Consider the following 72,089-nt stretch of genomic DNA (forward strand, 5'->3'; position numbering starts at 1 on the left):
TTGTACACAAGTTTCTAATGAAATGAAAAGCTGCAATTATTGAAATAAGGAAATGCCCCACCACTGCTCAAGTTGGTAATATCACTCCAAGCGCTCTGCATGATTTTCAGGGCCACATTCACGCTCGATAGAAATACTCGTTTCTTCTTCACCGCTAAGCGTTGTCCCCCGGGGGGGGTGTCCAAACACAAAAAGATAAAAAAAACTACGAACTCTACAAGCGATATCTGCATTTGACCTTTTGAATGCCCGGGCCCCATCTCCAATCTGTGCCCTGTCCAGTCCATAATGTTTTGCTTATCAATTCCACTCTGGTATAATGAAATTCCCCTTAAGTCCCGCACGATCACATATTATGTTCATCAGAGATTTCAGTTTGTTTACGCCGACAGTCTGAATGCCGTACCGTGGTGGTGACCCAGCTAGCGACCGACTGTAGAACAGACCTTAATTTCCAAGGGCCACAACGTAAAGTTTGAAGAAAATCCGCCATTTAAAGCTACCCTACAATATTAAAATTCCAAATAAAATATCTAATATAAATTATGAAATGCAACAGGCATATTTTTCATGTGATCTCTGTTCAATATTTATATCAGGGAGTCATCAAATCTAAGTATACATTTAAGTAAATAACGAGATGAAAAGGGGACATTACACAAACAGGGGGGGGGGGGGGGCATAACGAGATGAAGGGGGCGGATCGAATGATCTCTATACAGTAATAAAAGACAATATACTTGTAAGCAATAATTTTATAATCAGAATTTAACTTACCAGGCTGGCAGTAATGCCTTATTAGTTTGTTGTAAAGCTCCTTATGCGTTTTGGTAGATCTTCCAGTGAACTCGATGTATTTTAATTCCTGCTTCACCATCATTACAAGCGTCCATATCTTGTGACTGTCAGTCGCGCTATGCACAATTTGCGCGGGGCAACGGGAAAGATTTTTCACGTGATTGGAAAATTGAATTTCATTGGAGTTTGGATGTTTAATAATGAATAATCATTTTAGAAAATCACGTGTTCAAATGTAAACTTTTTAATTGGACCATGATACAAGACAGTTATTGAATATTTATTTTGGTGTATCCTGAGTTATTTGGGCGATGGGCGGAGACTCGTGCTTCGCACTCGTCACCGCCCTTCGCCCAAATAACTCAGGATACACCAAAATAAATATACAATAACTATTACATCACCACCTTGGTGGGGGGGGGGGATATTATTTGATCAAAGTTGACCCAGCTCTGTTTGAGATGCTTACATATGAAACTCGTTTGTTGTAGACCCCCTCTAAACAAGATTATTAAAAAAACACTGATTGTAAATCCGGTTTCATCCAGTGCATCAACATCACATTCATATTGTGATAAACAAACTTGCCGACAGGACATACCATACAGTATGACCTATCATAAGACAGGCTTAAATAGTAATAGTAGGAAGGATAAATGGTGCATATCAAAGTTCTCTTTGAAGGAAGTACAAATGGCTATAGATTGGAAATTTTTTTTAGCTTACATTTAAAAATCTCAATCAAGGCTGCTGGGACAATCTATACTGGCAAACCTACAGTCACGCATCAAGAAAGCTAACTTGTGCAAAAGACAAGCATACAAAATTTTGGTTGTAAATGATCTGCACTTCCTCCAAAGCAAGATAGGACAATTCCCAGTTCATCTTGGACTTTTAGTAAGGCGTGGCATTCTCGACATTGCATAATTAGCTTTCCTTCACCGTTGAAATATACATGGGATAGAAATTCTATCAAATCCCAATAAGTGTATTGAATAATCAATAAAATTGTCTCATCTGGCAAACAGTGGAGCTTAAGTCGTCTTATCATTGTTCACAACAATTTAAAAATCCTGATGTTATCAATTTCCCTCATCTCTACGCAATCTATTCGCCATTTGACAGATGCTAATTACATAGCACCGAGAATGCCCAGCCTTACTGAAAGTCCAAGCTTTCCTGGGAATGGTTCTACTTAATTCTACAGTACACATGTGCATGTACATGTATTTGTTTCAAATTGCTATTGAGAAAGGAAAAAAAAATCAATTTTAACACTTTATTAAGATATTTCACAATACACAGTTAAACTGGTCTACAAATCTGTGATATTTGGCACACATTTTGATGTGACACCTTGCAAGCAAAACAGGAATTCTGAATTCTGCAAAGATTATAACAGTTCTACATTTTAAGAAAATACAACTAATTAAAGAAGTTAATTTTTATTGGACTGGCACTTTTTGAACACTAGTGGATGTCCTGAACATGTATTTTCTCAAAACCCTTGACTTGTTTTACCCAATTTTTGTAAATTCATTCATTTTCAGCCAGCTGAATGCATCAATAAACAGTCACCATATTACACTGCTTTACATCTCATTTACACTAAATTTACTCTAGTTCCTTGGCAAAAAAAAATCATACTCAAAAAAAAAAGATTTGCATGAACAGTCTTAATACTGATTTGCCTACATCAAAATTTATAAACAAGACCTCTTTTCCAATTCAGTTTCTGCTCCAAAAGTATTGAATGCTAATTAACATGTATTACAGTAAAACAAATCCTGCATAAAATTCAAATGATCTAAACCATAATAAATTTAATCCATTCCATGAATTAATATTTCAAAAGAATTTTTTTCTAGGTTATGAGCATTTCTCTTGTTTAAGCAAGAGATAATCAAAAACATGTTCATTGAAAATGAATTTTAAGATACATGTATAAATGGACACTGAAATATGTAATCAATACGACATCTTGATTAGAGTGTTTTCTTAGCCATTAATTAACTACATTTAAGTACCTCATCTTTAACATCATAAAAGTAAGTCATGGATCTACCACAGTTCAAATTTAAATACACCTGTATAAACTTTGAATAGGGAGAAAAGACCCCTCCCCCCCTTCCCAAAAAGATTGGTAATGTAAACATAGTATTATAGGGAGGAAAAAACCCTCTCCCCTCCAAATCCCCAAAAGTGATTGGCAATGTTAACCTTGTATGGGGAGAAAAGACCCCCTCCCCTCCCCCTTTCAATTACCTGCCCCCACCCCTTAAACTGGTAATACTATATCTGAATATGAAAAAAAATCAGGTGATATGTATATGCAACACTTTTAAAACCTTGGGTCTTGTGGCCAAGCTGAATTTAAAGGTAGATTTCTTTATATTAACAACTAAACTTATTTTTCAATGTTAATTTTTCCCCTAGAAAAGGACATAGCTGACACTTGGTTCTAAAACAAAAATGTCTAAAGAATGGTGAAAAAAATTCTGATTACAAGAGTTTACATGAGCTGTTGATTCCTCTGGCATTATTAGAACTCTGAAAAGTAATACTGAGATTTCATAATTCTATACTTTACTATATTAAATCCCCCTTAGGAAATTCCATACAAAATTTGAATAGGGGAGAGGGGGAGGAGTTGGTCTGAGGAGTTGAGGAGACAAATTTGATCATATAAAGTTAGGAATTACATGTTCGTTGTTCACATCACATACATGTACTAAATGAACATTATATCACAGCAAAGATAGGATCAAAAAACATCACCTGAAAAAAAAGGTCCCTGCTTTAAACACACACAAAATTCAAACGTTCAGTCTTACAAATAAATCAAAGAATACAAAATACACACTCTTCCGCCTATATTAAACAAAGAAAATCAGCTTGAAACTTAACTAAGGCATCTATGTGAAAAAAAAGGTGATATGACTGAATAAACCATGTAATGCTCCCCTTTTTTGCACAAACAACTGAGGTAGCGCAGGTTTTTATCCCTCTAAAAAGCAGTGTGCGTTCTTTAATCATTATCACAGAAAAGTTCCAATATCATAAAATTCCACAATTTCTAACTAGGCATTCACCAATAATAATTCATTCACTTTTGGGTCTCAAAAGTAAGTTTCAAAACAACAGAACAATTACGGAAATTTCTTAGTGGAATTTCTGTCAATACATTAAAAACACTTGTTAATTTTTCTTTCTATCCACCAATGATTTTTAAATAGATTTCCCAGCTAATTATGAGACAAAAATGATTTACACAGGAATCAATATCTATTTGTAAGATATAATGTATGTGATAAGCATAGGAACAGATCTGAGATTTTTTAAGGGGTAAAGAGGATCAATTAATGTTAGAAATGAGCCATCTTAATTGTATTTTTTTTTTCTCAAAATACCGAACAGTAGTAAAAATCAAGAGTTGTTAACCAGTCCCCCAAACTAAATTCACAAATGAGACAATCAGAAACATGTCTATGATAAAAATTTCCCAAATATAACAGAAAGATGGATTCCTCTACGAATCGCAACTTCCAATCTGGTAACTATATTACATCTGTGATAGACTCCAGAATTGGTAGTTATTTCTTCTTAAGAAAAGAGAAACTCAAGACTATAAGTATAAACTCCCAAAAACAAAAAATATACCAATAACAAACTAACCTGTAAAAACTTTCTGGAGTCATATTTTCTATGTAAGACAATCTCTTCAATAAATAAATACAATAGCAATATATTACAGTCACTCTATGCACAAATTCCTATTCACATTAATGTATTTAAGGGATTCCATTTTATATCACAAAACACTCATACTTTAATATACATCTACAGCACTCAATGCTTTTTTGCAGCACTTTCAAAATAGAGAGAAAAAAAGTTCTTAAAAATCATTTACAACAAAGATTAGAAAGGCTCAAGATTTGGAATAGAGTTTTGGCAAGAAAAAAAAAAGCAAAACACTTATCTATACACACATATTTAACAGGGAATTCTTCCACTGATTCTTGCATTCCCATTCATTCAACATTTCATTAATAATTCTTTAGCCTTTGTTAAATCAGTTCACATAACACTGGGAAAACATTATAAAGACATGCAATGAATATACAAGAACATCATTTTATACACAACATTTAAGAACCAACTTGATTTTTTATTTCCTATAGAACACTTTTATCTGCACCATATTTTTTCTCTCTTAAATTGTGCCACAAATGGACAACAATAATCTGATCAAGGAAATCAGTAAAAAAAAAAACACATCTATCAAAATATATGTCCACAACTGAGGATTTAGTCAAATGCTGAATCCAAAAAGAGACAAAAAAGTTCTTTTTTCTGTGCTTACATGCTTGCTTGATAGTTTAAGAAAATGTTCTGTACAAATGTCCGATGTTGTTCAGATTTTCAAACACAGAAGTTGTTTCAGGACACTTTTTTTTATCCAATGGCAAATAAAATTCAAAAACAATTTCAGAAATCATGCTTGTGTTGATAAATACTGTAAGATGCTTTTTTCATGCAAATATGTTCATGTATCTGTGAACGGGGGAAGATGTATGAATGTTTAACATAACAACTAAACAAGCACAGTGAAAAAAAACGTCAGTGAAATATTGTCCCGTCTCTATCAGTGAGATCATAAATAAACTGAGCAAAAACTGATTGAGGCATAACAATTAATTTACCTACATAAATCCAAAATATCACCCAAAAAGTCATGCCTAGCACAACCTTAAAATCATTCCAGATCTGTTGTCAAATTATTATGTCTACTTCAATAATCAGCTGTTCACGTCTATTTCATTGAACTATATGACTAGCAACTGAACTGCTACAGAACATTAGTAAGATACATGTATAAATGTACTAAAATATAAAGACTAAATCTATTAATACTTTAAATCCTACAAGAAAGACAAGTTGTGGAAACCTTCAGACAAAAATAGCTTCCCATGATTCTCTTCTGTCACTGGTATTCCAAAATCTGCTTGTGGTAAAACAGTAGGTACCTGCAAAACACAGTATTGAATAAATGCAAATTTTTCACTTTACAATGAAGCTCTTTCAGAAAATTATATATCAAGTTTTCAACACAGTTGTAATGGTCTATCTATGCACTTCTATTCAAATGTATTGATATTAGTAACCATGATGTCTGTATGAGATGGTGTGACATATATATTAATCAGACACTAAATTACATGTACGTCTTTAAAAGCTTTCTTCATCAAACTTATACACTTCATTTTACATGTAAGTATCCCACACTATGCTGTATAAGAAACAATTCAACTGTTTTCATCCTTATGTTGACCCCCCCCCTTCTGCCTCCAAAAAAAGTCAATAAAATTGATAAATTAGTCAAATTTATCACTTTATGATTTGATGTTTCCTACAAATAATCCAGCTCACCCTTCACTTTTCAGCACGTCATTAAGTGTTGCCTTCGTGATGAGGTGGTCATCACATTTGAACCACTGGTCCTTGTGTTGTCGTATAAAACAGGTGTAGTGGCCACATTCTATTGTACCCATATGGTTCACAACAGCAAACAATGAATATCTACACAAAATAAAACATATCCTTGTGCACATTATACAGTAAAGCTGTGTATATTTTATCTGGAAGGTATTATGATTTTTAAACAGATTTTAATAGATTATCAAATTTTCGTGACATCTTCTTTTATCTTACTGTTACGTATTTGGTATCTAAAAGAGAAACAAGAGGCCCATGGGCCTTATAGGTCACCTGAGCATTATGCAACAACTTTCCAGTGATTGAATTTGATTCATGTTTTAATCCAGATGCTATGGAATTCACAATTTTGAAATAGGCACCATTGATCATCATAACAATACACTTAGCAGTTGCTTAGTTTGTTTACTTAATACCCAAAGGCAGGGTAGGGGAACAAAAAATGCATTTCAAGTAATCAGTAATATTCAGCATGATCAGTAATGCCCCTATTCACACATGAACCCCTGACCCTTAGGCCTAGATCCACACATTGCACAATTTTTGAAAAGGCACCCTTGCTTTTCAAAAATATTTGATAAATACTGACAAGGAGCAGATTTCAAACAATTCATCCAGTTTCAGTATATAAGTACAGCCCCCCTCCTTTATGGTACCCCTGACCTGGGCCTTGAAATTCACAATTCTGGAAGATTAGGACCCTTACTCATCATAACTACATAGGTAGTTCATCTGCTTAATACCAAGGAGCAGAGAAGAAAACTTTCAAAGATTTAGTGTATTTTCATTGTATAATCAATAAAGCCCCACCCTATCACTAGAATCCCTGACCCTTGGGCCATAAAATTCACAATTTTGGAAGAGGCACTCTTGCTCATCATAACTATGCACTTATTTTGTTTATTTAATACCATATACAGAAGCAGAGAAGAAGATTTTCAAAGAATTCATGTATTTTCACTATATAATCTAAAGAGCCCCGCCCTAACACCAGAACCCCTGACCCTGGGCCATAAAATTCACAATTTTGGTAGAGGCACTCTTGTTCATCATAACAAAGCACTTAGTTAGTTAATTCAATACCCAGGAGCAGAGAAGAAGATTTTCAAAGAATTCAAGTATTTTCACTATATAATCTATAGAGCCCCCCCCCCTTACACCAGAACCCCTGATCCTGGGGCCATAAAATTAACAATTTTGGTAGAGGCACTCTTGCTCATCATAACTATGCACTTATTTAGTTTATTTAAAAATTTACCCAGGAGCAGAGAAGAAGATTTTCAAAGAATTCATGTATTTTCACTATATAATCTATAGAGCCCCCCCCCCTTACACCAGAACCCCTAACCCTGGAGCCATAGAATTCACAACTTTGGTAGAGACACTCTTGCTCATCATAACTATGCACTTATTTAGTTTATTTATTACCCAGAAGCAGAGAAGAAGATTTTCAAAGAATTCAAGTATTTTCACTATGTAATCTATAGAGCTCCCCCCACCTTAAATTACACCAGCACCCCTGACCCTGGGGCCATAAAATTCACAATTTTGGTAGAGGCACTCTTGCTCATCATAACTATGCACTTAGTTAGTTTATTTAATACCCAGGAGCAGAGAAGAAGATTTTCAAAGAATTCATGAAATGTCACTATATAATCTATAGAGCCCCACCCTAACACCAGAACCCCTGACCCTGGGGCCATAAAATTCACAACTTTGGTAGAGGCACTCTTGCTCATCATAATTATGCACTTAGTTAGTTTATTTAATACCCAGGAGCAGAGAAGAAGATTTTCAAAGAATTTATGTATTTTCACTATATAATCTATAGAGCCCCACCCTAACACCAGAACCCCTGACCCTGGGGCCATAAAATTCACAATTTTGGTAGAGGCACTCTTGCTCATCATAACTATGCACTTAGTTAGTTTATTTAATACATCGCCCAGGGGCAGAGAAGAAGATTTCAAAGAATTCATGAAATTTCACTATATACTTATTTAGCCCCACCCTAACACCAGAACCCCTGACCCCGGGGCCATGAATTTCACAATTTTGGTACAGGACTCAATGCTGATTACAATCATGCAAACAGTTTGACTGCTTGATGTCCAGGAGTAAAGAAGAAGATTTTTAAAGATTGCACTAATTTTAGTGGTTTTTGCCCCACCCCCCAGGCCCCAGGGGGGCAGGGCCCATGAAATTCACAATTTTTGTTCCCCTTCACCCATAGATGCTATATGCCAAATTTTGGTTGAAATTGGTTCAGTGGTTTCAGAGAAGAAGCTGAAAATGTTCAAATGTTAACGCACGACGCACGACGCACGACGAACGACGACAGACGAAAAGTGATAGCAATAGGTCACCTGAGTTTACTCAGGTGACCTAATAAAATTTACAACAAATGTTGGGTTTTGTTGTACATGTCCTCAGCTAATAAAAGTATACTTAAAAATATTTTTAGGTCACCTGAGTAAACTCAGGTGACCTATTGCTATCTGTTTTCGTCCGTCGTCGTGCGTCGTCCGTTAACATTTGAACATTTTCAGCTTCTTCTTCTCTGCATTTACCACTGAACCAATTTCAACCAAATTTGGCACAAAGCATCTATGGGTGAAGGGGAACAAAAATTGTGAATTTCATGATCCCTGCCCCCCTGGGGCCTGAGGGGTGGGGCCAAAACCACTAAAATTAATGCAATCTTTAAAAATCTTCTTCATTGCTGGACATCACGCAGTCAAACTGTTTGCATGATTGTAATCAGCAATGAGTCCTCTACCAAATTTGTGAAATTCATGGCCCCTGGGGTCAGGGGTTCTAGTGCTAGGGCGGGGCTAAATAAGTATATAGTGAAAATGCATTATTTCTTTGAAAATCTTCTTCTCTGCTCCTGAATTAAATAAACCAACTAAGTACATAGTTATGATGGGCAAGAGTGCCTCTACCAAAATTGTGAATTTTAAATCTTCTGGTGTTAGAGGTGGGGCTCTATGCTGATTATATAGTGAAAATACATGAATTCTTTGAAAATCTTCTTCTCTGCTCCTGGGTATTAAATAAACTAACTAAGTACAAAGTTATGATGAGCAAGAGTGCCTCTACCAAAATTGTGAATTTTATGGCCCCAGGGTCAGGGGTTCTTGTTTTAGGGTGGGGCTCTAATGATTATATTGCATGAATTCTTTGAACATCTTATCCTTTGCTCCTGGTTAATATACTAATGATCTAATGAACATAGAATGGCTCTAGGATTTATTTTATTTTCAGTTTAGGGTGGGGCTACAAACCCTCCGCTCAATATTGAAATGCATGAATTCTTTGAACATTTTATCCGATGTCAAAATATAGTCGGGATCTAATTTCAATTTAAGGCTAGGATTTATTTTATTTTCGGTTTTAAGGTAAGTCACTCCTCAAGGTTTTGAATTTTCAGAAAAAAATCAAACGATTTTTTGAGAAGTATATTTTGAGTAAGGGATCATAAATTTCAAATTTACTCAAAATCGCAGAGAAAATAAGGTAAGTCACTCCTCAAATTTCTTGAAAATATCATAATGATTTTTTAAGTATTTTATCCTATTTGCACTTTTTCATAAAGTTTCAATTTCAAAATATTAGTTTGTATAAATTTTTTATTTGCACTTAAAACCCTTTAGTTTGTTACTTTTATACAATTATCTCTCTCTCTCTCTCTCTTTTCTCTCTCTCTCTCTCATGGCAACAAATTTATTCTTACTTTATGTAAAATAGTTTGAATAATATTTATTGAAGTGTCTGATCAAATCTTGACAAAACAAATTAATGCGCGTAAATAATTATTTGACCTTTTTGCACTAAAATATAACATATTTTGGGGTATTAGAAAAATAAATAGGCAATATAATATTTTCTTATATCAAGCTTTCCTTTTCTACTTAAGTGCTGATCAGTCATAAGTATCAAGAAGTTTAAATTGATAATGGAAGAAAAAGTTGGGGTCAGTGATGTTAATTTTGAAATATTGTTGACATCAAATCTCTGATATTTCAGGCAAAAAATGGTGTAAAATTTATCTTGACTTCTTTGATTTCTCCAGTTTAAAATTGGCAAAGTTTGTTGAAGGAAGATATAAAACTTATTCTAACAAAATTTAAATTAAGACCTATATCAAATATTCCTATCAATATCATAACCGAAAATATTCTCCGAGTAAACAGTATTTGAGGCTAACATGTTTCAAGACGTTAAATTTAAAAAATGTGCAGATTTGCAGAAATTTCTGCTAAATATCCTTCCACCACGAAAAATAGTCCCTATCTATAAATCTTGCTTCTTTGAAGATTTTTGAGCAGTTTCATATATAATAGATTGTTAAAAAATATACATTGTTGAATATAATTATTTTATAAAAATTGAATTTTAATAAATATTTTTGAAGTTAGAGGTCCTGCGTGAACTTTTCTAAAAAGCTGATGAGTCAAACGTACCTTAAGATGAAGAGGCGGGTAAATAAAGCTAGATCTGAGAAGATAACTTGATTTAGTGTAAAATTCATAAGACACGAGTGCCATTCAAAACGTTTCACCCGTTCAAAGGACATGTAAATAAAATGCTGACGACTTTGTTGCACAATGACATGCTGGTGAGATAATTATGTATTCGTTTCAAAAGTATCTGTCTGTAAATTATTTTCCTCCCCTTCAGGTTTTAAACATTAAGTGTTGCCCGTGATGAGGTGGTCGCACATTGCCAGCGACATTGTTTAAGTCTCTGTTATAGCTTACAGTCTAAGCATTATTCTTCAGAAAAGGGTTGCTTATGCATCAGATGTAATGAATAAAACTATGGGAGAAGTTAATCCATTTGAGGAAGAAATAAACAATAATCTGAAGAAATTATGAAAAAAAATCAAATATTAAAAGGCAAGAATATACAAATCACATATGCAGGCATGTAGTATCATTTGTATCAGCCAGAAAAATTATTTTACACTTGATTGAAAAAATGTTCACCCTACTACCCCAATACTCCCTCTCTGTTTTATGATAGGAATTAAAATTTTAGGCATCAAGTAAATTTTAGAACAATGTACTACACATTAACTCCTAACACATGTTTAAAAAAGTATTCAGAAGATATATGTGAAAGACTTTTAAAGAATTGATTTTTTAAAATATATTTTGACCATTATCACACAATTTATATGACTGGCCCAAACTGGCAGATGATGAAATAAGCAATTAAATGTTCTACTTTCCTATTTTTTAGCATTATGTGTCCAGTAAGGAGCCTATTAATTGAAATAGCATTAAAAAAAGAATGTACAAATGTTAATAATCGATTTATCAAAAATTTTTTTTATTTCCTTCTCCTTCTGGACTTTTTTGTTCTCATGTTCATAACTAAAACTAAACATAAAAAAAAAATGCTGGCCCAGGGCTCTCGATTCTCTAAATCTGGGGCCGATATTCAGCCCCATTCCCAATGCAAAAAAGTACCTTTTTTTCCAAAAGAAAGGTGTAAATTTCCCAATTTCCAAAGAAAATATTAATTAAAAAATAAAAGTCCATGAAACTTAATCGCAGAAAAAACAAAACACACTTGCAAATGAAAGTTAAACTGTATGACTGTTTTATTAGTTCGCGCCAAATGCATTCGTAAATTGGTTCGGGGAACCAGGTTATTTTTTACAAAAATGTGTACTAACTATGAATGCAGAGGATTTTGTCATTTAGTTTCGACAAAAAAACATCATTTTGGTTTAAAAAATAGACATTTCATTTCAAAATTAGTAAGCTGCACCTAGAAACATACCCACGCTTCGGCATGTTCAGTCTAGCGCTGTATTGGGAAGCAATGTTTTCCATGTGATCGAGGAAATCGGGACATGTAAACGGACCGCCTTGCTTGTGACCACAATGTCTTGCGTAATGACCCAAAAATATAGTTCTCACAAATAAACAGTAGTTTACAGTAGGTCATAGGACTTACTTGTTATCACATGAAAGCCCTTTGGCAGATTCCTGTACGATTTGGTTCCTGTAATTGTTATTATTCGGGAGACATGAAGGGGGTCATGTCCAGCTGACAAAATGATACAAAAGCAATCTTCTTGTGGAGGCCTGTTTTCAAATCTCTGTAACAAATTAATATTATGTATTCAACTTTTCCTGTAAATAACTGTAATTAATTATAACAGAAAATTAATTCAATCTCTTTTTAATTTTTTTTCTGTATCCTTTTACAATATAATGCATATTTTCCTTTTAAAAATCAGTTACCTGTGTAGAGCCCAGTACATATGATGTACAAATATTTTCATAACTTTGCAGCATAAAAATTTCATATTCATGAAAAGATGAACAAAAAGAATCATAACTGTTAAACTATATAATACTGAACTTCTGATCTCAAAACCCAAAATAATTAGAATTTGTGGCCCCCCGCTTTGAAAAATAGCAAAAAAAAATTGTGAATTTTGTAGCTTTTGATGTATACATGTATACAAAGCAAATACAAATACATGTATGTCAATATATCAGATTTGACTTATTATTACGTGTATAGGCCTCTTTTTATATGGAATATTTACATGATTTTGCACTGTAATAATGATTTATAAAACCACAATGCTTAGTATCATGTAAAAAAAAAAGTATTTAAAAAAAAATAGCATCGACAGTAGGTCAGCTTCTTCAGACAGTGGACCAGCTGTATCCGATGTGAAGTATATGCAGAACTGAAGTCACATATATGTATTATTCATGTTTTCATGTTCGATATTCTACAAAATTTTACACAATCCATGGTGGATTTATTTAACCTGTATTAAACAGCTCCTAGATGTAATAAGAACATAAAGTTGAGATCTGTTTGTATAGGCTGAACTCTCCTCAAGTGCTAAAAATAGCTCTGTAAACAAATTAATATACAGAGAGACGTCCTAGGGAGGTATAAAATTACATTGCATAACTCAAAATTAATTATCGCCCGGAAATTAATTACACACTTTAATTTTTGAACTTTAACCTTTTGACCTCAAAATCAATAGGGGTCTTCCTTAGGCCACAGGGAGTTGTTATATAAAATCATTGCAATATGTTATGAGATATCGTGTACATATGTTTTAACATACATAATATTTTTTACCTTTGACCTTTTGACCTCAAAAAATAAGGTCTTCTTTTCCATAGGGAGTTGCTATGCTAAATTTCATTGCAAAAGCTCAAAGGGTTCTCGAGATATCGTGTGGAAACTGTTACAGACAGACAGAAAGACGGAACTATACGGACGGACGGACGGACAAACTTAATATCCCCCACTTTCTCAAAACCCAAAATAATTGAACTACAAAAAAAAAATTATGATATCATAAGAGCACTACATATTAATATATCACCCTTTCTCAGAGGAGTAAACAAACCTTGAGATGAAAACAGGCCACTATTGGCAGCTTCTTCATAGTCAGCTGTTTAGTGGACTCCTGGTAACTATGACACGTACTACACTTGATCTTAGCTGAACTGCCTAAGTGCTCAGGCTTTGTAAATCTACAGAGATTGAGAAATTTAATACTTTATCTATGCATCATCTTGTGTACTATGTTATGATCAACATATATTTTTTCTAAATCAGAATCATCCCCTCCTGTAACATACCTTTTTAAGCAGTCTAATAATGAGGTAGGTTCATAAGTTCCTGGACTATTTGTAAAACCTGTCAACATAAAATTAACTATCTTAAATACTGATTTCATATCTAACTTCATGAATTATCATTTAAAATTTGTTAAGGAAAATATTTTAATGGTACTGGTTGAAACTATTAAATGTTCATATATGGTTAAATTTCTAAAGAGTTGTTGTTTTTTTTTTAATGGTTTTGTTTTACATTGATTTTTTTTTTTGGTACAATGTTGTGCATGTCAGGTCTATATCTATGATGGTATCATTTGACGAAAATAAATCATTAAAATCACTTCTGACAAAAGAATAAATTAATCCAAAAGAATAAAACAGCCCTCTAATGTCTGCAGAGCTCACCTGAACTTGGGGATGAGCTGGAGTTATTAACATTAAGGAGAGCATTTGGTATGGCACCTGGTCCCAGGTCAAGAGAAATGTCCCATATTGGGTCTATTGTGGTTGACACATTACTACAAAAGAATAGACATGTTCAGATATATGATAATTTTCAGAGTTATAGTTCCTGACTCGGGGACTGACATCTTTAACTTTGTTGAACAACTCTAAAAAGTCTTGATTGATGTTTTTAAAGATTTTTTCAGGCAATGAAAAAAATTGCAAAACAATGTTTCAACTCTAGTTTCTTTCAAGACAATGACTGAATGAGGAAATTAAAATAACCTTGACAGATGACATATTTCAGACATAAATAGGTCTAATATCTGACAAGTGTGAACACAGCTATTGAGCAATATTTCCTTAAAGGACTACATGTTTATGAGACTAATTTTGATGTATTTTCTGCACAGACAGACAAATAAATGTGGATAGACACTTTAAAAAAATTGATCCCATTGTGATCAGTTTTGTGGTGACACAATCTGACATTCTGACAAATTACGTACTTGCACTGCTGACATGTGACATCTGACTGTAAACCACCAGTAAAGATTTGGTCGATGATGCAGTTACAGTGATGTGGATTCCCTGAAGCCATTCCATTTCTCCCTGAAGAAGTATATATAAAAAAGTTTATAAAATTAAATTTATCATAACATAATATACATGTACATGAAGTATTATGCTTGTAAATGTATTCGTTTTTTTTTTCAAAAAGAAAATTTAATATTCTGTACTTTAGTTTGTGAACAAAAATTGCATCATTTCAACAAGTTTAATTGAAGTGATTTGTAAGAAGAAAAATTTGTAATCAAAATGGTTGGCAATTTGATAATCGGGGACAAAAAGCACTTTTACTTGAGAAAACACCAAAACAGCTATCATGCATCACAAAGTTTTGTCTTACATACACATATCATGTTATGTCACAAATTGGTTAAAGAAAACACAGAATTCAGCAATTGCCAGAAAGAAAGAATCTGATGTACACATAAAAGGTACATTAATGAACATAAAGTGAATACCACCTCATGCAAACAAATAACATCTGTCTATATGCAGGGATCACTGATTACTAAATATAAAGGCATAGTGACTAAACATATACATACAGTGCACATTGGGATTAATACATTATCAAATGTAGAAAGTTACAAGTACATGTACAACACATCAAGTCAAAAAACCAACTGCAAATATTTTGTATACCTAGACACAGAATAACAGTCATAACCTTTTATTCATGCAATTACAACCCACCATTGACCAAAAAGTATTCACATACAAGTTCTATGCTATGTTGATGATACATACAAGATATAAAGGTATGCGTATGAATGTTCATACAATCTTGTATTCCCCCTTTGATTTTTCTGCAGATCATCAAACAATGTTCTGAAATTCTTTCCAGAATTAAAAAGAAGAGGTCTATTTGAAAGACAGAAATAAGAAATGGTCTCCATTGCAAGAAGCTGAAAAGGCTTTAGATATGCAATTGAGATTTATAGAACCCAGAGAGAAAAGTTTGAACGAACTGGGAATATACAAGCCTGTACAAACCTGTGAAGAACTTGTTGATGGATAAACACTTATTATCTGAGTAACCTTTACAGTGCCGATGCAGCACATCAAGTGCTGCGATCAGAAACTCATGAGCGTCCTGTTGTTCATAGCCAGCCAGGTGTCGAGCATTGGTCCAGACCAAATGTAATAGACGATACGGAATATGGGGAGTTCTATTGCCAGAATAAAACTGAAAGAATAAACATAAAAAACTTTGTAACCTTCAATGTCTTCATTCAAATACTAAATGTACATCAACCAAATGTAATAGACGATACAAAATTCTATTGCCAGAATAAAACTGTAAAAATAAAAATACACTACAGTGTAACCCTCTATGTCTTTGTTCAAATTGCAATTGTACTTATACATTTTCTCTGTTTTTTACTGCAAGGCATGTAAAAAAAAATTATCTAATTCTATTCATCATTTAATGAAAAGTCGTGACAAAATACCTCTTGGAAAAGCCTTGCCATCTCACAAACAAGGCACTGTTGAGCTTCTACTGAGGTCATTTGACAATTGTGCTTATCAGCAAGGAAAAAGTCACGTAGCACCGGGGTGTGAATCAATGATTGCACAATGCAGTTCATAAAACAGGTATTTCCTAAATTAATTAGCCCTCTCAATCCTGTAAAGGAAGCAAACTTATTTAAAATCTCATTAAATGTCAACATTTCAAGAATTCTATGGTCAATACAATGATTTATATCAAATTGTACAATCTATCATTAAGTGGAATGCTGACTGCTGTCTTTAACATAAACTGTAGATTATTATTTGCACACTGGGGGCTGTATTTCTGGATACAAAGATTTTTAAAAGATATCATTAAATTTTCCCTAATTTTAAATTATGACCCCTTGAAAGAGGGTGTGGCCCTTGTTTTGAACAAACTTGAATTCCCTTCACCTAGGGATACTTTGTAGCAAGTTTGGTTGAAATTGGCCCAGTGGTTCTTGAGAGTTAAAGTTGAAAGTTGAAATTGTAAAAAGATTACAGATGAACAGACAGATGGACTTCAGACAAAATGTGATCATAAAAGCTAGCTCACTTGAGCTTTCAGTTCAGGTGAGCTAATAAAAAGAGACAATGTTACATATAGCGTATGAATGTTTTACCTATAGTTGATTTATTTTCTACTTTTCTCCTCTTGGGATTCTGTCTAAGAATTTCAACCTCTACATCAGTTGGTTCCCATGCTATGAAATTGTATGTTTTCATCCCTGTTATGATACGAAATAGAATGTCAGAAAGAAAGATATACAGAAAATAGGTAATCAAATTATGAAACTCTACAAATTAGTTTTTCTTTAAGAAAGGCAAAGTCTCATACCAATTAAATGAATGATTAGAAAAATTCATATATTATTTAAATGTAAATTGATCATCTCAAACTCTTACATTATCAAATTAAATAACTCGCATCATTAGAAAAAAATAATTATGAAAATAAACCTAAAGACTTGGCAGCTTTCTCATTTTGGATATGAGCAATGCTTTCCAGTTCTTTGTCATAAACATAGTCTCCACATTCAAAGCAATAAATCGTCCCATATGTCATGTCAGCAGCTGTAAAGAACAAAATGGAAGAGATTTGATACATAAACATATTAAATGATGTATAGATCTTTAACTTTCATATAATTTATTACAGAATGTATATAAATTGCAGACTGATTACACAGTTAAAATATATATGATAAATTACCTAAATTGTGATTCTTGGAGAATGCATGCTCATGGATGTGCTTGGTCGTGTAACAGCCAAAAAATACACAATACAGACAGGCATGGAGTCTGAAGGATGGGAAGCGGCAGGTGTGACATACCCCAGACTTTCCCTAAATTAATGGAAAATAATTTAATCATGCTTATCCATCAATTATCATGATCATATGTTTCGATCAACATAATTTCCTTGTTCTATTTCTCAACATAAAACTTTACCAGACAATGAGGATAATATATCTTGTCTTAGATTATTTTTCTGTCTTATTTCCAACATAATTTCTTTTCTCGCTATTATATTAGTAATGGTTATAATGTAATTGGCATTGTCAAAACAAACAATACACCTTTCTTTGCCTTGCACTGTCCGATGAAGTAGCGATAAAATATGCATGAATTATTCGAAATTGGTTGGTTCCATATTTAGACTTGTACTCAGTTATGTGCTGACAACTTGTCATAGTCATAATAAAGTGCCCTTCTGGTTGCAAATCCTCTGTTTCATTTTTTTGAAATAACAGATTTCTTGCGACAAAAAACCTGACAAAGATTATGCGCAGTCGTGACTCATTTCGTGCTTCTTCACGCATTGTGCAAATTCCGGTTCCGCCAAATTTCTACCTGGCTACTCAGAAGTTTACTTCTGTTTCATGAGGTTTTATGTTGTTTTTGAGTTGGATTTAATCTTAAGGTACCTCAAAAAATGATAAGAAAGCTTCAAATTATCGAAGTGAGAAAGAAAAGACTACATCATTGCGGTTCTTTGACTATTGTCTGCACTTTCACTTTTGATGTCTGTTGTACTTTCTGTTTGACTCAAGGAGTACACATGGCGAGATTAAGTTGTAGCAGGGACCTATATACTAGTAGTATATAGGTCCCTGGTTATAGATCTGCAAGTTTCCTTAGAGACATGCTAATACTAGAATCCATTTTTTACGGTCAAGAAGAAAGAAAGATTTCATTTGTGGGCATCATTCTTAGCGTTTAAGAATTTGATAACAAACAAGGGATATTTCATATGCTGGAAAGTTTGAAATGTTTTTTTTTATTATTTATACAAAATTTTATTCACAAAGTGAATGTTTTGAAATTAGATCAAAGGATTTGTTTACATTTTTTAATGTATCATCGTTAAATTTATTCCAATCATTTGAAATATTTTAGTCAACACATCAGTAAATTTTTTGACATATACTGCATATTAAAATCTTGACAAGCAACTAAATATATGTGTATATATATATATATATATATATATATATATAATATATATATATATATATATGTCACTGGGTTCACATGTGCGTGAAAGTCAGTCAATATATTGGGTCTCAATAGCTCAGTTGGTTAGAGCACTGGCACAGTATGCTAGAGGCCCTGTGTTCGAGTCCAAGTTGAGACTTGACTTTTCACCACCTCACCTGTGACATATATATACTAAATCATACTGAGTAACTTTGGACAAAAGTATGTTAATAATATTGTGACCCCTTGGGGTAGGAAGGGGCATCTTCATGTATGCGGTGTTTAAATTTAATGGCCACAGAGCTTATACAAAGGATCAAAGTAAATTGATACAAAAAAATCTGTTTTAGGGTGTGTTCCCCGAATGGCTACTCGGAAAAAACAACAAGTAATTATATATCACACTTAATTGATACATAGTCATTAGCTACAAAAAACCTTACATTACCGCTACATAAAAAATATCATTACCGCTAATTGTGTACAGTACAAAAAATCTGTTTCTTCACGGGGAGGGTGTGTTCCTGTTCCAAATGTTTTTTTACACTATGCTAAAGCTACATTTGGAAAAAACAACAAGTGCAGAGTTATTTATATTATATATCACACTTATATTAAGGGGCCCTATAAGGAGTATTTAATGTGTAGCGGTAATGAGTTGTTTTTGGCCGGAAAAATGTACCTATATTAGCACTTATGATTGAAATTTTTGGCAATGTAGCGGTAAGTTGACCTCCCCAGGTAGACTTACCTGTGTTTACCTGGATAAGCAATATTTTATAAATCAGATATATTCATTCACTTTTATTTTAATAAGGAGTTTTTTTTTCTTTTTGGAAATATACTGAAACAAAAAATAGATAAATATAAATAGATAAAACTAAGATTTAAGAAAAGTAAATTTTATATTGTACCTTTAATTCATTTTTTCCCAAACTATTCAATAGTATTGATTGAGAATTTCAAAGTTATTATCCCCTTTTTGTGCTACATTTTCAAACTCTTATAAATAAATTGACACAAATGATTTTTTTTCTTAAAATAATATAGATATTTATATATGATAAATAAAGTGTTTCTATAAAGTTTTGTCTAATTTTTCATTTATTTATCATTTTTAATTATTAAAATATTCTTTTAAATCAGCATAAAATACAGAAGTTTGTTTCAATTTGTATAATAAATATAGACGATTCGAGATAAAAACAGAGCCCAAGAGAAAATGACAGGGCGGACCTTAAAACTGTAAGTCAGTATAATCTGTGTCCAATCCATTGAGCGTGCTCAATAAAATATGTTTAAATCAATTACATCAAACAAATTTACTGATGTCCCTAAATGACCCTTTTCAAAATCATCCGTCATTCTCCTTTGTAGACATGGGAAAATAAATACAATCTGGTCCATAAAAGAATTTGTTGGGTTCACTTTTCATAAATTGCGTTGTTTCAGGTATTTACCCAATATAACTTGGGATAGTAATATAAAGAATATTTTTAGTATCGATTGGAGAAACTTTCTTTCAACAAATGCATCTTAGTCAAAGAAGGGGGATAACCTCTTCTTTATCTTTCCATATGCTCCTTGTGTATCAAATGTATAGAAAATAAAGACCAACTTCAGTTACTCTATTTTATAATTATTAATACTACAGATTCCTTTTTTCACCCAACAGGCAAATAGTATCTGAGAGAGGGGGATTGTGGGGGGGGATGCCCCCGCTTTTTTCCAGAAACAATTTTACTATATATGAAATGTTCATTGAAAGTAAGCACTGAAATAGGATTTTAGAGCTGGGACAATTTACTTCTCGTAGCATAAAAAACTAGAAAAAGGGACAGGGTAGACCTTAAAACGCAGTATAATATAAGGTCCGCCTTCTGTATTTCAGATATTTTCATGTAAATATTGTAAATATGTGTGATATGAAAGTGAAACAATGCTGTTTAATATATAATGTGAAAATCAGTGCTGCTGAACAATAGAACTTCAAGATAATTTATATTTTTTTTAGTATGTTTTGTGCTTGTAAAATTATTTATTTAAAAAATATGTATACAAAATATTTATTCATACTAGTGCTCTTACAAAAACAATGATTTAAAAATCCATTTTATTTTATTTAAATTCTGGTAGATTATTTACACAGGTAAGTCTACCTGTACCCCTTAGAGGGCCCCTTAATTGAGTGTGATAATTACTTGTTGTTTTTTCCGAGTAGCCATTCGGGGAATAAACCATTCATCTTACATTATAATTCTTTATAATATTAATATGTATAGTTCTCAAGAATTCAGATTTGGTTAAAGAAATGCCCAACTGGGTGGGGTTGCAAAGTGTGTGTGTGTGGGGGGGGGGGGGCAAATAGGGTTGACATGACTATATCTCACTTTAGTCCATGGGCTTATGATTGGGTTAAGAGTCCAGTAGTCAGTATTTTGGGACAATTTTTTAAGGTTTTGATGAATCTTGTTAAATGTATTTGTGAGCAATGCAGATCGAAAGTCTACTTGAAGTGAAATTTATAAAAAGAAGTAAACATTTATCATTTCAAGTTTTTATTTCAGATCTAATTAAAGCAGCTTAAGTGATGACGTGGAGTCAGATATGTAGTTTTATCGGCTGTCCACTTGGATTACTTTATATTTTAAACATTTTCCTGTCTCACAAGAAAAGGAAAAACTTAAAGGGAAAAGTTGTTCTAATAACAGGAGCCAACTCAGGATTAGGAAAAGGTTTGTTTTTATAATCTTAACAAATTTAACATAGGTTAATTAATCTTATATCTAATACTGAGCATGTTGACTGCTGAGACAATACATAATATTGTAGTAATTAAATTGAAAAAAGGAATGTTACATGTATTTATTATTTAAAGAAAAATATTTCAAAGAAATATATTCTCTATTTTCAGCATGTGTTTCTGCATTTCATCAAGCTGGGTGTAAGGTTATCATGGCAGGGAGAAATCAGGAGCAGTTAAATCAAGTGAGAGAGGAAGTTATTCAGAAGCAGGTACATTCTCATTGTCCTCTTAACAAAGGTATAGAGAAAAATAATGGTTTTGCCAATCTGTGTTAGCCACAAAGCAAACTTTTGCAAAATATTTGTCTAATAAAAAAAATTATTATTACTTTATAATAATAATCAGTTATGACAATTTTGCTTACAGATGCCAGACACATTTTCACCAGAAATTCTCATCATGGATTTGATGGACTACAAAAATATGCAAGAACATATTTCTAAGGGATTGAAATTATTTGGACAGATAGATATTTTGATAAACAATGCAGGGATCAGCTACAGAGGGGAGATAACCAGTACTCAGATACAGGTGGATGAAAGAGTGATGGCTGTTAATTATTTTGGTCAAATTGCTTTAATTAAAGGTAACTAACTTACAAAAAAAAAGATCGTATTTATGAGGAATTCCTTTTATCTTTAATAATATGTTTAGAACTGCTGTAACCTTAGTAATTTGGAAAAGAACAGGGTCACCCAATATGAAGTCGATAAGACTTGTCTGTAATTATTGTGTCCCTCCAAAATTCATATTGCTCTAAGGGTTTACATGAATATAGGCTATGGCATAACCCTGATTAATTGTCATTAAGACACAATTCAAGGTCACAGAATTCAGAGAAGTACTTCAGAAATACATGCATAAATTTTTCCATACAAAACTTAACATTCTGAGACATTTTCAGGCAGCCTAGAAGTGAATAAATGTTCTTTGGCCAGTGACATTTTCATACAAATTTCATAGAAAAGATGTTAGAAATTCAAGTCCTATTCATTGGAAAGCTGTAGAATGTTGTGAAAAATAATAGGTGACCCTAAGTAATACATGTACCCTGGTATACTTTTCAGAGGTTTTACCTCATATGAAACAACAAGGAGGTGGATCTGTTGTTGGTGTGAGCAGTGTTCAAGGAAGGATTGCCATTCCATTCAGATCAGCATGTAAGTTGAAACTTTGATTAGAGTTATCATATACAGTACTAAAAATGTGAGTGAAAATCTTATTGTCAGCATGCTCTTGGACTGGTTTTAATAGAATGTGCGAAAGAAAAGCATCCTTACTTCATATACAGTAAAAACATATCTCAATTAGATGGGACCAAGAGAAAACTTTAAGGTACAGATTTAATTGGGGATTTGAGATATTGATGGTAAAATACTTATAGAATAATTGGGTTTTATCTTCTAAATCACTTCAACATATCTTTCAATGGTATTTGGAATAAAGGTACATTATTTCTGACAGATATTACTTTTCAATTGTTTTTCATCCATAAAATTAAATCCCCAAGGCCCATTAAACCCACATTTTTTTCACAAACCAAAAAAATTTGATTTTACTGTATAAAGAAAAAAATTAAGAACCACTGGGCCAGAAAAGCAAGACTTATATGGAAGAATCCTTGGGTAGTGCATTGTCGCAAACCACGGCCAAAATGTACACTCCTCTCCCATTCTGGCCGTGGTTGAACGAGGAGAGAATTCTTCGTAGGTCATTAGAATATTGACCAATGCCAGTAAAGCATAGTCGGATGATGAACTTTATCACGACCTTTCAATATCTAATCACAGTTTACGAAATATTCCTTGTATACTTTTGATGTCAATTTTTGCGATGGAAACAAAACTTCCCACTGACTGAATATGATGTCACAATAGAGAGGCGTAAATATTCAAGATTACGACACTTTTTATGATCAAGCAGCCACGTGTAAGAGAGAGCTTTATGCGGACTCCGGACCGTGGCTTGAGACAATGTGGGAAGTGTAGATTCTAAATTATTTGAATTTCAAATTGTACCCCTGGGGGTTAGGATAGGGTATTACATGTATAAGAGGATAAATCTGGGGAAGAACAGCAGGGCCAGTTACTCAGGTGAGCCTTGTGGTCCATGGGATTCTTATTTCTCTGTCCCATGTAGTTTGAGATAACCAGGTTTGCCTGTATGTTATTTTCAAGATTATCTCTGAATGCATGTCCTTTAATTACTGCATATTTGTGAATACTGTTTCAATGTTGTATGTTAGACATGTGTATACTTTCTAGTTGTTGTTTATAGATGCAGCCTCCAAGCATGCTTTCCAGGCTTTTTTAGACACACTAAGAGCTGAGGTGAGCAGTGACAATATCCAGGTGTGTGTTGTCAGTCCTGGGTACATTCAGACCAATCTATCCCAGAATGCAGTTTGCGGTGATGGATCATCATACAACAGTAAGATCTTAATAATTACATTTAAATAAATCTATCATGCTTTTATAGCTGACCTTTACAACAGATGAGGTGAGGTGCGGTCAAACTTTTTAAGTTATGTTTCTTTGTTGTCAATCTGTTCTACATTTTCAACTTATCTTTAGAACCAGTTCTGCTAATATAAACCAAACATGGCACAAAGCATCCTTAGATGAAGAGAAAATATTTTCATTAAAAAGCCAAGTCACCTTCCAAAACAAGATGATTAATATAATGAAAATATGGTGTTTTCATTACAGAGTCTGCTGGAAAAGATGAATCTTAAGATAAAACTTCTTTCCACAGAGTAATTTCAAGGTTGTTGAAATAATGATCCTTCAAATGGTGTCTTTGGGGGGAGGGGGTTGAGGGTGGAAACCATTAAGGAGGGAGGAATGTGGTGGACAGGGCAGGCATGTGTTTTAGAATATGAGTTCAGTTGAGATAGTGATAGAGGTGTCACAGATTCAAACCCTGGTCTAGTTCATTTCAATTTTCTCCTAATAAGTCACACAAGCAACAAATTGAATCACTTTAACAACAAGCCATGTTTCAAAATTGGCTGTAATTAACTTTTGACTTTGAATTCAATGACATGGACTAAAATAGCCTTAGATATACAGGGAATGTTTAGTCTACACATGTGAATAAGATTGATTGATTGTATGTTGTTTAACGTCCCTCTCGAGAATTTTTCACTCATATGAAGACGCCACCACTTGCCGGTGGAGAGCTACAAATTTTGTCTATACTCGGCACTCAGGGCCATTGAGAAGTGAGGGATCTTTTTTGTGCCAGCACCTACTGCGACACGGGACCTCGGTTTATACGGTCTCATCCGAAGGACCAGTCTCCACGTCCCACAGTGGGATTCGAACCCGTGACGTAAGGATAATTAACTCCTTACTTCGCGACTCTAGAGAAGATGCTCTAACGGGTGCGCCATGCGGGTGACTGAATGAGGATCCAAGCCACAGGCACTTTTTTCTGTAATAAATTTTTGACCCATAGTATAATAATATTATTATATTATGGGTCAAAAAATAAACAAGTGCCTGTGTACCAAGCATATGCCTTAACTTATTACTTTTTTTCAGAAATGGACAGTACTACAGCCAGTGGAATGGACCCAGAGAAAGTTGCTTATAGGATACGACAAGCAGTGGAATTTGGAGAAAATGACATTTTGTTAGCTCCTTTGCTTCATAAATTTGTGATAATTATAAGGACTTTATTTCCCTCTTTGTTTTTTCTGATAATGAGTCAAAGAACTAAGTCAGGTAGAAAAGAATATTCAAAGCTGAAAACATCTTGAATTTAGTCAATGGTAAATTGTATTTCTCATATGAAATTAAGAGTGAAAATTTGTCATACCATGTACATACTGTGTAATCAATGTTACTATACATTGCATAAATTTCACTGGGGAGAAGCATTACTTTGATATTGATACACATGTCTTCCTTTTTTTTATGGGGGGGGGGGAGGGAGTTGAAATGAATTATACTAAGTATGTTTGAAAAGGAAATTTTGCAAAATTAGAAGATACTTGCTTGAAAAGAAAGTGAAAATTATCATGGCATGTATGCAAATTATTGTGCATGGAAAATTTTAGAAACTCTTGTTAGAAATTGTATATTATTAAATCATGTTTATATGTCAGAATTGCTTTTTGTGATTTAATTGCAGTTTAAGGTCTACTTCCCATTTCATCTTTGCAAATTAAATTTTGATTTTGCCTTTAAATTAGTATTTTTTTTACAGCATTTGAAGCATGGTGATTATCTTAGAACAAATTATCATTGTGAAATTGATTACAGTTTAAAACTGGTTGACCATCAAGAAAATGCATGTATAAACACTGTTTGAAATGCTGCAACTATAATCACAAGGCTTTAGCCTACATCCTTAGTTAGAACCACAAAAAAAATCTTTTTGACTCATGATAAAATTGTGACAAACAGCATGTTTTATAAATAAAGAATTATTGCTTTTTTCTAAAATGCAACTGAATATCTCATCCTTTTTTGTACTCTAATAATTGAATCCACACTTTAAATTTTTTAAAAAGTTATGTCCCTTAGCCGCCATTTTGGGGCAAGACTCATAAATCCATTCTTCTTCCTATGAAGTGAAGGGCCGCTGCTGCGACATTTTCTCACTTTGATTAAAAACGTGTACGTGATGGGGACTCCACACACCTGTTTACAATTTAAAAAATTAATAAAAACATGTCCTGCTTCACTTATGGTGCCTTATATCCCTGAATCCTGGTCGTAAAGGACTTCAGGGACATGGCTGTGATGGTGTCTCAGTAGCCTTGATTGTTTTCTGGTTATACCCGCACTTTCTAAAGAAAGTTCGAGTATATTGTTGTTACTCATGTCCGTCTGTCACACTTTTCTTCCCTGAACTCCTTCTACATTCGGGGGGTCAAATGTGGGTCGGAAAATGACGTTTTTTGTGCAAAAAGCCCTGTCTTACTCTGAAGTCTTCCTTAATGTTACTCAGAAGCCTAATAATCTTTTAGGAGGGCTCAAAGATTCTAAAATTATTCTGTAAAAAATTAATGTCAAGGGGTAACAAGATGTGTTTGTGAAGTAACTACTGTGCCCCGGGGGTCAAATGGGGGTCGAAAAATGATGTTTTTTATGCAAAAAGTCCCGTCTTCCCTGAACTCCTTCTACATTTTACTCAGCAGCCTTATCATCTTTTGGGGGATGATTGGTGGTGTCATGTAGATGTGCAGTAAGGTTTCGGAATTTTGATTTTGCCCCGGGGGGTCAAAATGGGGTAAAATGACATTTTTTATGCAAAAAGCCCCGTCTTCCCTGAACTCCTCTTACATTTTATTCAGCAGCCTAATCACCTTTTGGGAGATGATTGGTGGGGTCATGTAGATGTGCAGTTAAGTTTTGGAATTCTGATTTTGCCCCGGGGGGTCAAATGGGGGTCGAAAAATGATGTTTTTTATGCAAAAAGCCCCGTCTTCCCTGAACTCCTTCTACATTTTACACAGTAGCCTAATCATCTTTTGGGAGATGGTTGGTAGTGTCAGGTAAATGTGCAGTAAAGTTTCAGAATTTAGATTTTGCCCTGGGGGGTCAAATGGGGGTCGAAAGATGACGTTTTTAATGTCTTCAAAAACTCCTCTTACATTTTACTCAGCAGCCTAATCATCTTTTGGGAGATGGTTGGTGGGGTCATGTAGATGTACAGTAAGGTTTCGGAATTTTGATTTTTCCCCGGGGGGTCAAATGGGGGTGGAAAAATGACGTTTTTTGTGCAAAAAGCCCTGTCTTCCCTGAAGTCCTCCTTAATGTTACTCAGAAGCCTAATCATCTTTTAGGAGAGTTAAATATTTTGAAAATTATGTAAAACATCAACGTCAAAGGGTAAAAAAGCATCGCATGCTGGGAAACACCTTGAATTCTTATGAGTATTTAATGTACATGTCAAATGTGAGAGTCATATCTCATCTCAATCAAAAGTTATAAGCAAATGCAACATTTTTGAAAAGTAGGTTAGGCTTGATTGCTTCAAGGTCAAGGTCACAGTGTAAAAGTATTTGGAAAGGTCTTATCACAGGTAATAATAAACATGCATTATGATATGAATGCCCTAACTTTTCTCTTTCAAAATGATGAATTTATAACAATTTAATTTTTTTGCAAGTAGGTCAAACTTCTAGGTCACATGTAAAAAAAAAAACCCATGCCATTCTCACAGGTAAATATACTATTAATAAGTTTAATATGAATGCCTTGTCTCTTCTCATTCAGTAGATATGACCGTGATGACCAAGATTAAATTTTTTGAGACAGATGGACAGTCTGACATACAAATGTACATATTTCTATATGAATTGGGTAAAATTGGCCCAGTGGTTCTAGAGAAGTTAAAAATGTAAAAAGTTTTCAGACAAACAGATGGACCACACGTCACGACAGACATTATATGATAAGGAAACCAGAAAAGCTCAAATGAGTGTTTTGAAAGGGTTACAATATGGTTGCAGTATTTGAAAAGCTGTTTTTTTCATGCAGAGATATGCATGACCAACATATTTATGTTTTATATTTTCTTTAGTAATTTGTTTGTTTGTTGAATACATCTCTCTCTCGGGAATTTTTCCCTCATATGGAGACACCACCAAATAATAATGAAGACAAGATGTGTTTGTGAAACACTGATGTCCCTGTATGGAACTATGGCGAAGGTTGAAGTTTCTCAAATATATGTCAAACTCAAAGGTCAAGGTCAAAGGGTTCAAATTGTTGGTATCAGAAGAAAGTCTTGTCACAAGGAATGCACATGTGAAATAAGTAATTTTTCCTGTTCAAAAGTTAATTGCCAAGGTTAATTTTTTTTAAGTGGTTCAAACTCTAGGGTCAAGGTCAAACATATTTATACCTGTTGACAGTTCAAAATGAATACAATATGTCATGATAAGTATGAAAGCCCTAGCACCTACTGATCAAAAATTAGGCAGAGTTTAAAGTTTGGTATTTTTCTTGTAAAAATGTGTATCACATGTCAAGCGATCAGAGGTAAAAATTAATGGTACCCAAATAAAAGGTCTTATTAAATTGTCACAAGAAATAAATTTATAAAATGTGGAAGCCATATGTATTGCCCATCCCACTTAAAACTTATGGGCAAGGTAGGATTTAATTTTTGCAGACTTATAGACAGACATACTATAAACACAAGAAACAAAATATGTATAATAATTAGTCAAATGGAAAAAAAATATACTATTAAACTGGAATCACAAAATAGATTGTTATTTCAGGGACAGGGAAGTGGGTAGGAAGATTGGAATCCCCCCCCCCCCCACATCTGGCATTTGCTTTGTTATTTAAACAAGACTATATACTGTAGCAAGTAAAAAATGAGTCTTGACATCCTCTCCCTATAGCTATAAACTTAGAAAACATTGACCTCACTATCATTGTTTTTTTGTTTGTTTATTTGTTTTCATTTTTTTCTCCTGCTTGTCACGAAATTCTGGGCTGGAATTTTTTGACTGAGATGTGAACCCCCCTCCCTACTCCCGAAAAAAATTCTGGATCCGCACCAGTTTTGGCAGTAACTGAATGTCACATCGACAACGGGAGATAACTTCACAATATGAAATTCGTCTAGTGTGGCATGGGATGATCTTTGACCGTTTTTAAACTTTAACCTAATCGTTGACTTCTACTTACCGACCCCCTGTGTCTCGTAAACTTCATGAAATATAAATCCAATTATAACACAAAATGAATTAATCCAATGCACACCAGACTGCAACCATGTGCCATTTTGGCGAACTTTCGTCGATTCCGTCACCTTATCAGATGAAGTGGGAATCGGCCGAGGTGTGCCAAATGGTGTTTAATCTATAAATATCATAATGGGTGACGCAACGTGATGTAATGTAGAAATTTACATGTTCACATGTATAGTACAAGAACAAATTTTAAATTAATTCATTACAAACGATATTAAATTTTAACAAACCTTTTCCATCTAGCCTATTCCAAAAAGTATGTGCTGTGTGATTGTGGTGTCGAATGGGGGGGGGGGGGGGGGGTAGTAAATTTAAAAGATACACTCACTGATTGAATGTCCATTATATAAGCATGATAGAGATGACTTTTTTAATATTATTGCTAAAAGTAATAAAAATTTCTATACTTTAACAAATAAAGAAAAATTTTTATGGATTATGTCTAATGAAGATGACATGTTGCTTATCAAGCTGGGTAATTTTTTAATCAATATCTTTAAAATAAGAAATAGCAAATTATGCAATGTTAAACAAAGAAACAAATAAATACAAAAGAGTAATATATAGAAATACTTTAAACAAACTTTTATTTACAGTATATTGATTATGTATGTTGTAATCCCCAACTGCTGTAACATCATTTATCTTTTGTTAGTTACTGCTATCAATTTTGAATTTCTGCTTGTATGTTTTTTTTTTTCCTTATTACTTGTATGCCCTGATGGGCCCCAAATTGGTATTAATAAATCTTATCTTATCTTATCTTATCTTATTATGAGCAAAACATATATCAAAATCTAATTTCAGACGCGGATCCAGAATTTTTTTCCAGGGGGGGGGGGTCCACCCTAGTCAAAAAAAATATCCTATCCCAAAAATTGACAATAAAAAAAAACCTAAAGTAAATCTCACCCTAACGTCAAAAACCTATATCGTGGAGGTGGGGTGGGGGTAGTGGTGACTTCTTTTGCCGCAAATGTTTAACTTTTCATACCTATTTTACACATATTCGTGTTTACCAGGGGGGGGGGGGGGGATCTGCATTTTCCAAGGGGGGTCCATTGTAACTTTTTCCTTGTTTTAGTGTATACATTTTTTAACCTTGTAAATTCCAGGGGGGGGGGGGGGGGTACCCCCCCCCCCCCCCCCCCCGACAGATCCGTGCATGAATTTACATCATTAATAAAATTCAGACTGGTATATAATGAATTAAGCATGTGTAAAATAATTATAAGACGTTCTGAGTTATAGGTCACAGGGTCTGAGAATTTCATAATCAATTTGATTAATACATGTAAATTATAGAATTATTTTGACTATTTCCTTGGAAAGTCGCCCAATACGTAGGAGCGTGTATTTAGAGGCAAACACCTAAGTGCGGGTATTACTGTCTCATGACAGCATCTAGTTTTATTAATGTAAATGTAAAATAAACACGTAGGTGTACATGTTGTACATGTATATAAACAGGTGGACGTGGTCATAATGACCTAGAAAGTGGTTCATGTACAGATATACGATTTTTTTTATCAATATTTCATGCTTTTTATAATACAAACAATTTAAGATTACCGGTCATTTCAGAATAAATGTATATATGTACATGGAAATATTTTTCTTGAACCATCTTCTTATTTATTAAAATATAAGATATATGTAGTTTAAAGTCATTTCTTGAGTATATATAAGGTATCTTAACATTCAATACATTTAACTCTATACTCCACAGATGGGAGAAATTCCAACATTTATTTCAATTTTGTAAAAAGAGGGGTGTCACAGCGTCTACCCAATACATTTGAGGTTATTGGGATTTGAACCTGCGACGTCATGAGCATTATTTGTTTGCTATAAGAAGAGTATGCACGTTGAATTAGAATTACATAATTCTCCTTCTCTTCAACTTTTGGTACAATTTATTTCCAGATTCCACATTAAGCTGAAAATAATCAAGGAAATTGAAAAAAATTAATTACCCCTTCCCATTTTATCGCTTGCATATAAATGTATGTGTTACAATATACAATTGGGACAATGTTGAATTAATCGAAGGAAGCCTGACCAGTTTTTAAAGAACATTTTTTCTTGCTGTTTATTTTTTGTTTCTTTTTATGACGCCGAATGTCATGCGGCATTGAATTTCATACCTGGGGCTGTTCAACCTAGTTTTAAATCGGAAGAATTATGTTCGTAGGTATAATAGAATGAATAGTGTTTTTGTCACCCGTTTGTTCTGCGTCAGTGATTATACATTTACATACTAATGTGCCTTTTGGTCTTATTGCTTGATTGCCTTATAGCTTTATACATAAAAGCTGATACTACGACAATTATTTTAACTTGACTTGATATTGCATTTGCATTTTACCTACAACTGTTTCAAAAAATTGAAGATTTGATTAAATCAGATTGTGTTAAACTTGTATACAAGTACCATTCAGAGAAAGAAGAAGGTACAGTTTCAATACAAATTATGCCTTGTATTTTTCTAAAATATGAAAATGATATAAGAAATTAAAATTCATTCTTTCTGATTCTTAGGAATACCATGCAATAAGAATAAACAAATCGTTTTTCTAATATGACCTCCTAAATGCTAATTGTGACGTCATTAACTTATGCATTTTCCCGTATTTTCTTAAAATGGTCCAGAAGACATCAATTTTTGTTTAATTTTCTTTCAGAAAACATACTCTGCCACCGTCGCCCACAAAGATTTTAAGATATGTGATTAAAAACTTAAACTGGGCGACGGTGGCAGACACTATTATCTAAAGGAGAAATGAAACATTCTGAGGCTTTTTTGCATTAAACTTATAAATGTACCAAATTAATGTCGTCATATTTCCAGAACGGTCCTACTTCATGCCATTTTCTTTAATGATTTGTCATTTTCATCTACTTAACTCTTGGTAAAGCCAATTTCATGACTTTTTTAGAACATTAAATTTTTAGGGCACAATAAAGCCTAAACCGTAACTTCTTGTTACATACTTGTAGTAGCATTTCAAGCGAACAAGAAGGTACGATGGTAAATTGTGATGCTAGCACAAGGTCAATAAAGAAAAAGGAGTCATTTAATTAGCCTTGATATTATTTGATAAAATAATGAAAAAGGTTTAAATGGTGATATCAAATGACCTTACATTATGTATTTTACAAGTTAAATTGATGCAAAGCATCAAATCCGCCACAAAGATACATCATTTCAGCATTTAAAAAAAAATTTACAAAAAGAAATCAATTGGAATAACTAAAAAAAAAGTACATGTACCATGCATGAAACATTTCTAAATTTCATTTTCAGCTTGATCAAAAGAAGTAAATAAATTCCTGGATATAAGAGTAGTAACATCATAGAATTATTCACAAAAGTGTAAAAAGTATCAAAAATGCCTAACTTGGAAAGTCTGAATGCTCACAAAAAAAAGAAAAAAAAAGATATGCTCCATGTTGATATCGTGGATTTTTCTCATGGAATGGGAAAATGCCGATGTGTGTGTAGTGAAATAAACCAGTTATAGGGACATAAACACAGTTTCAACTGAATTATTAAAAAACAAAAAGAGGCCCATGGGCCACATCGCTCAACTGAGCATTGTGGCTAGGAAAAAGTAGAAATTGGTTTATCATTTAATAATTTAAATCCAAAAGTAGTCCCAATACCAATCCTGGCTTTGCTATTCTTGAGAAGAAGATTTTTAAAGAATTTTCTATATATTTCTATGTTAAAATTTGGTCGGCCATTGTGGCCCCGCCCTACCCCCGGGGGTCATGATTTGAACAAACTTGAATCTACACTACCTGAGGATGCTTTCATATAAAAATGATCAATAATGGCTTTGTGATTCTTGAGAAGAAGATTTTTAAAGAATTTTCCTATATATTTCTACTAGTATGTAAAACTTTGGTCGGCCATTGTAGCCCCGCCCTACCCCCGAGGTCATGATTTGAACAAACTTGAATCTACACTACCTGAGGATGCTTCCATATAAATATGATCAATTATGGCTTTGTTACTTTTGAGAAGAAGATTTTTAAAGAAATTTCCTATATATTTCTATGTAAAACTTTGGTCGGCCATTGTGGCCCCGCCCTACTCCCGGGGATCATGATTTGAATAAACTTGAATCTACGCTACCTGAGGATGTTTCCCCATAAGTTTCATCTTTCCTGGGTCAGTGGTTCTTGAGAAGAAGATTTTTAAAACATACCATCAAATTTTCATTGATTCCCAATTATCTCCCCTTTAATGAGGGCCTGGCCCTTCATTTGAACAAACTTGAATTCCCTCCACCCAAGGATGCTTTGTGGCAAGTTTGGTTGAAATTGGCCTAGCGGTTTTTGAGAAGAAGTCGAAAATGTGAAAAGGCAACAACGACGACGACAACGACGACGACGACAGACAACGGACAAATTGTGATCAGAAAAACTCACTTGAGCCTTTGGGTCAGGTGAGCTAAAAATCACTTGAAACTGTTTTATCATATTTAAGAATTCACTTCTTTATTGAAAAAATATGTTTTGCAGGAACATACGATACAAGATGTATGTATATTAATATATCTATTCCATGTAAACAAAGCATGACACGGTCTTTGCTTACATATCAAACTATTCAAAGGTTTCTAGAATCTTTAAATATATGTAGTATTAAAAAAGACATGTTGCAGCATATTCTGTGTTTTTCATCCTTAAAACAATAAAAGAAGGAAAAAATATACACAATTTATAAACTTAATCTTTTATACATTTTTATTTTATATGAATTATAAGAATTATATCTAAATTCACAAGTTTCTTGTTTATACAGGTATGGCATATCGAAGCTATGAAATATGAAAAGAGATTAAGAGTTGATGTACATGATATATGTAATTTACGTTCAAATATAAATTCTCACCAATTTTGAACTTAATTTATTTAATTGACTGAATTTTATTCTGTTTACTAAATGTAAAGTCGAAAAATAAACGGATTATTGCTTTAAATTCTTGATATCTATAATTTACAAAACAAATAACAAACTTTCTTTATATAAAATAACTAGAAAGACCTTTTCAATTTTGATTTTCTGACGTAACTGTTCTTCAAAACATGACTGAAATTAATATAGACTAAAATCAATAAATATTTTATTCACCTGTAATTTTTTTTATTTGTTCTCTACTTATACATGTGTCCCATACCCGATTTACCTGTATTTTTTTCAAAATGTTGGCTAAGTGGGAATACACCGAGCTCGCTGTGGCGATGATGCAACGATGACTACGGATTAATCTAGCTGTATGGCATGTTCAATACATATTCTGAACGAATCCAAAAGAAGTTATATAGGTTCTGCTACCAAAGATAGTACTATTTTTTTCAATTAAAAACAAACGTATGAGGGAGATCTTAACATTAAATTATTCTGTGCTCTTATTTTATTGTCATCCAAAGTACAACATCATTTGCAGGCCCGTGAGAAGCGATGTCAAGGGGGGGGGGGCACATCCATATACTTTCTGACCATGCATTGTAGAATTTGTATTTGTAATCTGTTAGCGATGGGGTAACCTGTGACACCTTTCATAGTAAGCAGTGGACTCCTCCAAGGATGCTTTGTCGGCGAAGGAAGCGTCGGCTACTAAAAGTTACCTGTGATTCCTACGCAAAAGAAAGCGGGATATCACTGTATAGAAACTGCTGCGTCTGCAAAACTACACTCATAAAATCCGACATTTAACACTTAATATCTATGAATATTTACATTTGTAAATGTTTTCCTTTATATAACACTACTGAAAGCAATGTGTATCTATAACTGTATAAATATAGGTCCAGGGTCAAGAGGTCATAGATGTGCGTATGGATAAACTTTCGACGTAATTTCTCTGTGACATCATAAAGGTTCGACGCGTGTTCAGTGGATTACATACATGCCGTTTGGTTTGAAAAATAACGCAGTTCACATGTTATAAGTCAAAATCAGGCAAATGTACAGTATAAATAAGTCACAAATGTAAATATAAGTAATAAGGTATCATTTTAAAACATCTATCGGGCCACATGTATAAATACAGATTGGCACAAGATTTAATTAATCATAAAGCCCTTAGGGCTTTATGGAATTTAATCTCGTGACCAACCCGTATTTATATCCCAATAGATGTTTCAAAATGATACTTATTTCTTAAATATACAGATGTTTTCAAGAAAAGCTTCATTTTTGTTTCTAGAAATATTTTTATCTACCAAGATAATACATTTTCGTCTTTTTAGATTGAGTAAATAGATGACCTAACATCGTTTTAGATAACTCAAGCTGCAACTGCGTCCGTGACCCTTCAACTGAGTCATTTGCAATCTATAAATTACAGAACTCTCACTAAGACTGCAAATATTTGCCTATGAAAAAGCATACACAGACTTAAAAGAACAAAAACGATAATTTTTTCATACTAGAACAAAATTTTCAATATTTTCATTTAAATTCGCTCCATTTTTTTTTTGAAAGATTATCTTTAAATTTTGCGATAGAATAAACATTAAAAATGGAGCGAAGACCCACTACACTTTAAAAGTACACTTTTATGACAAAACATTCGCATCTTTCCGAGAAATACTTCAAGTCCATTAAGTCAAGGGTCATATCACAAACATGATTTAAATGCCCCTAGTCGTCGTGAGCCATGTTGTGCAGTGGGTAGCTCGTTTGTCTCAAAGCAGTATGATACTTCGGTATTTTATTACTGGGGATTCGAATCCCAGATATACAATCTAATATTTTTTTAGAAATGAAATGTTTAAGAGATTTTTTTCTCTATGAAAATGTTTTTTTTTTCCATAATTTCATTAATTTCAATAATGAGAAGTAGATTTAAATACTCAATATACATATCAAATGTGATATCTAAATACCTGACACTATAGGCATGCTACCCGCCTTATCTCCCCATCTTCTTACTTATTTTAGGCACGATTATTAAAATAATTATAGAAAAGAATAACTATTCTAAAAACAACCATCAAGACAAAGTTTTAAACTTTTAAAACCTTTTATTCAAAACATGTATCAATGAAGAATTATTTCATCCAGGTAATGAAAAATGACGCCTTAATGCCCAATGTGCACATTCTAGCATAACCACCAATAGAACGGAAGATTATGAAGACAAATGTTGGACTCGTGAATAGGCTACCAATATACAAAATTTCAAAGATGTATCTAGTATCTACAAGACGGGTCAAAAGAAAAATGAAACAAGCTAATTCAGAGAATTCGTGTCCCCCCCCCCCTTAAGGAAAAAGTAAACCATGCGCAGTTCGGGGAGGAGGGGGTCTGATCCCCTTGACTGAATTTGTAGAATTATTAAATGTATACATGTATACTGAAGCAAATAAAATATGCCATTATGGATAATTTATAAAGATTTGATTGCTTATTCTTGATTATGTGTATAGAAGATTCTTTATATGTAATATCTATTACACAGTAACGATGATTTTATGAGTTTGTACGAGCCAGACCTCATATATTTTTCATATCACATGCTAGATACTATCATTAAGTAAAAAAATGTATTTCGAAAAAAAAAAATTGGATCGGCAGAGATGCGAACCCGGGCCCTCTCACGCATGAAGCGAGAGGCATACCACTAGACCAAGGAACATCTTTGAACAGATCCAAATTATATGCAAAGATGAAGTCACATACATGTATATACTAAGTATTAACGTTGAACTTCGATATTGTAAAAATTTTACACAATGAATGGTGTCTAATTTAACCTTTATCAACAGTTCTAATACATGTAATAAGAATATAAAGGCCACCGAGAACTGTTTTATACGTAATAACTCTCCTCATGTCCCCGTGCTAAAAATAGCGACATGTAATACAATAAATACTAATTAAAAAAACGGGACGGGACACTTTAAGAGGGGTAAGAGAGGTCCTAGGGAGTTTTGGTATAAAATTACATTGCAAAAGCTCAAAATCATCTTGAAAGATCGCCCGGAAAGGATAGTGTTTTTATACAGACAGAATTTGCGAATTTATGACCTTGACCTTTGACCTTTTGACCTCAAAATCAATAGGCTTCTTCTTTATTCCATAGGGAGTTGATATGCAATATTTCATTGCAAAAGCTCAAAGGGTTCTCGAGATATCGTATGGAAACGAAAGAATTACAGACAGACAGAATGACGGACGGACGGACAGACCCAGATTAATGTCCCCCACTTTTCAAGGGGTAGGACAAAAAAAACATTAAAATAGTTCGTAGTTTTGGATAAACAATCCACATATATCAAGCAGACATTTTAAAGAATGTGTAATGCAGCAATTTGACCCTGATACACGTAGATTTTGTTATTGTGTACGTTTTGCGAACAATTCAGTTGCTTTTTGTAATAGTTTAAAAAAACTTATCGTAAACCTTTTCGATTAAAAACGTATAAACTAAAGGCAATTTCGTTGCAACCAAGGAGTCGGTCTTTTGTCCGACATCAACTGAGACAGAGTTCAGGCATGTAAATGAAAAACACTTGATGGAAAAAGCTACTGCCCTCTTCCTCTTGTCTTTCTTGGTTTTTAAATTACATTTAATTGGTATGTTTGAGTTTTTGTTAATGTTGCAGGATTAAATATTAAAGAATAATGTTCGTAGTATTTCTTTCACTGTACTGTAGTAAAATACACAGTCTGTATTTTGGAATCTCGCTTTAATAGTTATTGTAGTTCGAAAGAAATTATTTCTACATTTAAGCATATTTATACTCATGCCATGATTAGAAGTTAGATATCTGACATCAATTTTAATTAAGACTTTCTCAGATACCGGTACCTGCAAGGGCAATACTTTAAATACATGCTCGTTGCAAGCAACGAGTAGGTCTTTCTTTACACCTTAGCTAGATAATTGTTTGGATGATTGAAGAAAAGAAAATAAGTGAAGGGAACAGGCATATGAATATAGATTATTAAAATGTTTTCAGAATTTTGGCGCAACCCATTTGTAATTTTGAATAACATAAAAATTATGTTCTAATTAATTCTTTTAGATAAATCATGGAAACTAGAAAAAAAATAAATATGAAAGTTTTGATGAAAAGTGATCATTTCTTGAGCCTATTCCGATTTTGAAGAATTACATGTAACACTCAGTGGTAATGTGATGATGTAACACAATTTTAGGCTTTATTTTTAACATTTTTTTTCAAAATTAAATTGATCTACATGCAATCTCTGTTTTTTTCTACGGAATAACTTAATTTTTGGTTGATAATGCGAGGCAATGTGCTCGCTAAAATTCTATTCTCTCTCTAATATAACTACAATTCGTGAAAAATTTGTCTCGCTTATAGATTAAAGTCAAGATCTAGTAAATGCAAGGTGCCTACTGAATTCTCAAATTTAAGAAATTATACTTTTAATGATTCTTTATAACATAAGCTTGATCAAATAAGTTGTTCCGGGGCATAATTTGTAGATTAACAGGATGAAAAATCATATTTTACACTTTTTATTTACAATGAAAAATTAAGAAAACCGTATCAGACAAAAAAATGTATACATATTGCCAACAGTCTTTCATCAGGAAACAGTAATTTGTATGTTCCTGGCCTCTTCTTTAAAATAATGTCAAATTCAATATAGATAGCAAGACAATTTTTCATGTGGTTTCATTTTGAATTCCTTGAAAATACTTTATTTTCTACATAATTCTATTAAAGCTGTAAAGTACGTAAACTCACTACAAAACAATGGTGTCACGAAGATAAGTGATCTACAGTGTCACTGATGCTGGTGTTTTGAGTTGTTGTCTGCAAGATCATAAGATGTTCCGTGCATTTTATTTTTTTTGTTATTACTTCAGTTGACATCGAAGTAGCATATATATTACTTAAGTTAACTATAAACTATACCTATCTATGGTGATTTTCACTCTTACATGTATGTCGATAAATGAGAAATCCTGGTGAAATTGAGAAAAAAAGTGATGACTTTAACTTTTTTATCATCAATTTTCCTTATATCTTCATAACCTGCATATAGAGTTTATATATCTCAGTTGATTCACTATGCAAGAGCACACTCTACGTATGAACAATTTTCAAAACGTGGCAAATTATTGACAAACAAGTTTCTGACACAAGGGTTTTTATAGTATCGTTTTGAGTAATCATTTTGTTACTTCTTTGGTCGATACAATAAACTTGTCAGCAAATACAATTCAATTTATCATTGAGTCAAATGCTGAATGACGTATTTTTATTCCATTTTTCTAGTCAATTATTTATACACTGAATCCAGGACATATTTTTTCATTATTTTCCGATCATCATAAGAAGCACACGCGTACGGCGAGTGTGACCAGTCGGAAGGGGATGCTCACTACTCCATGACACCTTATCCCACTTCCTATGCTTTGGAGGTCCGCGTGTTTTCTCTGCTCCTATATTGTCATCTATATTTAAAACATTCATTTTCAATTATTTTACACTTATTGTCTTAAAATATGCTTTTTTTCAGAGAAAAACTGTACAAGCTAGATCATCAAAATGGCAACTGGGGAAAAAGGTATTGTAAAGGATGATAAAAAACGCATTTAAGATATATTTACATTTGAAAATATTTTCTAAGATGAACCTATTGAAGAGAAAATAGATTAAATTCAGTTAGATTTATTTTGTGGGTGAGATGTCATAAAACGACCGACTCACCCTGCGCCATGCCCCGCCCTAACACCAGAACCCTCTTAACCCTGGGGTCACAAAATTCACAATTTTGAAAGAGGAACTCTTGCTTATCATAATTATGTACTTGGTTAGTTTATTAATTCCTAGGAGCAGAGAAGAAGATTTCCAAAGAATAAATGCATTTTCACTATATAATCAATAGGGCCCCGCCCTTACACCTAAACCCTTATCCCTGGGGCCACAAAAATCACAATTTTGGAAGAGGTACTCTTGCTCATCATAGCTATATACTTAGTTAGTTTATTTAAAGGTACTTGGACACAGATATGAAGTTAATAATTTCTCATTTTTTCTTATCACGAATTATATATTTTAATAGCATTTCACACAAAAATTAATTAAAGTCTTATTTCATTTAAAAGTTATTAAAACTTTAAATTTTTTGGCAGGTTTGATTGACACATCCTTGCACTTTCACAAATTTTAACTTATTCTTAATCCTTAGGAAAAGTGGCAATTTTGATGTGTTTTAATGAGAAATATTAAAACTTTTATCAAGAAAAATAATTTTATTCAGAGTAGAAATGTTAGAAAGCAAAACACCTTCACAAGTATCGTCATTCCGAACTAAGAGATGCGTACAGAGTTTAGCAAATCGAGCACACTCGTGTTATGTACACAGTTTTTGTAAACAGGGCTCGAGTTCTGTTATTGTTTATATTTAGAATTCACCGGGTGCGTTCAATCGTCACAGTCTGCTTACCACAACTGCACGGACTGACAATATATTGTGTGTTTGTTTTGCTTTCGAACGTGTCTACTCTGAATTTTCTGGATTATAGTATTAATATTTTTCATTTATACAAAACGAGATTGCCACTTTTCCTAAGGATTAAGAACAAAATTAAATTTGTGAGAGTGCAAGGATATGTCAATCAAACCCACCGAAAAATTTGAAATTTCAATATCTTTTAAACAAAATAAGATTTTTAATTAATTTTTGTGTGAAATGCTATTAAAATATATAAGTCGTAATATTATAGAGAAAATAATTTCAAATCTGTGTCCAAGTACCTTTAAGTTAATTTTTACAGATTTCTGAAATTCATCAAAAATTATTCATTGACTGATCAGTGATGGGGAAGGGGGTTCGATAGCTTAATGATAATACACAACATTGCACAATAAACACGAAAAATCCCTCATGTTTATACTCAGTCTAAGTCAGACAGTAAGTGAAAGTGAAGCAGAAGACTTGAAAAATAGAATCCTAGTAATTAAAAATTCTTGTGTTTCCACTAATTCACGGCAAAGAAATAGGGTTATGTAAATCTTTTTACGCTGAATAAAAATGTGGCAATCACTTAACATATTTGCAAAGATGTATGAGGAGAAAATGATAAGAAAGATTTTACCATTGACATTGTTTGTAGCATTCTCTCATTTCCGGTAATTGTAAAATGAAGAACCAGGTAGTGCGCATTTATTTATTCTTAAATAATATCAAAACAATTTCATAATGATACCGTATTAGAGATAACTAGTTACTCAAAATTAACCCCGATCCCAATGTTTCTACAAAATATGCCTACAGGAAGCTAATTCGGGGAGGGGGGCACAAGTAAAAATTCGAAGCTATACATGTATCTTGTGTAAATAGTTGAGGGATAAATCCATATATTAGCTTTTTTGGGGGGACACCCCCTCCCACCCCGGACCAGATTCCCACATAGGCTCTTTATTTACAATTTAAATAAAACCATTCATTCATATTTTTTTTTTTGAAACTTTGAAATATTTTCCAGGATACAAAATCTTTCTTTATATAAAATATAAAAGAAATTCAACGGCATATTTTTTGCACACATAGTTTGAAATATACCTTTCTTATCAGATACCGGTAAATATTTACATCCACTGAATATTTTCTCCTTTATTTCTTAAGAAAACCCATTGCGTTAATCACTGCATGAACTACATTAGGCATGTCCCCTGTACAGATCAGTGGCTGTTCCATCAATGGAACGTATGAAGACGTTCGCATCATTAATACAATAATTAAACTTTTTAATCCTTCTTTAAATGATTATTTAAACAGATATAAATATAAACAATAAAATGTCTTTCTTTGTTTGTTATTACTGGAATTAATGGTCGCAGCTGTTGCAGAACAAAATTACATAACACGTTTTTATCAACTACAACAAATCAAGAAATTTGTGGTATGATCTGTTAAGAACTGTTTTCAGTGATTTTACAAAATGTAGTTTAGATGCCCGTACATATACATCTGTAGCATGCCTAAACAAATTAGCAAATCGGCGTCAAGTCTTCACTTTTGGCACACATCTGTAAGTGAAATGTGATCAAAACATAGAACATACATTACCCGGGAAATGGAACCTAGAAATGTGTTAAAATGAGGAACATTGAACGGATATTTTGACGATTTAAAATCTATTCAAGGCAAAAAAAAAAATCAAAAGAATCAGGAGAGGATAAAATCTTGACCTTTGATCTCTAAAAATGACCTTGACCCTTAATGAATATAAAGAATGGGGACTCCTTATAAATATGTCCAAATATCGGATCTCTACTGTAATTAACTACATGTATATGGAGATAACGAACAGTATATATTCAAGCTCGATCAAAAGTTCATTAAACAATACAAAATAGGAGCAGAACAAACACATCAGAGGTGGGATCAGGTGCCATGGAAAAATGAATCAAGTTACTTTGCATTTAATACCAGACTGCCATATCACATAGATGTAGAGGGCATAAACACATTTTAGATTTTAGAGTGTTGGCTCCCAAATGACCAATATATATAGTGTCCTCTACAAAAAAAAAATAAATTTTTGAATTAAAATTACTAATTGTCATAAACAAATTTTGATTGAAAATTTCAAATTTTTGTAAAGGAAAATAGGATTCTTTAATTTTTTGTAAAATATAACAAAATAAAAAATATCATTTTGAATATGGATATTGATATAACAGTGATATATCATTCTTTTCTTTTTTTTTCTATTGGGCTTTCGTATTTGAGAAATTAGTTGAAACAAATTTCACGGGTATTTTATTTTGTACTACCTTAATATTTCAAATAATTCATTATTAAACTTTCATGGTCGCTATTTATTTAGTGTTTTACTTGGTGCTAATAATCACGTTTGTTGTTTGAAAGAGCTCTGAGTGCTGATTTGGATTTTGAAATGCGGCCATTGACTTAAAGTGTCCTTTAGACTTTGGAAATTCCACATTTCCGGGTTGATCAATTCCATCACGATTTCAAAAAAAAAAATTGAAGAGTTCTTTACAACTCAGAGAATTCGTTATTTAGAAACACGTGTACATTCTAATATATCATATACATGTATGAATATTTATAGACATTTTTTTTATTTTACTGAAAATTTTTAACAGTATAACTCTCTGTTTACACAATAATTTACATTTTCACCCGTTTTTTTTTTTAATTTAGATATAATTACAAACTCTAGAAAAAAAGTTTCTTTCTTCTTCTTTTTTAAATTTTCTCCAACTCCTAGCAATTGTAAGTCCTATTTCGAACTAAATCAACAACCGAATATTTTAGGGAAATGTAATGGCATTCATGGGTGTGATTATCCATCAATTGTTCAATAGTTTGAGATTTTGTTTTTATATCAAATAAAAAAATAATAATTCATAATTTATTTTATTTTTATTTCAAATTTATTTGATCCTTTCCTTATTGCTCTTATTTTGAAAACTGGGACATGTGCAGGCAATTGTACATTGTATCGTTGCTTTTAAATTCTCGGGATGACTCAATGAATTTCTTTTTTATTTTTCTCGGTATTTTAATTTATCAAGGTCAAAACGAAATCGTATGACACACATTCAAATCGATGACAGTCATTTAACGAGACAAGCAAAGAAAAAAAGGGGAGGGGGTAGATAGATGGTATATCATATAAACAGACTAAATCTCTACTTAGATTAATGAGCAAAAATTTTTTTGAAGAAAAAATCGCAAAACCTACATTGTACCAAGAAGACTTAAACATTCAAATTTCTTAATTTTTTTCTTCAAGTTTTTGTCCCAGAACTACACAGGTATTGACTTTATATAACGCTCCCTATAGTCCGCCACAAATCTTCGTTGACCATATGTGACAATAGATCAATTAAGTTTCATGTAAATGCTGCACATGTTTCGTTGTAAAGGCAGGAGGTTTATTCAGCATAATATAGACTATCTCGGTCAGAACAGATAAAATTTAAATCTTACATATTGCACAAGTACATCCAATCTCGTGACAGGGGTTGCGCGTGACTATATGTACATCGGAGGAAGTAATTAATTGAAACAAAAATTCCCGGTGTTAACTTTTGTGTGCAATATGTCTGGCGAATGGAGTAACAGTTTGTTTGGGTGTTTTAATGATTTTGGAATATGTATCATTACCTATATTATCCCCTGCTACACGTTCGGTAAGAACGCGGAGGCCGTGGGGGAGAGTTGTTGCTGCTGTGGTAAGTCTGTCCCATGTATCAGACTGTTATTAAAGTCTACATGTATGTAAAGATGTTTATCAGTAAAATAATAGCCTGTGTATCAATATATACAATAAATCTTTAATTAATTGTTTGTATATCTTATGACATGACATGTGTCGGTGATAACCAGTTTGGAAACGAAACAGAAAGTAGACGTTTATTTATTTTAAGCAACCCCTTCATCCGTGTACTGATCATTTTATTGATCAGATCACATTAAAATTTCTCGTATTTGTTGCACAATGACATGCTATACACCATTAATTCGTTTCAGAAAGAACGCGTTATGTAAATTTTTTCCTATGTGTTTTAAACTGCCCGTGGTAGCAATTGCTTATTGAACACAGCGACATTGTTTAGGACTACTGTTATACTTACTTATAGGGAGTGACCTGTCAGAAAAGGGTTGCTTATGCATCCGATGTAATGAATAAAACTATGGGAGAAGTTATGTCCATTTGACAAGAAATAAACAATAACCTGAAGAAATTAAAAAAAATTCAACTATTAAAAAGCAAGAATATACAAATATATACAGGCATGTAGTATCATTTGTATCCGCCAGAAAAATTATTATACACTTAATTGAAAAAATGTTAACCCTACTCCCCAATAAAATTCTCCCTGTCTGTTTTATGATAGGAATTATAATTTTAGGCATCAAGTAAATTTTAGAACAATGTCTACACATTTACCTAACACATATTTTAAAAAAAATTTATTCTAATGTTCATAACTAAACCTGAACATGAAAAAATGCTGGCCTTATAATGAAGAGAGGGGCCTCTTTCAAAATAGATAATTTGGGAAGCTGGGTCAGGGGTAAGGGGTACTTTGACTAAAAATAAATTAGATGCTTTGAAATCTGTCCTTTGATAAGCAATGGTGCTTCCTTAAAAATTTGTGAATTTTATGGCTTTTGGATTAAAACATGAACCAAATGCAATCGCTGGAAAGTTGTTACATGATACTCAGAGTGACCTATAACTTTTCCTCTTTGTTTTAATTTGCAGTTTTCGCAATTTATTGACATCAAATCGCAGGAGGAACTTTCATGAATCCAGATATGAACACAATCTAATCATTAAAAATATAATTTTTGAAAAAAATCAACAAAATTGTAATGAAAATGAGAAATGTGTAATATAAAGTCAAGGCGTTAAATTTATACACCTTTAATTATAATTAAATTTGATCTTTACTTAAATTTAATTCACCCGCAAAGACGATCAATACTGTTTTTAAAATATATATTTACTGTAGTAAATATAATATTTAACTTTTTGTAAATATGTTGTCAAAGACAACCTTTGAATTTCCTTTAAAGTTGCATTTACTTGAATAAATATTTAATTTCATTATTTTGTGAAGGTGTAGTAAATTGGGCCATTACAAAAATTTACTTTGCAGTAAATATCATAGAGATCACATTTACCAACTTTTTTTCTTTTTTTTTCTTTTTTTAGTAGCATGTTTAAATGTAATTAAAGACATTGTAAATGTAGCATTTTCAATACCTTTACTTATTTTGTAGACATTTTTTCATGCAGTGTCGACGGTCTGAATTTTGGTAAGAAAGAGAAATTAAATTACTATATTAATAATAATATTCATATCAACAAAAAATCAAACAGATAATATTTTCCTTATAAGGGTACAAGATCGTACTCAATCTTATTTTACAATCGAAATCATTATTTCTAGAACCCTAGGAAAAGAAACAGATTATAAATAACAAAGAAGTTACATAACAGTAAAGTTTTATGTTTTAGAAATAAAATCTGTTGAATACTTTCATAATTTTTATACAGTTTAAACAGCAGAAACTGAGACGTATTACCTCTAGAAAACAACACCATAACAACTGTTACAAGAACACATACATCCAATAAATTATGTATGTTTTAAAATATTTTATATATAAATCAAAATAAAATGTCTTTTTCTAAATCAATAATTAAAACCCCGGTAAAATCATGTTTCAGACAATAGAATTTTTTAAACCTTTCATCGTTTTAAACACTTTTTACAACAGGTATCATCTGCTCAAGAGGGGACCTCAACTGGTGTCACTGAAACACCCATCCCCAAAAATTAAGAATGTTTTTGAAATATTTTAAATATTGCAATCATTTCTCCAAATCAGAAAAAAATGTCCTTTTTCTAAAAAAAATAAAGAATTAATTTACATCAGTACGGTCATATGTTTTAGAAATAAAATCTTTTTAAAATATCCTTTTTATATCCTATGTCTCGGACCAGTAGAGGTAAAAATTAAGTGAAATGGTTAATTTGTTGACCCTTAGCCTCTTTAAGTGCATATATTTATATTTATTGAATTAATTTCTTTTCTCTCATTGGAAAAAGCTAATTCTCTCATGGCTTCTTTGAAAATGAGTCCCCTGAGAGCTGTTCTTCATACATATATATACATGTAACAGGCCAAAGCCGTCAATCAGTTAAATCAGTAGAATCATTACTGATATTAATAGCTCAATATCAGGAACAAGTCTTGAGGGAGGACATTTTTCAAAGCCAGCAATATTAAACATGCACGGATCTAGAGAGGTTTTGGGAATTCTGATGATCCAAATTTGGTTCTTTACCTGAGGACGAATAATGGAAAAATTTTGGATAAAACTTTTAAACCTTTTTGGACAGAAGTAAAGAAATATTTAGAAGAGAAAAGTGTGGTAAATGATCATAGACATGGCGAAAAAGCTTATTTTCATTCGCCAAAATGGGTTATTCGCTCAATAAAGGACACTATTTGTCCGGGGTCAGTGAAACTGTTTAAATTAAAATTCGACAACCAAAATAAATTGTAATACATTAAAATAAATTGTAATACATTATCAACATTTCATTTACATTCTATTTACTATGGAAAGCATTGATTGAAATAAAATTGTTGGCTAATAAAACTTCACCGTTATTGAAAATCTCCGTAACGGTAAATTGTCCTCTTGCAGACTTTAATCATTTTATCTTGAATTTTAATAATGAATATCCATTATATTTTCCTTTAGGTTGCTATAAAATATCAACTAATGCATACCTGCAAATTCAGTTTATTACGATCGTCAGGAAAATCTTTGAATTTTGCAATTTAAAGCTATATATGCCGTATTAGTGTTTTATTTTAAAAGTAATAAATATATGTGGTGTCTCATCAAGTTATATAAGTTATATACTTTCTGCAAATAAGACAATTCCACTCCATCACTTTTAAAAGTTATGAAATATTATTTGGTAAAAATTATTTTCTCTCCGTGTCGGATAAAAAACCGCCTCTTATTGAAATATTCATGATCACGTTGTCTCGCATGTTTACAGCAAACAATGGTCCAATCTCGTGAATGAACCGAAAAGCATGATGGTCTACTACGTTTTTACTACAAACACGTGAGTTAGGGATTGTCAATATTGAGAGCACCTAAGAGTTGGTTGCTTTTTGTACCGAGGAATAATCACGTGCAATTGTCTTTTCAATGGACATTTTCGGTTGGGTGAACTTCTACAGCTGTCAGCGACTATGGATAAAGAAGTGTGGAAACCATGTTGTGCCAAAATGAAATAACCAATACAAACAAATGATATAATTTGATCAATCAAAATGGTTATTAGATACATTCGATTCTGCATTTCTTAATGGTTCAAAACAACAAAAAGTATTCCACAGAATATCATGTATAAATCTGCACAATATACCGAATGCCAAAACCAGAATACTACTAAATAATATAATTATATTCTTTACATATGAACCACAGTATTTCTGACCCCTTGAAAATAATATAAAAAATCTTGCAAGTAGGTTATCAGCATTGGCTCGGGCTAATTCGAAAGTGAAATTTGGAGTTTGGCAGTAAATTGTAGTGAATGAATAAAATTTAGTAGTGAAAGATATTGGAACCTATTTTACTTGTCAATTTCTTCAGAGCTAGTTGATTTTTATTCTAACTGTTCTATCCCCCCACCCACTTAAAAAAAAACCGATGCTACCTACCTGAATTAATTTTTCTTAATGGTGTTCATCGAAATGCTTGGTTGTGCCCTCAAACTGGAATAGTTTTTAGAGGCCTGGAATTCCTTGACCAATTTTATTTTATTAGCCCAACTATATTTCTAAGAAGGCAAGATGTATGGTATGTAAGTTTCATCTACATATGTTATGTAGTTCATATTAAAAAACCAAAAGGGATAATTGACGATATCCCATTCAGGGTGTAAACATAGCAGTTTAAATTACTTTCCATACATTGTATTTGACATAAAATATCTTTTGCGCATAATGCGCTCCATACTGAAGATCCGTAAATGTTCACCCAACCGAAAATGTCCACTAGCAGTACAGCACGGGGAAACTCTAAACAAACGGACCTGTACAATGGAGTGGGGAAAACTTTAATTTTCATCATTGTTAATCATTTGTATGCAAATATGAGCATGGGATTAGTAGATAATAATGTACATAATGCATCAAGTCTTTCTGAGAGCGATTTAAAAAACTAGCCTTTTTGAAAAACACATGTAGTATTTTATGTAGTAACCCATAAATGCATTAAATGCAACTCATTGAGCTGATTGGTCTATTTGTGTCACTCACTGAACAGACGTCACAAAAAATATTTTCCTCGACCTGATGATTCTCGCGATGCTTTTCCCGCGCACATGCGCAGATCCAGGATAAACGTCAGTCCTTTATAAATATGCATGAGAATATCGTGTTCTTTTCCTAACCAGTACTTTGTTAATACCGAATAAAATTTCGTCGAATTTGCAAGAATGCTTCATTTTTGGTAGCTTATCATACTCCAGAAATTTTTGTTCGGTTTCAGCTGTGCAAAAATACTGTTTAACACGGCATACATATCTTTAAATGTCTTCAACGTTCACATGTTATCATGTTAATTAGACCGACAATTAAAATACAGAAAAGACAGTATTTTTGCACTCAATATTTAGTTTGACCGAATTATTATTGTCAAGGTCATAGCATACAAGCAGATAATTTAAAATATCCCTTCCCATCATACTTACCTGTTAGAGTTAACTATAGCAGTATAGCTACTCATTCCCAGAATTTGTTACCACCGCCGAGTCAAATTTTATACACTCCCCAAACCCAAGCAGCGCCACCGACTTCCGCGCATGCAAATATATTAATTTAGGCGCATTAAAAAAAGTTGTTACCGAAATCGTGAAGAATATGTTGATCGCGGCAGTGCTTTACATGTGTATAGTCAACCACATGTTACACGTACGTTTATGAACTCATGGTTTACATGTTTTTTATGAATAACACATGCCATGTGTAGTGTGTGTATTATAAACCACCCATTAAATATACAAATGTACATAAATAAATTATGGTTAACTTGTATTGTAAAGCTCTCATTCAATTGCATATATGTTGATGAATATAGTATGTGTATTATCAGGCATATGTTACATAAACATTTAAAAAGGTGTTTTACATGTGGGTGAAAAGCTATGTTTTAGAATGAGAAGGCTGTTTATTTTGTAAACTCATAATATTTCATACATATATGATAAATGTAGGTTGACTATAAATCTAATCCTTTTCATTTTATTTCAAATTTAATTTATTAATAAAATTATCATTTTGTTTTTGCTATAAAGAAAAAAAAAACAATGCGTTCAACATTTATTGTCGCTAGGGACTACATAATTTTGCTTAAAATACAGGATCATTTTGTATAAAAGTATGGCGGACTTCCACAACTAACTATTTTTCCTTAATAGTTTAAGTGATTTTGGAGAAATATTCAAGGTATTATTAAACATAACAATCATTTTGTCAAGAGGCACTTAGGGCTTTACCTGTTATTCAGGAAGAAGAGCAATCATAATGATATGACCAAATAGATATATGCATAAATAATCAAATTAATATCTATAAAATCCTTCTTATAACATGTATAACGGGCCCTCACTTCCATCTCTAAATTCAACAAACCAATTGCATGAAATTAAATCTGTTTCTTGCATTCCTTCTTCCGCACATTTCTTTAGATGTCCCTTAAAGCAGCCCTCCATCTCTTTCACTTCATGGGAAATTTTTAGAAAATAGGGATTTTTTAGATTTAATCTCGAATATGGAGATAAGGAATTTTTTTCGGGGTGTTCCAGAGGGTATAAAAGAAAATGTCTTTTTTGTTGTAGATTGTTCGGGTTAAGATGGCAAGTGTAAGTTTGTAGATGATTGTGGGGTATAGCATCCAACAAATAGCACAAAAACTGTAGATTTCGTTATGGCAAACTCTGATGTTTTGGACGTTCTTTACAAAAAAAGCAAGTTCTTTGTAAATTTGCAAAAAAAAAACAATACATTCCTTCGGATCCACTACCAGATTCCTTAGAAATTGTGAGGATGAAAAGGTACTATTCAGTCTCTGCAGTCAATCCAAATTTCAAAAGGCGAATATCTTGATTTGAAAATATTCCAGGCCAATTTGAAATTTCACACATCAAAAAATTTGAATAATTTTGTGAAAATGGCCTGGAACTTCTGTTCATGGAAATTCTGAAAATATTGCACATGTGTACAATCGCACTACAATTCTTAAGAGGCAGGTGATTGAGGAGGGTATCAAAAAATGGCAAAAAGCCCATTCATATCTTGGCAAAGTCAATAAATTGATCCCGAAAACCCTATTGACATTAATTTTCATATTATATATGCAAAATACCTTTTCCGACAAAAAACAAATCTTCAAAACATATCCCAACAAAATACTGCGGATGACATTCAAATTCTTATTTCCCAGCTTCAATCAAATGATTTCATTCAGTCATTTATTGCAATATATATGACAACAAACTCTTAATGTTCAGCTTTTCTGAGGAACAAATACTTGATCTTAAATCTTGCATGCAGAATGGGTCAATTACTTCCTAGGGAAAGATTGGACATTTACTTTAGGGGCCTGTTATGTCATATGTATGGAGTATCAAATCCAAAATTAGTGCGCAAGGGGCAAGGTCATTTGCTCGCAGTTTCAAGGGCGTCTTTTTGCAAAATTGGGATGGCCTTATATATATTGTGATTTTTTGTCAAAACTTTCCGCCTTAGATTTTCATTTAGACTGTGAAAAATAATTTTTGGCACATATGAGGAAACTGCACTCATCAATGCAATTAAAACATGTTTCCCAAATTCAGAGCATATTCTCTGTGTTCGGCATTTGAAGGAAAATGTTCAAAGAAATCTATTGAAAAGTAATGTTTTGAAAAAACAAGTGAACATTGTCATCATTTTTTCAAAAACTGGTCTACATCAGTGAAATAAACAGGGTTTCTTATTTGGAAAGGTAACAAGAGATTTTGAAAGCAAGTTCATGTGTGGCTTACCTAACAGATCAACTACTTCCAATTCTGAAAACCAAAGTTTTTGAACCAAGGCTGAAACAAAAACACATCCCTCTTCTTTGGAAACACAAGAATGCGAAAGTATATATTCAAAATTATGAAATAAACTCTCAATTAGCTAACATAAACCTAAGATCGATAGCGCATAACAAATATATAGATTAGATGAAAATGCATGCATGCACGTGATTTTAAATACATATTAATTTAATTTTTAAATACATCCCAATGTCATTTGAGTTTTAAATGTAAGCCTATATATGGACATTTGAAGGATGGGTTTAAGCGCGGCAATATTAACTTTTGATTCTGAGAAAATAAGTATATAATGCAGACTTCTGCTAAGTTGATTTTCTTGATCTCCAAACAGATTGGCTCAGATAATTTTCTTTTCTTTTGATAGGTGTTGCAAACCCAGGGAGTGGAAAGTCTCCTGCCTTTGATTTTGCAATGGGCAGCCTGCTAGAAACTATTTCGCAGGAGTTGAGAAAGCCTATTCACGTCTCTGAGTGCTCAAACACAGCTCTTCTGAAAGTGCAGAAAGACCTCGGAGGAAGAGGGATCATTTGTGCTGATTAAGTTAGCCAATTTTTAGTTCCATCCCGAGGGGCAGCCAGGCGGATTCATCTGGTAGGAAAATTTTTTAAATAGGGGCGTCTCTGATGTAAAATATAAATTACAAGATCAGTAGTACCTTTACATGATCATTGCTATTACAAAGTGTACATAGTCTTTTAAGTAATAGTTTCATGCTCATCTCCCCAGCTCCACTGGTAGAGGTGCGATTGGAGTGTAGAATTTGACATGTCTTTTTCTCAATATTTAAGTCATTTTCAACACTTAATAGTTACGTTTCATAAAGTTTCTAACAATAATTTTAGATGAATTTTAATATCAAAGTGTCATGTTTGTATAAAATGATTCTTTAGTGTTGGCTTGAAGCAGTAGACACACAATCTTGATTAGAAAGATTAAAATAAAAATGTTCATTACAAATACGAAATAACTTACAAAACTTTCCAGTTACAGTGTATTCAAAAAATTCATGTATTTTCAGTCCCAGATACACCCTGCACATGAACACAGTCAATCACATGTATCAAAAAAAAGATTCTTAACAATTTCTTTTCGTGAATATGTAATTAAATATTGCTATATAATATACGTGAAGTTTATGTCTTTAAGGTACATTGATACTCTGATAAGGGGAAATAAGTCTTAATGACACAAATGTCTATTATTCGTTTATAAATTTGTTAAGTATCTTTTTGTCCAACTTTGCCCTGCAAGTCTTGCTATAGTTGTTGGTATTTTATACTGAATATACATTTGCTTTGGGAATTCATAAAAGTATTTTAAAAATTTCATATGAGTGTGCAGAGGATAATGACCCTTAAACTGTGTTTCTTTTTATTTCCGCGTCAGAAATTGATTCTTGTTGAAATCAGTAATTATGAAACGCAATTGATTTGATAATGATGTGTACTTTACAGAATAGTTCTGCTTTTCTACCTACAATTTTTGTCATTTTAGTTTGTTTAAACCACAGGTTAACACACGACGGACGACGCACGACGACGGACGAAAACGGATAGCAATAGGTCACCTGGCATCTTATCCACTTGGTTTGCTACTTTCAGACAATTATTGTATATATTCTACTATTTTATACACTGTGAAATTCTTGAATATATCGATTTTTTCTCATTATTGTAAGACAGGTGAACGAAAGCTACTCCTCACCCTATGGGGTACAAGAAGGACATAGTGTGGCTTATGCCAGCAAGGCAGATGTTGAAATGTCAAATACTGGCCTTTGCGTTGGAGGATTCACTTATCCAGATCGCATGGCTGAGATCATATTCTGTGAAATGAAAGAGAGCAGTGGCAGCTTGTTTGAAAGATTTTTATTTTGGATGTTGCCAGGATATATGTACTCTGGAAATTGAGTTCAAAGTTTATAAATTAAGCAGGTACTTGTATTGGCGACACTGCATTCTTCAGTTTCTAATTGGGCTTAGATTATTTATTATTATCAAAGTACGGAAATGAACAGAAATGATTAAATTGTGTTTAATACTGAAGATATCTTTTTGATACTTGTAACTTAATGGTTTACAAAATGGTGATAAAATTAACAGCATTCTTTTATCGAATAAAATTCATTTATGGCAAGCACAAAAAGAATAGAGACGTAGAGGAAAATTAATATTTACAATGCATTTGCCTTGTTATAAGCCTCACAGTGAGTGTCTTTATTTTAATTCATGATTATATGCTAACAATTTTTAAGAAGATTAAGGCAGCCAATGAGGAATTCAGATCTCAGTATTTGTTGCAGTCATAAAATCCTGTGTATAATGAGATATTTCGTTTACATGAAGGAAATACTCCTAGAGTGTACAGATTTTCTCCTGAAGCACAGGAGTATTTTAATGAGATAGAGGTAAAAGTACGCTTTGGTGTGCTGGAACAGTCTCCGGCCATGGTTGTTGATAGCAGCGAAAAGGAGGATAGCGGCGCAGAAGAAATGGTATCGATAAGGAGTCCTCGGATAAAAATACATGGGTCAGTTCGGTCGTTTGACTCTAATTCTCAATGTATTTACATCCGTCCTGCATCAAGTACTGGGAAGGATGGCTGGAAGCATTCAAATTCCCCTTGAAAATCCACTGGCCAATGTGAATGAGGGTCCTTCTGATGATGCATCACCAGGATCTGACCAGTCTAGAGGAAACTGGAAACTATCTATGATGATGGAGAAATACTCGGAATGATGCACAATGTAGAAAATGCTCTGAGAATGATCAAATGTAAATTCAAAACCCTTTTCAAATTATCGTATCATTCTGAATAAGAATCATTTATTTCACATACATCATAGAACAATATATCTTTTTTTCACTTATCAATAATTCAATCTTTAAAAATGTTGAAAAGGGCAATAACTCACTTAATTCAGGCATTGTACTTTTAATTTGAAATAGTCCCCTTATATTCACAATTCAAAAGTATCTTTTAAGTAGGAAGTATTACGTTCAGCATCAGAATCAAACATTAGAACCATTTTCCCTGTGGGGATCCGGGATTATAGGTCCTCAGTACCCCCTTGCTTGTCGTAAAAGGCGACTAAATGGGACGGTCCTCGGATGAGACCTTGTAAACCGAGGCGCCGTGTCACAGCAGGTGTGGCAAAAAAAGTAAACTTACGAGTTCCATTTTGGTTGAAGAAGCAGCTGTCAATGATATCAAAAAGCCTGTATTTTAATTTGTCGTGCGGAATTGTTGTGTATAAAGTTGAAAAGTCGTAAGTTTTTATGCTGTAAATTTTTGTAAAGTCTTTTTATTTCAAATTGTCCAAAAGTTCTTTAGATTTTTTAAGTATCTACATCCGATTTACACCACTTCTTGAGTATATAGTTGTACAGTACTCTTGAAGTTTTTCTTTCACTTCTGTCAAAATTTTAGTGAGAAGTAACGAAAGAGGCTTGGTTGAACATTTACTGGAACCTGCAATGTATCTTTGTTTGTAAGGATTTTTATGAAGTTTCTCTCTCTCCAATACATATAAGGTAGTTCAAATTCATTTTGCTCTGCAGAATATTAAAAGTATTCAAAACTGACAGGTGATTTTGAAGAATTTCTTCCTTAGAAAGAGAAGTATATGTATAAGTGGATTTACCAAAAAATTAAATCCAAGTTCTTCAAGAATGCAATTTATATAATGAGTCTTACAAACGAAGACAATGTTGTTACCTGCTTTGTCGGCAGGAACCAGTATGTTTTGATCGTGTAATCTATCAAATTCTTTTTTCACTTCTGGTTTATTGAACACAGAAGGATAGATGGTTTTCATTTTGCCCTTCAACAAACAAACAGGACAAACAAGGTTAAAATTCAATTTAACACAAGACAATTTATGGTCACAGTTACAAATACTGGTAGAGGGCCCTTCTCTCAAGAATTCAAACCAGACCTTGCTATTGAGAAGTGGTTGAACAGTACTGCTGATGGTAAAGGAATACATTATTCCAGTAGTTGATGAATGTGAAGAACTATTGTATCAGTCAGTTCAAAAAAGAATGTTTGTTTTTTTAATATAATGTGCAAGAAGTGGGACAATCAATTTTTTAGGTGGGACAATTAAGGATATGGAAATAACTAAAACTTATCTATTCAATTCTCAACCTCCTTAATTAAAAACAAATATACAAAACAAGAGCAGAGTAATCCTTAACATCCTCTGTGATCCTCTGGATCTAACATCCAGAGGTGGGATCAGATAAATAAATGTGCCATGGAGGACAGATAAACAAATCCACTCCTACCGGTCTACACCCGCTGTGTGCTCTAGTATTGTCATAATTAAAGGAAATAATGTAAAATAATCCGTGCAGTCAATTCAGTGTATAAATAATGGATAACATAAATTGGTAGGATGAAAAAATCAGTAGCATTTCATTCAATGATAAATTGTATTTGCTGACAATTTCATTTCTTATCATACATCTCATAGAGATTTACAGTGTATGATGACTTTATAACAAATACATCATATTATAATTCTAAACTTCTTGTGTTCATAACAAATATCCATTGTCAATAATTTAAATTGTTTATTGAAATTTTATGAAATAAGAAATGCTACAGTTTAATAAAAAAATCAAACATGAGATATATAATAATTCTTCCGACTATAAAAGGTAAGTGAGACATATGCAATTGTTGCATATATAAAAATTGAAATATAAGTTGAACACATGTAAAAGTTTATTAAGTCATCACGTTTATCATATAACATAAATTTGGTTGTTACATTACACCATTTGTGTCTTTTTCAACTAAAATATCAAGAACTCTTAATTAACACAAACAACTATGTGGTATCTTTTATCCCAAGCTCACCAAGAGATATATCGTGTCGACGTAGGAATGGAAATTATCATTATTAATTGACAATACGTCTGCTATCAAATATATCTTGACCAATGTCGAGTTGAAGGCCACGGCAAGTGTTTTTTTCCTTTCAACGCAAAAGATTTTGCATAAATTTGCTGTAATGAATATAAAAATAAGTCTTTTAATAATTTAGCGCAATTTTTAAGTAATTTTATTTTTATCTTTTCGAGGGCAAGTGTAACGATTTAGAATAGTTTTATCTTTAATATTTTTTCTCTTTAATTAATTGTTCACACATTATCTACACTTATGCTTTAAATTTTAACTGTCTATTAATCGTTCCTCTTATCTAACCCCCTGCTGATGTAGTAATTACCCGAGTATTGACTCCTGATCTAAAGGATCTTATAATATGCCCCTGATAGTCAGGGGCGGATCTTAAGTATACATAGCGCGAGAGAATGTTAGAATAACGTAGATATATAGGATATATAGACGAGAATACTGATATGTAGCGATATACTGACTTATACTTGTTTTACTTGGATTATTAACTTTGCCTATATGATTTGGATTTCTATGTGATTGTTTAATTGGATTTCATATACTGTGAATTATTTTTCCTGCATGTTTTTATTTGTGATGTGTTGTGTAAATAAACTGTAGAATAGACGAACTTGAGTCTCATTTCAAGATATAAGGAGAATTTAACGCTACCAAATAGAAAAATTAAAGACTGACTCCTCACTGAGGACAAAATGTAAATACGGCCACTCAGTCGGCGTTACACAAGAACCTTAATTTCCTATCAAGCCCTGGGAGACACTACATTTCAGCGCGATTTTCACGGGACCAATAAAATAAGGTTGTTCTATTTGTTGTAGATACCCGCTCCTCCTTTTGTTGTTGCATTTCCTAAGCTATCTGTGCTTTTATTTCAAGAAGTCAGCTTTGGCGAGTAGTTTATAGAATGAGTTACTTTTAATTTTCACACACGTTTTTATTAATTCGGTCATAAAACTATTCGTTAAAACATATGAACCTTGCATTCTTGATTTAATGTGGTAGCAGTTCATATTGGATTTGATTTTGGTTTGTGCTATAGCCTATACTATGGTTATAAGTGGGGAGGCCAACCATCCTATCAATGTACATTTACTATAGTAAAGGTAATGTTGGGGAAAAAAAGGGGTGAGGCCCCCCCTGGCCCCCCCGGATACTCCGTCCCTGATTATAATTTTAACAGATTCCAAGGCATAATCATGTTATTCGCTTCGCAAATGGAATAAGTTTGACGTTGTACACGTTAACGTCAAATCCTGTATAGGAATGACTAACAAAGAAACCTCTTTTACAAATGTATCCATGTATACAAAACAGAGACTCCTTCTCGACAGCTGCAAGGCTATGTTAGCCATTTTGATATTGAATTAATTTTTTGCTGTTTGAATTCAGAGGGGGTATAATATAAGGTCACAATTATTTATATAGAAAAATGAAAATCTTCTACAAATCTGAGGAACAAGTTCCTTTTGTGGATGTAATAACGTTGAACCTCTTGTTAATAGTAATTGATAACATATCATCGTTCTATTACCACTCTTTCGTGCAATTCTGATTATTTTGCTGATTTTAAAGGGTTGTTACGATCGATTTCAAGAGTTGGTTCAAAGTTCATCAGCACCGGTTATTGGGGTTGCGATCACCGTTATGGTAATTGAGGTAAGAATTATTCATGTTTTAAAGATAGTTTAATACACATTCTAAAAATTATAATGCCTATACTAGGTCCAGTATTTAGGTATATACATATAGAACTCTGCATGATTACCTGATTCTTTGATTTATAATTTGGACTTGGATGTACAAATATGGATATTAGAAGCAATGTTATACTAAACATTTTTCAATGAATTCGTGGTTACCTAAAAAAAATTACATGTAAGTACTAGTATATTACATAACGAGGCCTCTTCCTGGTCAAGTACTTGTAAGTCTAAAACAACCCTCCACCGGCTTGTGTTGGCATCTCAATATGAACGAAACATTCTGGAAGAGAATCAAACAATCAATCAACATTTCACATGAGCAAATCCTCCTCCCCTTTTCTAAAATATGAAAATAGTTGAATGCAGCAAATCTTCACACTATTTTGTCATGAAATTTATTTCGCCCTTTATTTGATTACTTACATTTGAACTTTGTCTTCCCTAGCTGCTGGGCTTTGTTTTTGCCATTGTCCTATGTAAGCAGACGGGATCAGAGTCTATGGCTGTGTAGTGCTACCGCTAGGATTTACACGATAGCAGTAAAGCCAGAACAAACTCCAGCTCACCGCTGCTGTCTATCCACGCAATGATCCAGATATAAAGATTTCTAATCAGCTTATGTATAGCTTTGTCAAAGTATAGTATGTAAACAATCAAAATTTTATAATCTTTTATAATTCGATATAGAAAAATATAGCTTTATATTTTAGAAACTTATATTAAGTACATGTCTATTATTCTCTTTAAAATTTCCCCTAAAATTATGAAGTGTTAGAGGATTTATATCATATAATTTAATTTAAAAGTAGACTATCTTTATTGCATGCATCTCAGTAAAAATTTTGCCTTTATTTACCGATGATTATTGGAAAAATAATAAGAAAAAAGTTTGTCATTTGTGAAAAAGTTTTTTGTTTTGTTTCGTTTAAATTTGAAGAATGCTGTCTTATTTAAAAGACCTCATCCCCAAGCAGGGATTGTTTAATTTATGTAGCTATTGTTTCTTTTGATATAAATTTTGTATTTGTCCTAGTCATTGTTATTTTTTTGTTGTTTTAATTGAGTTGTCTTTTTGTTTACATTTTTACACAAATAGTGGAAATTACAATTACCAACAACATTTATTTTTTACTTTCTAAAAATATTCAAACTGCAAAAATTCTTATATGAAAATTATGATTTTTACGTTAAAAATGTGCTTGATAAGAATGTCAGTTCTTGAGTGTAGAGGTTTCGAATTTTGTTTGGTCACTGTTTTCATCAGGTAAATAGATTTGCTTGTACTTTTTTACAAATAAATTTTTTTAAAATAAAATCTCGACAATTGTATTGCGATTTTCTTCACTGGTTAGAATAAAAGTGAATGAGTATATATGTGACTTTACGGCAAGGATATATTTATTACTGAGTATGATTAAAAAAAAATCATGAGACCTAAGTCACAACATGTACTGGTCTGGAAACCATCAGCTTTGTTGTCATAATATTGTTGATAACAATCAGTTGGTCCAAAACGAAATTTTAGTTTTAAAGACATAGTAGTAAGGATTAAATGATAAAACTGCAATATTAATACGAGTATTATTTATCCATTGCATGAAATCTACCTCAGAAAATGTTCAGTATTTCTTAAAATTGACCTTTTCCTGATAAATACCCCTGTACATGTTTTGTTTTATTTAATGCTTAATGCAATCACTATCACCAAGAAGACTCGTATCCCTTTGATCAGAATGAAATATCTCTGTGGTACATTTTATTGCATTTATTTACTTTCTGATCAGACGTGAGGACCGATGGCGTTAGTGGTAGAGGGTTCGATTCCTGATGAGGACAGCCGGTTTGTGTTTACAGGGGATGCTTATTTCTCCATGGCACCTGATCCCATCTCTGATGTCACGGAGGTCCGTGTTTGCTCTGCTCCTATTTTGTATTGTTTTATGGACTTTTGAGCTTGAATATCTTTTTTATCTGCATATATATCATTACAAAAACCAAAAATACAAAACACGAAACACCGGGACTCCAGGTGCCTGGGAGGATTGGGCATCCCCTGCTGATCGGTCACACCCTTCGTAATCCGTATATGGATCAAGTAGATGAAAAAAATTATTAATAGACTAACAGAGTATAAAAACAAAAGCCTAATAATCGGCATGAAACAAACAGGCCAAAGTAAAATTAAGAGATTACAGGTCATATTTCCTAGTACTGCAATTATAAAGACCACACACTGAACCAAACTTCTAAGTGTTCACCTGACATTTTTTAAGTTTTATCGAACAAATGCGTATAATAAATACTTTCTCTAATTCATGTTTAGAGATACGTATTTCAGTTCGACGTTGCGTAAATGTCATGTATCTCGTCAGACTTTTAAGCAAAGTGTCAAGGATATGATGTACCCTCAAAATGAAAATTCACATAAAATAATCTCTATGGAGTAAGACAACTACACGCTCTAATTACTGCAGTATATCCTTTTTTTCATGGATACCATGTACCTCTGAATATTTGATTGACCAATCTGCTTCCACTCTTATTGCATAGATCTTTCTAAACTGTTGAAATTGGGGGGGGGGGGGGGGGGGGGGGCTTTGATATTCCTTATTAAAATTCCCAAAGTATACAATGTGGGATATAGATCCGGGGATTTGGCAGTGCTTCATCACACAGATGCCTTTTGGTTGATATCGTTAGGCGTTTGGCACGTAAGTGTACCACTTTAAGGATGATCCAGACAGGGTGAGATAATATTAGACTGCCAATTTCTAATCAGGTAATCAGGTAACAAACCTTAAACCTGGTTGCGACGCAAAATCTTGGCCTCAAACGCAGAAGGATAAAACGTACGCTCAACTAGGATCTCGGGTCCCCCGCAAATAGTTCGTCATTTTGCGTAGTAATAACACATTTTAGGAACTCTTCAGAAATTTAAAGGCACAAAAGTAAATTCATCGATATCAATACGGAGACCTCAGGTCACCTTATATATTGATTGAATTTTATATGATAGACAGTTTTTTGTCTTACTCCAAAATAATCATATTTATAACTTTATACAAATCTACTTTCTAATATATATAAGCAGAAACTTTACAGTAATTAGGGGGCCCAGAAGTAACCTTATATTATACATCAGTGTGGAGACCAGAGGTTACCTTATATTGCACATCATTAGAGGGATCACAGGTCACCATACATTTTAAATTAATAGGGGCCCAAAGGTAACCTTATATTGTACATCCTTTGGGGGTCCAGAGGTCACCTTAGATTGTACATCATTACGGGGACAAGTGGTCACCTAATACTGTACTGTACATCAGTAGAGGGAACCAAGATCGATCACCTTATATTATACATCAGTACGGGGACCAGAGGACACCTTATATTGTACATCAGTAGGGGGACCAGAGGTCGCCTAATAATGTCCATCAGTAGGGTGACCAGAGGTCACCTAATAATGTACATCAGTAGGGGGACCAGAGGTCACCTAATATTGTACATCAGTAGGGGGACCAGAGGTCACCTAATATTGTACATCAGTAGGGGGAGCAGAGGTCACCTTATACTGTACATCACCAGGGGAACCAGTGGTCACTTTATTATTTACATCAGTAGGGGAACCAGAGGTCATCTTATATTGCACATCAGTAGGGGAACCAGAGGTCATCTTATATTATACATCAGTAGGGGGACTAGAGGTAACCTTTTATTGTACATCAGTAGGGGGACCAGAGGATATCTTATATTGTACAAAAGTAGGGGGACCAGAGGACACCTTATATTGTACATCAGTAGGGGAACCAGAGGGCATCTTATATTGTACATCAGTAGGGGGACCAGAGGATATCTTATATTGTACATCAGTAGGGGAACCAGAGTGCATCTTATCCCGCTTCAGACAAATTTGTTGATTACTGATTGGATAAAAGCTGATCACGTGACGCCCTGAAATTTTCCGTATTACGCCTCCGTCGAGGCGTAATATGAAAATCGGGCACGCGATTCCGTTCGAAGCGTTGTTATTGTAAATAAAAATGACGGCTAAGAAACGGTTTACGTAGGTAGTTTATTTAAATTTATTGTTACCGTAACGATATTTAATGTTGATTGTTATTGGATTAAAACTTAATATTTTCATAATATGCACAAATATCTTTTTTATATTGAAAAAGGTCTTCAGCCTCGGTGGGACTCGGCTTGGCCTCGCCCAATACGGATTTCCATTTCACACCCTGTATGAATCTGTATTAGGTCACTAACTGACTGTGTAACTAATATTATACTGTACATCAGTAGAGAGACCAGAGGACACCTTAAATTGAACATCAATAAGGAGACCAGAGGTCACCTTATATTGTTCATCAGTAGGGGGACCAGAGGACACCTTCTATGTACATCAGTAGGGGGACCAAGGGTCAGCTTATAATGTACATCAGTAGGGGGACCAGAGGGGACCAGAGGTCACCTTATATAGTACATCAGTAAGGGGACTAGAGGTCACCTTATTACTGTACATCAGTAGAGAGACCAGAGGACACCTTAAATTGAACATCAATAAGGAGACCAGAGGTCACCTTATATTGTTCATCAGTAGGGGGACCAGAGGACACCTTCTATGTACATCAGTAGGGGATCAGAGGTCACCTTATATTGTACATCAGTAGGGGGACCAGAGGACACCTTGTATTAAACATCAGTAGGGGGACCAGAGGTAAGCTTAAAATGTACATCAGTAGGGAGACCAAAGGTCACCTTATATTGTACATCACTAGGAGAACCAGAGGAAACCTTATATGTACATCAGTAGGGGGACCAAAAATCACCTTATATTGTACATCAGTAGGTGGACCAGAGGACACTTTATATTGTACATCAGTAAGGGGACCAGAGGACACCTTATATTATTCATCAGTGGGTTGCTTAGAGGACACCTTATATTGTACATCAGCAGGGGGACCAGGGGTCATCTTATATTGTACACATCAGTAGGGGGACCAGAGAACACTTTATTTTGTACATCAGTAGGGGGACCAGAGGACACCTTATGTTGTACATCAGTAGGGGAACCAGAGGTCACCTTATATTGTACATCAGTAGTGGGACCAGAGGTCACCTTATATTGTACATCAGTAGTGGGACCAGAGGTAACATTATATTGTAAATTTTTAGGAGGACCAGAGGTCACCTTATGTGAACATCGATAGGGGACCAGAGGTCACCTTTTATTGTACATCAGTAGGGTGACCAGAATTCACATTATATTTTACATCACTAGGGGAACCAGAGGAAACCTTATGTGTACATCAGTAGGGGGACCAAAAGTCACCTCATATTGTACATCAGTTAGTGGACCAGAGGACACCTTATATTGTACATCAGTAGGGGGACAAGAGGACACCTTATATTATTCATCAGTGGGTTGACCAGAGGACATCTTATATTGTACATCAGTAGGGGGACCAGAGGACACCTTATATTATTCATCAGTGGGTTGACCAGAGGACACCTTATAATGTACATAGTAGGGGGACCAGGGGTCATCTTATAATGTACATTAGTATTGGGTCCAGAGGTCACCTTATATTGTACATCAGTAGGGGGACTAGAGGTCACCTTATATTACACATCAGTAGGGGACCAGAGGGCACCTAATATTGTACATCAGTAGGGGAACCAGAGGACACCTTATATTGTACATCAGTAGGGGGACCAGAGAACACCTTATATAGTACATCAGTAGGGGGACCAGAGGACACCTTATATTGTACATCAGTACGGGAACCAGAGGTTGCCTTATATTGTACATCAGTAGGGGATCAGAGGTCACCTTATATTGTACATCAGTAGGGGGACCAGAGGTCACCTTATATTGTACATCAGTAGGGTGACCAGAGGTTGCCTTATATTGTACATCAGTTATGGGACCAGAGGACACCTTATATTGTATATAAGTAGGAGGACCAGGGGTCAGCGTATAATGTGCATCAGTAGGGGGACCAGAGGTCACCTTATATTTTACATCAGTTGGGGGACCAGAGGACACCTTATATTGTACATCAGTAGGGGGACCAGAGGACACCTTATTTTGTATATCAGTAGGGGGACTCACCTTATACGAAGGCTGTTCAATAATAATGTCCTTTGTGCTCGGAAAGAAACAAAAGACGCTTTTCAATAATTTAGTCTAAATGATTTAACCTTATATTATCTTTTAATTAAAACGCATGTCTGTATCATTTTTTTTGACCAATTTCTTATTGTTTTTAGAACTTATTTTTGGGTATGACCCTTTGAATACTGGCTTAATTATGGCAGATCCTATGATTTCCAGGACGTTTTTCTTCTGAAAGGCGTTTTTTTTCAAGTTTGAAAAATGAAACAAGTTGAAAGACGAAAGATCTTGCGAATATCGTTCATGTGAAAGAACATTAACTTTCTGTTTATCCCGAAGACTCCTTTACTCTTCAGGGCGTGTGGATTCGGACGCTGTCATGAAAAAATCTAATGTAGTGGATTCCTGATTCTCATTAACCTTTTGATTCCCCCCCCCCCAAAAAAAAAATTTGCTTTCTATATTTCTCCATAAATTAAACTGCCTCCCCGAATACGAATTTGAACAAGACCACTAATATTTAAGAAAATTGCATATAAATCTGTCTTTGTGCTCTTGCAATTCTTTGCTCTTCTCAGACCTCTGCTGTTTTTTTTTTCAAGTACATCTTATTATAAGTTCTGTTTTGAGGGTTTTAAGCAATAGATTCAAGTTTCATTATCTGTTTGAAATTTAAACATCACGCAGTCGTTTTTAGTCGTTTTCACTCATTTTTTTCAAACATAGGGTGACTTTTGAGTACTGAGCTTTTTTTTTTTTTACTGTCAAACGTTTCTTTAAAACAGTGTGAACTACTCCCGAAATGATGTCTATCAAATTTGCTGTGTGTCGTGCGGTCAATCATACACCATCAGTGATTATTTGTTGAAATCTGGCAAACAGTACAGTAGTTGTTTAATTTTTTGTTTGGAAGCACGGTATCCACTTTTGATGCCCGTTATATAATTTTTTATTATTGACATCCACCTGCTCAATTGTCTATAAAACAGACATTGATTGCACTAAATTTTACATATTTCAACGAGTATTTCTTTGGGATTCTTAACAAGTTTTACAGCAGCTTTAATGAATGGTTAAATTTTACTCTAGTTTACTGATTCTTTACCATTCATTTATAATGCAGTGTCTCGAATACTGTTGTTTTCCAGCTTCTCAAAATGAAACTACATGTATGTGATAAAAAGTGGTCACATAAACTGTTATAAATTCATTAAAGATTCAACAATGAAAGTCAAGCTTAGTGCCATATATCTGTATTGTATGTCGTAGAGTTAAGGACATTATTTATTGAACATCCCTCGTATTGTACATCAGTAGGGGGACAAGAGGTCACCTTATATTGTACATCATTAAAACTTATGTTCACACTATTTTGAACGACAATGAATAAACCGGAAGAGACTTTATATTTTACATCAATAAGAAGACTACAGGTCATCTTATATTGTGAGTCAAAAGGGAGACCAGAGGACACCTAATATTTTACATAAATATTGAGACCAAAGGGGATTCCTTATTGGTCACCTGAATCAACTCATGTGACTTATTGCTGTCTGGGGTTTTTTTCTGGCGTCGTGCGCTTCACATTGTGCGTTAGCATTCGAACATTTTCAGCTTTTCTCTGCAATCCCTCAACCATTTACAACCCATTTTGGAATAAAGCATCTGGTGAAGGGGAGCTTTTTAAATCATGGTTCCTGCCCTCCACCCCCTAAGGCAAGAAAGTTGGGGCGAAACTACTACAATTGATGAAATCTTTAAAAATCATCTTTACTCATTGACATCAAGCCGTCGAACTGTTGGCATAATTATTATAAGCATTGACTCATCTACCAAAATTGTGAAATTCATTGTCCCAGGATCAGGGGCCCTGGGGTTAGGACAGGGTTATAAAAAATTATATCGTGAAATGCATTTGTTCTTTGAAAATCTTTCCCTCTGCCCCTGGATATTAAACAAACTAACTAAATGCATAGTTATGATGAGGAAAGGTATTATCTTCAAAGTTTTGAAATTCATGACCCAAAGGTCAGGGGTCCTGGTATTACGGTGTGGCTATAGAAATTTTGAAGTTAAAACTCATTAATTCTTTACAAAATCTTCCTCTCTGCTCCTGGATATTAATAAAACTAACTACATATAGTTATGATAAGCAAGGGATCCTCTTCCAGAATTATAAATTTCAAGGCCCCTGGCTCATGGGTACCATTAAGTGGTGAAGGGTCTACTGAAATACTGTAATTGAATTAATGCTTCGAAATTTGTTCATTGGTATAAACCAATTTTTTTTATGAACAAGGGTGCCTTTCCAAAATTGTGAAATGTATGACCCCAGGATGAGGGTTTTTGTGTTCAATGGGCACTACTTATTATTGTTAATTATTTCTGATTATTTGAAATGCATTTTTTGTTCCCCTACGCTATATATATTAAGTACCCAAACTAAGCATTCTAAGTATCTCCTTATGATGAGCAATGGTGCTTTTTTTTTTTCAAAATTGCGAATGTCATGGCCTCTGGTTCAAAGTGCGAATCAAATTTAATTGCTTTAAAGTTTTTACATGATGTTAAAATGACCTATAAGACCTACAGGCCTCTTGTCGTGTTCTTATAAGAGAACCTCTAGTATCTCGTTAATATGCATTTTATCTGTAACCTCTGGTACGCCGTTATTTTTTTTTTTTTTAGAAGTCTCTTGGTTAATACGGGTCTAGAATCGTCGATGCATTATCTCTGCATTCATTTAAACTTTATTTTATGTCTGGTTTCCTTTAAAATGTACAACAATGGGGACCACTGGTCTCCCTAATAATGTACAATATAAGTTGACATCTGGTCCCCCTTATGTTGTAAAAAATAGTGACCTTAGGCCCCCATAATGATCTACAACGTATTGATGCATAAGGTGACCTCTGTTTCCCCTATGTTGTACAATATAATGTAACGTCTGGTCTTGTACAGTATAAGGTGACCTCTGCTCCCCTTTCTGTTGTACAAAATAAAACTGACCTTTAGTCTCCATAATGAAATAAAATATAAGGTGACCTTGGTCAACCTATTGATGTACAATATTAGTTTACCTCTGGTCCACCTAGTAACAAACGTTAAAACTGACCTGAAGGATCTGTCCTCCTACTGATGTACAATATAAGGAGACCTCTTGTCCCCCTACTGATGTACAATAAAGGTGTCCTCTGGTCCCCCTACTGATGTACAATATAAGGTGACCTCTGGTCCCCCTACTGATGTATAATATAAAATAACCTCTGGATCCCCGACTGATGTACAATATAAGTTGACCTCTGGTCCCCCTACTGATGTATAATATAAGATAACCTTTGATCCCCCTACTGATGTAAAATATAAGATAACCTCTAGTCCCTCCCTCCCCCTACTGATGTAAAGTGCAATATAAGGTGTCCTCTGGTCCCCCTTCTGTTGTACAGTACAATATAAGGTGACCTCTGGTCCCCCTACTGATGTACAATATAAGATGACCTTTGGTCCCCCTAATGATGTACAATATTAGGTGATCTCTGGTCCCCCTACTAATGTACAATATAAGTTGACCTCTGGTCCCCCTACTGATGTACAATATTATGTGACCTCTGGTCCCCCTACTGATGTACAATATTAGGTGACCTCTGGTCCCCCTACTGATGTACAATAAAAGGTGACCCCTGGTCCCCCTACTCATGTATAATATAAGGTGTCCTCTGGTACCCCTACTGATGTATAATATAAGGTGACCTCTGGTCCCCTATCATGTACAATATAAGGTGTCCTCTGGTCCCCCTAATGATGTTCAATATAAGGTGATTATGGTCCCCCTACTGATGTTCAATATAAGGTTTCCTGTGGTCCCCCAACTGATGTACAATATCAGATAACTTCTGGTTCCCCTACTGATGTAAACTGCAATATAAGGTGTCCTCTGGTCCCCCTACTGATGTACAATATTAGGTGACCTCTGGTCCCCCTACTGATGTACAATATAAGGTGACCTCTGGTCCCCCTACTGATGTACAATATAAGATGACCTCTGGTCTCCCTACTGATGTACAATATAAGTTGACCACTGGTCCCCTGACTGATGTACAATATAAGGTGTCTTCTGGTCCCCCTTCTGATGTATAATATAAGATAACCTCTGGTCCCCCTACTGATGTATAATACAAGATAAGCTTTGATCCCCCTACTGATGTAGAATATAAGATAACCTCTGGTCCTCCCCTCCCCCCAACTGATGTAAAGTGCAATATAAGGTGTCCTCTGGTCCAACTTCTGATGTACAACAATATAGGTGACCTTTGGTCCCCCTAATGATGTACAATATAAGGTGACCTCTGGTCCCCCTACTGATATATAATATTAGGTGATCTCTGGTCCCCCTACTGATGTTCAATATAAGTGACCTCTGCTCCCCCTACTGATGTACAATATAAGGTGACCTTTGGTCCCCCTACTGATGTACAATATAAGGTGACCTCTGGTTCTCCTACTGATGTACAATATAAGGTGACCTTTGGTTCCCTTACTGATGTACAATATTAGGTGACCTCTGGTCCCCCTACTGATGTACAATGTTAGGTGACCTCTGGTCCACCTACTGATGTACATGTACAATATAAGGTGACCCCTGGTCACCCAACTGATGTACAATATAAGATACTCTCTGGTCCCCCAACTGATGTACAATATAAGATAACCTCTAGTCCCCCTTCTGATGTACAATATAAGATGACCTCTGGTCCCCCTACTGATGTACAATATAAGGTGAACTCTGTCATCCTACTGATGTATAATATAAGGTGACCTCTGGTCCCCCTACTGATGTACATTATTAGGTGACCTCTGGTCCCCCTACTGATGTACAATATAAAGTGACCTCTTGTCCCCCATATGATGTAGAACAGATGATGACATCTGGTCTCCCTTTTGATGTACAATATAAGTTGACCTATGGTCGCCCTGAAGATGTACAATTTGAAGTGACCTCTGTACTTGTTAAATTTTTGTTACCTCTGGAATCCGCATAAAGATTATGGGAACAAGTGGAAGTCTTATTTTGTACATCAATAAGGATTTCATACTTCACAAGTTGTAGTATATGAATGAGACAAAGGTAATCTTATGTTGTACATTATTACGATGTGACTGAAAGTTGTAAATAGGCAATAATTTAAAATCATGGTATATGTAGAATTATTTTTCAAATCCTCTCCAAAAAAGTTGCGATTCTAATTTTTGGACAGGGAAAAAAACTGCACAATTTCTCCGAATTCTCTAAATGTATGTAATTGAATTTTAAAAAGTTTTATTTCTTTTTTTTAATGTAGTTTTGATTGGTTTATGAATTTGATGTGTTAATTCCAAGGAAAGGGGAGAGGAACCCCATGCAGCCCCAAACTTTGCAATACAAGGGCCAGGGTACATCTTCTTTGTAAGATAAATACAATCAGGGGTAGACTAAAAAGTGTCAAAGTGATGAGGTCGCATAAGGAAGACAAAGGAGACATTAAATACTTTATAAACAAATAATTATTCCATTATGTTAAAGGATCGGTGATAAGTCCGAGCAAAATGAAGAGGTAGGGGTGGTAGGGGGCAAGATCTTCCTCCTCCTCCTGCTTGTTAGAGATCTGTGAATACAGAGACTGGACGTCGTTTACTCTGTGTCGCTTACTGTTAGTAAGGAGATCAGAGGTTAGACACTGTGTTATGTAGACACTATAACCTTACATGGAATAATAAAATCATAGGGGAGACCATAGGTCACCCAACATAACCCATAAATGTTAAACTCTTATATATCATATGTCTTATAATATTGCAGTTAATGTTGCTCAGCCCCCCTCTATCTTTTCTAATACCCATTAGATGGTTATTCTTTTGACAAAAATAAATTTTCTGGTTTTTTTTTTTACACTGTAAAGGCTTCATAGAATAGGTATGATTTCATGGATAAAAATTGAATACAGCCAAAAAATCAATCAGTTCCTATTTTTTTGGCATTGAGATTATATTTTAGTTAGTTTTGACTATTTGTTTAAAAATAAGAGGGTTTGGGTAAATTGAGGCTCACAATGGGGACTGCACATAGTGAAAAAATGCTTAAATTTTTGCCCTAGCTCTCATATTTTCAATAAATGTACATTTAAATAATTTTTAATAAATATTTATACCGAAATTTACTGTGAATATTGTAAATAATACAATATCAATATTTATGGGCATCATCAATACACAAAACATATGAATATCCCCCTCGCAGTTTGAGAAATTCATTTAAATCCATGTATTTTATGAGTGTAGACATTGGAACAGATTGAGTAATCCTCTTTCAAATTTGTGTTAATCAGAGTTGATTGAATAATTCATAACAAAATTTGACTGCTGTTAACTAATTAGGTTACTTTGTTTTTACATAAGGGGCATAATCCAGCAGCAAAGTCAGATTCAGTCATGTAATCAGTGCTGGCTTGAAATAAAAGTTATACTTTTGGTGAAACTTAGAGATTACTAGTAGGAAATTTAATTTAAATTACTGTACAGTATATATTTTTGCAGAAAATACATTGAAAATGCAATAAACATGCAAAATTATAACTGAAAAAATTATGAAAAAGGTGTCTGAATATCCCTCCTCCTTGCCATATCCAATCTTGATATTCAGCTGAAAAGGGGGGGGGGGGTTAATTTTGTGCTCTAATGATGCTGAAAAATGAAGGAATTTTGTTTAAATTTGGTTTATTTGAATAACAAGAGTCATGCTTATCTGCAGTAATTTTTTTCAATTTCTTTGGTATTTTTAAAAATAATTATCTGAGTAAATTCTATTTAAAAATGATTATTTTAAAGGTATTACATCACAAATGCTTACAAGAAATTTAAAAGAAGGTGTAAATAATAAAAAATTATGATATAAGCTACTAGATGCATTTACCAGTATGTTTTAATAAAATAAAATGTATTTCAGCAATGTACTCTCAAGAAGGAGGAGATTAATGAACCCTTCCCTCTTACAATGAGCAACACATGGACACTCTCAGGATGATCTCTTTGCTTTCATTAAGAGTTCCAAGGTATGGTTTTCTTAGAAAATCTAGTTAATCTCTTAATATTTAAGTTATTTAGAACTTTTTATAGACTATTTGAAAATAAATTTCCTCAGAACTGCAGTTATTTAAGCACTTTGCTTACAATTGAGCACTGTATTCAGTCAGACAATATGATTTATCTG

General features: G+C 33.5%; 1 protein-coding gene, 1 long non-coding RNA gene and 2 pseudogenes across 2 annotated transcripts; 3 read left to right on the forward strand and 1 right to left on the reverse strand.

The window, feature by feature from the left end:
- Positions 1 to 3,086: 3,086 nt before the first annotated feature.
- On the reverse strand, positions 3,087 to 18,214 carry LOC134263424 (ubiquitin carboxyl-terminal hydrolase 22-like; annotated as a pseudogene).
- Positions 18,215 to 21,465: 3,251 nt separating this feature from the next.
- LOC134263415 (dehydrogenase/reductase SDR family protein 7-like) lies at positions 21,466 to 25,611 on the forward strand. Its single transcript, XM_062745753.1, has 6 exons — positions 21,466 to 21,634; positions 21,814 to 21,914; positions 22,072 to 22,291; positions 22,773 to 22,865; positions 23,983 to 24,135; positions 25,251 to 25,611. Exons 1-6 carry the CDS (start codon positions 21,490 to 21,492, stop codon positions 25,466 to 25,468), a joined length of 930 nt encoding a protein of 309 aa, XP_062601737.1. The 5' UTR covers positions 21,466 to 21,489; the 3' UTR covers positions 25,469 to 25,611.
- Positions 25,612 to 44,508: 18,897 nt separating this feature from the next.
- LOC134263419 (uncharacterized) lies at positions 44,509 to 54,837 on the forward strand (annotated as a pseudogene).
- A 3,697-nt stretch (positions 54,838 to 58,534) lies between these two features.
- Positions 58,535 to 60,057, forward strand: LOC134263417 (uncharacterized). Its single transcript, XR_009991258.1, has 2 exons — positions 58,535 to 58,681; positions 59,174 to 60,057. It is a non-coding gene; the product is annotated as an uncharacterized LOC134263417 (long non-coding RNA).
- Positions 60,058 to 72,089: the final 12,032 nt, after the last annotated feature.

This window comes from Saccostrea cucullata, unplaced genomic scaffold, assembly GCF_032062105.1.
Source record: "Saccostrea cucullata isolate Sc308-1 unplaced genomic scaffold, CSIRO_AGI_Scuc_v1 ctg1865, whole genome shotgun sequence".
NCBI classification, from domain to species: Eukaryota; Metazoa; Mollusca; class Bivalvia; order Ostreida; family Ostreidae; genus Saccostrea; species Saccostrea cuccullata.

Coding starts and splice junctions, on each gene's coding strand:
- LOC134263415 (XM_062745753.1), top strand. CDS start 21,490: ATGACGTGGAGTCAGATATGTAGTTTTATCGGCTGTCCACTTGGATTA. Junction 21,915..22,071: donor AGGAAGTTATTCAGAAGCAG/GTACATTCTCAT, acceptor TTTTGCTTACAG/ATGCCAGACACATTTTCACC. Junction 22,866..23,982: donor CATTCCATTCAGATCAGCAT/GTAAGTTGAAAC, acceptor TGTTGTTTATAG/ATGCAGCCTCCAAGCATGCT.